The sequence below is a fragment of the Pseudoliparis swirei genome, chromosome 9 (genome assembly GCF_029220125.1).
Source record: "Pseudoliparis swirei isolate HS2019 ecotype Mariana Trench chromosome 9, NWPU_hadal_v1, whole genome shotgun sequence".
Classification (NCBI taxonomy): Eukaryota; Metazoa; Chordata; class Actinopteri; order Perciformes; family Liparidae; genus Pseudoliparis; species Pseudoliparis swirei.
The window spans coordinates 21,606,624-21,667,871 of NC_079396.1; the positions used below are offsets into that span (position 1 = coordinate 21,606,624).

The 61,248-nt window shown below is 41.7% G+C and overlaps 6 protein-coding genes across 9 annotated transcripts in view; 2 read left to right on the forward strand and 4 right to left on the reverse strand.

The window, feature by feature from the left end:
• LOC130199676 (chemokine-like protein TAFA-1) overlaps window positions 1-18 on the forward strand; it is a 22,480-nt gene extending 22,462 nt beyond the window's left edge. The window contains exon 6 of the mRNA XM_056423381.1: window positions 1-18. This exon is cut by the window's left edge and continues 839 nt beyond it. The gene's annotated coding sequence lies outside the window, so the exon portion shown is untranslated.
• Window positions 19-11,237: 11,219 nt separating this feature from the next.
• LOC130199578 (chemokine-like protein TAFA-4) lies at window positions 11,238-18,657 on the reverse strand. The gene is made up of 5 exons (XM_056423215.1): window positions 17,754-18,657; window positions 16,774-16,893; window positions 15,112-15,267; window positions 14,737-14,861; window positions 11,238-13,278 (listed from the first exon to the last, which is right to left on the reverse strand). Exons 1-5 carry the CDS (start codon window positions 17,788-17,790, stop codon window positions 13,267-13,269), a joined length of 450 nt encoding a protein of 149 aa, XP_056279190.1. The 5' UTR covers window positions 17,791-18,657; the 3' UTR covers window positions 11,238-13,266.
• Window positions 18,658-18,821: 164 nt separating this feature from the next.
• Window positions 18,822-25,235, reverse strand: LOC130199322 (NEDD8-activating enzyme E1 catalytic subunit-like). The gene is made up of 18 exons (XM_056422716.1): window positions 25,201-25,235; window positions 25,059-25,097; window positions 23,546-23,669; window positions 23,343-23,423; window positions 23,152-23,234; window positions 22,551-22,631; window positions 22,388-22,431; window positions 22,236-22,300; window positions 22,002-22,157; window positions 21,478-21,580; window positions 21,245-21,355; window positions 21,077-21,130; window positions 19,986-20,022; window positions 19,818-19,899; window positions 19,601-19,701; window positions 19,458-19,521; window positions 19,328-19,382; window positions 18,822-19,221 (listed from the first exon to the last, which is right to left on the reverse strand). Exons 1-18 carry the CDS (start codon window positions 25,218-25,220, stop codon window positions 19,133-19,135), a joined length of 1,389 nt encoding a protein of 462 aa, XP_056278691.1. The 5' UTR covers window positions 25,221-25,235; the 3' UTR covers window positions 18,822-19,132.
• A 509-nt stretch (window positions 25,236-25,744) lies between these two features.
• LOC130199495 (PRA1 family protein 3-like) lies at window positions 25,745-28,845 on the forward strand. Its single transcript, XM_056423038.1, has 3 exons — window positions 25,745-25,993; window positions 26,569-26,786; window positions 27,812-28,845. The coding sequence occupies exons 1-3, from the start codon at window positions 25,812-25,814 to the stop codon at window positions 27,985-27,987; spliced, it is 576 nt and encodes a 191-aa protein (XP_056279013.1). The 5' UTR covers window positions 25,745-25,811; the 3' UTR covers window positions 27,988-28,845.
• Window positions 28,846-30,787: 1,942 nt separating this feature from the next.
• On the reverse strand, window positions 30,788-33,840 carry lmod3 (leiomodin 3 (fetal)). Of its 2 annotated transcripts, XM_056423352.1 has the most exons (3): window positions 33,217-33,837; window positions 31,449-33,053; window positions 30,788-31,207 (listed from the first exon to the last, which is right to left on the reverse strand). In XM_056423352.1, exons 1-3 carry the CDS (start codon window positions 33,502-33,504, stop codon window positions 31,160-31,162), a joined length of 1,941 nt encoding a protein of 646 aa, XP_056279327.1. In that variant the 5' UTR covers window positions 33,505-33,837; the 3' UTR covers window positions 30,788-31,159. The 2 variants fall into 2 exon arrangements, with proteins under 2 accessions (XP_056279327.1, XP_056279328.1); XM_056423353.1 differs by lacking the exon at window positions 30,788-31,207 and having other exon boundaries at window positions 31,222-33,053; window positions 33,217-33,840.
• A 461-nt stretch (window positions 33,841-34,301) lies between these two features.
• frmd4bb (FERM domain containing 4Bb) lies at window positions 34,302-59,017 on the reverse strand. Of its 3 annotated transcripts, XM_056423812.1 has the most exons (24): window positions 58,821-59,017; window positions 50,476-50,541; window positions 49,805-49,899; window positions 49,612-49,704; window positions 48,997-49,081; window positions 48,606-48,662; window positions 48,473-48,495; window positions 47,427-47,510; window positions 47,233-47,298; window positions 46,083-46,140; window positions 45,912-45,998; window positions 44,068-44,144; window positions 43,738-43,876; window positions 43,498-43,639; window positions 43,172-43,305; window positions 42,860-42,976; window positions 41,909-42,137; window positions 41,246-41,299; window positions 40,984-41,131; window positions 40,601-40,768; window positions 39,644-40,416; window positions 37,947-38,085; window positions 37,445-37,564; window positions 34,302-35,184 (listed from the first exon to the last, which is right to left on the reverse strand). In XM_056423812.1, the coding sequence occupies exons 2-23, from the start codon at window positions 50,539-50,541 to the stop codon at window positions 37,447-37,449; spliced, it is 2,952 nt and encodes a 983-aa protein (XP_056279787.1). In that variant the 5' UTR covers window positions 58,821-59,017; the 3' UTR covers window positions 34,302-35,184; window positions 37,445-37,446. The 3 variants fall into 3 exon arrangements, with proteins under 3 accessions (XP_056279787.1, XP_056279789.1, XP_056279788.1); XM_056423814.1 differs by lacking the exon at window positions 40,601-40,768; XM_056423813.1 differs by lacking the exon at window positions 37,445-37,564.
• Window positions 59,018-61,248: the final 2,231 nt, after the last annotated feature.

Below are 61,248 nucleotides of genomic sequence, written 5' to 3' on the forward strand. Positions count from 1 at the left end.
TCAATAAAGTCACTGTTCCTGTAACTTATGTGAGTGCATCCTTGTACAGGGGCTCATGATATCTGAATACATGGGAAAGTAGCCCAACCATTGGCTTTGACATTTTGAAAAATAGGTCTAACTCTCCTACCAGAAGCTACATGAGAAGATTATCGCCACTCTCATGACGGATGAGTGGTAAATAGCATAGCTAGTTAGCTTAGCTTAGCATACCAACTGGAAACCACTAGCCTGGTGCTTTCCAAAAGTAACACAACCTCCAAACAAGCACGCAGAAAGCTCCCTAATTAACACACTATAGCTAATTTATTTAAATCACACTTAAATATAAGTGTAAAAATGACGCGTTGTGGTTTTACAGATGATATTTAGTCAACGTTAGCAAGAACTTAGGCTCACCTAAGCGATGACTCAAAACTGTCATGTTGTTAAGATAAGGATCGCAATTTATTTTTAAACCAGATATAACGTCGCTGTTTATTCAACACTTCTGTTTTTAGACGACTCGCTCACAACGCTGATACATTTCCACTCACAGTTAGCTGTATTCTTTTTATGTTTACGAAGTAATTACGGTTGGAGTTTATCAGAATCCTGTTGCAATTTCCTGCTGCAGTGGATAATAGACCATAGCTTTATGTTTAGATAGATAGATATGTTCTTTATTAATCCCCAAGGGGAAATTTGTCGTTACAGTAGCAGCACCAATAAACTAAACACACAAGAATAAAAAATAAAATATAAAAAACAGGGATGAAAGATAATGATGTATACAAGAAGTATACAAAGTAAAATATAAAATAAAATATATATGTATACAACATATATGCATAGACAATACACAATACAATACTAATGACAAATTAAATTAAATATAAAAATATTAAATATAGACAGTGTGCAAAATGCCAAGTTAATAGACAGATATGAGAGTGGTGTCAATCTTACTCTCGGCAAGAAAGTAAAATATGCATAAAAGGTCAAACTACTCCTTTTATCATAATAATCTCAACCGGAAGATTCTCAGTCATCCCCTTTAAACGTACATCTTTAAACCAGACACCCAGGTTACCAACTGCAGTTACTCTCTGGACACAGATATATAAAGCTATGAACACTGGTGCACATAGAGGAATGGGTAACGGGACTCCTGTATGGACAACACTTTGATGCAGTGCCACAGTGGGATGCTGGCCATGGCTTTCACAGCCTCTGCCCCTTGGACATTATTGCAGGAGGAACTCTGGGTGATTGCTGGTGCTGTGTGCCATCCATCTTGTGGAAAAAAAATTCCAAGAGAATTTTTCTTTCTTTTTCCTGAATCCTTCTTGTTTCATTCGATGTCCACCTTCCACTTAGTGCGTTTATTCAGCTCTCCCTAAAAGCACTGGTTGTGTCCCATTCAAGAGATACAAATATAAACGCTTGATTGTAGTCATTTGCTTTTAAATTTAAAAATAAATGTTCCTCAGCTTCTGACCAATGATCTGCCCCAACGTCAACAATGTTTGGAACAGGAATAGAGAGTCTCGGTTTTAATTGCCTCTCAATAATTTATTTATGCATTAAAAAGTTTTCCTTTATTCTTGTTTTTTTTCTTAAATTATGTGATATTTAGTATCTACCATTGTACCCTTGAGTGACATTTTATCATCTTGTCATTTTAACTAAGATACAACGGGGATTCATTTGGTAGCTTTCAATAATGACAGCTCCCATGTGTCAGGTCTTTGTGACGGGGTGAGGCTCAGGCGCAGAGAGACAGGCCGGATGCAATATAAATAACAAAAAGCACTCTTTAATGAGGCAAAACAGTTGCAAAATAAACAAGGTCCAAAAGGGGCAGGCAGAGGATCGTCGGTCAGGGCAGGCAGGCAGGCAGGCAGGCAGGCAGGCAGGCAGGCAGGCAGGATCAGGAACACGGACAGGACGACGGGGAAAGGACACGGAACCATAGACGACAATCCGTCAGCAGACAAGGGAAAGACTGACACAATATATAGGGGGGGTATAGGGGGGGAAACACAGGTGTACGGCATCAGACAGTAACGAGACAAGAGTGTCTGAGGGCAGGTGCAGGGAATTAAACAATTAAGACAGAGAAGACACAGAGGAGACATAGGAGACACGGAACATAGGAGACACGGAACACAGGAGAAACAGAACAGGGTGTTACACCATGAGTCTTTCAAAACCCTAGTTCCATTTTAGGACAATACCATTACATATTTTACTTATTATGGGGATGCATCTTTAAATGCATTGCCCTGATATCCCAAATGTCATTTTTCTCGCCCGGAAAGAAAAAATAGTGGCAGGGCTAATGTTTAAATCCAACATTTACAGAATATGTTGTGAGGAAACATTTGATTCAAAAGTTGGTTTTGACCCCAGGGGAAATTATATTAGTTTGGACTGACAGAGGAAATATGTGTGGTCACAAAAATATCTCTGAAGAACGTACTGCTGTATACTAGCTAAAGAAAACCCTAAATAACAGTTTGACTTTTCCCATAAGTTGTGAGTATAGGAGTGCTCTTGTATGTGACAGAACCACAGGGTGCTTGATGGAGTCCTGAGAACACAAATCAAAGCCACAACCAAGTATATAAATGTCAGCTTTCTCGGAAGACTTATGAAAGAAACCCACTGTGCAGAAATGCACCAAGTAGAACAGAAGCCAACCTGGTAGTGTAGTGAGACTATGGCTCAATGAAACCCATATATCTTGATATTTACAAGACAACTACAGTCAACTTGCAATTGTCATAATTGCAGTTGTCGTCCGCAGTGATTACCATACAAATGAATTGGTGAATTGAGCTTAAACACTTTAATGAGGAGAGACAACCATGTTCTGCTGTAATGAGAAGGAGGACATTGGACTGCAAATTTAGGTGAAGCTTTATAAGCGATCAATAGTGAATTAGTAAGCATCTCACAGTGTTTCCCTGCTATGTTTCTGCCCTTGCTTGTGTTGTCTGTTAGCTCCGAGACGGGTGCAAAGATCCCTGTCAGGTGTGTCTGCAACAAACACTTCTGTAATGTGTGATTGAATTAATACAACCCACATGTGGCTTACCCTCCCCCACTCCCGGACACTAATGGCCTGTAAAGCGCTGTAAAACGCTCTTCATCCCAACTCAAAAACAAGCGGCGATGCATGCAGGCAGTCGGCTCCAAGTCGTCGGCCTTTCCTCGGGTCTGAGACGCACTCAGCTGTGTTATCACAAGCCCCATATCGGTTCTTGAGCCATAACTGGGCACACAAAATATAATGCAGTTTGCTGCAGGAGAACGTTAAGAACGAAAAAAATCAGCCGCGGTCACAGAGAGGATCGTTACAGCATGCCGTCCATCATCCATTGCACTGAATGTACAACTTGAACGTGACAGCGGTGACTGCCAAACATTACTGCATGAACATAAGAAAATCCCATTTGCAATGCAGATTAGCCTTTGAAATAATGTTCCCTGTCCGACATGGGATTGTTAAATGGGCATAATATGTGCAGGGCGGCAGCGAGCGGCATCTCATTTTCCGCCGGTCTTCAAGTGCGGCTCTCCGGGGCCGCTGCTTCAGGATCTGATGTCTGCAGAACAGTGAGAAATAAGACACACGAGTGATGATGATGTGCCCCGACTTCTTTTTATGATGCACCAGGGACATCCTGGGAATTGAAACTCCCATGCGGGTTGGTTTGTTCAGAAGACACTTTTCATTCAAAACACTCAGACAGTCTAGTCATGCTCCATTCTCTGCACTTGGAAGTCGCTACTCCATTCCCATGAATATCAAGGTGCAACTTAAAGCAACAGGATATAATGATAAGGTGTAAAGTGTGAAATATCTCCTATCGAGAAAGAAAAAAGAAAAAAAGATACCCACACACTGGTTATTATCTGCTTGAAAGAGGCTCAATGCTCAAGATGCCTTTTATACAATTGCGAATACTATATTTGTATTGGATATATATAATACTCTTTTTGAACAGCAAAGGGGCACGTATAGTGTAAACAAAGCATTTAACAAGATAGAAGCCATTAGCTCCTCTTTCGCGGTGGTTTTCTGTGGCATCAAGCGATCGGCAAGATTTCGCAGTCTAATCACATCCTGTAACCGAGAACTGTCTCCGCTGCCCCTGCAGGATTCTCAGATTTTAAAAGTCAAGGTAATGTCGACCAAACTGGATTCTAATTAAAGTTGACATCAGGTGCCTTATGCTCCTTTGCCACCCCCCCCCCCCCCATCCTCTCGGGCTTTCATCTAAATGATTCATGCAGAGAGCACCAGGCCTTTCATGCCGTCAGGTCCCCACAAAGGAATAACAACTTGATCATACGAAGCAAACATAGACGGATTTACAACGACACCGGCAAAAGTGTATCAAGTACTTATATCAAGTAATGTCAGAGCGATCCCGGGGCGCTCGGCTGACATGTTGCGTTTTCCCACGGACGTTTTTTTACGGATATCCGTGCCGACAAATGGGAGTGAGAAAATTCAATCATAGGGCTAAATATGGTTTTATAATAGAATCACACTGCACCGGGAAGACAAAATACAACAAAATGTTAAAAGTTCTCCTGGTGGGATAATTTGCATATAGGGTGTGACCTGCTGTGAACCGGAGGCGATTGTTCGGAAATGAATGTGACAAGTGTGTGTGTCGGGCCATATGCTGTGTTATGGAAGGCTGACATTGTGAAAGAGGATCGGTTTGAGCTAGTCAGTATTGTTCTGGGTAAAAGCATCAGCTAAATGCCTCACGGAAACATTAAATTGACTCCTTGGCTGAAATAGAAGACGACATAGGTAGGCTAAATAATTGGCAAATAGAGAAATGAATACTCGGAGGCTTTTTCCTTCTTCGTCCTGCGAGTGGGAAGCGGATTTATCTCTGTGTGTGAAAGACTGCCTTGAATTAAAAATGAGGTCCCCTGCATTTTGTCAAGCTATTGTGACCAACACAGCATAAAGTACACAATAACTACAGGTATGCAAAAAGAGGTTTGGTATAATGGTTCAGCTCGGATGAAAAGATGAACAGACTTACCATGGAAGTCACCACCAAGCGGAGTTAGTGGGTTGTGTGCACTTATTATTGGTGGATTGGAAGGCTGAAAATCTTTATGCTGCCAATGAATACTAAGAACTTTCATCAGGCGAGTAGTCTATGAATTAAAAAGGTTTGTGCACCTTCAGAAGGGACGGAAAGGGCTTCTTATATCCGCCTATTTACGATGCCCGTCCTTAAAAAGAAAAGAAAGAAAGAGTCCGTCTGACATTTGAATGTATTGTCTCATGGCAGACAATGACATGATGTGAGCGTCATCTTTAGAGGTGAAGGACGTGAAATGAGCAGCGACCGACTCCCACTGACGGCGGTGTCTTGCTGGAGGTTGTTTTCTTCCTCACCACTTTGGCCTCCGCCTGATACGTGACTCTAATGGAGACTGACAGTGAATCACAATCACCCACACGAGACACTTTGAAAAATATAGTTTGGCTACCATAAACTCATCATACGAGGGTCGAAAGTGCAGAGGAAAGTTACACCGACGAAAGGAAAGTTGGTGTTGCCCTTGGCGCTGGCGTTGGCGTTGGCGCAGCGCTCACTACGCTACAGCCAATGAGATCGCATCAGCACAAGACATTTCTCTCTCTCTCTCTCTTGCTCTCACTCTCTCTTTTGGGGGTATGTTGAGTACATTAAAGAGTATGGTCTCAACCTGCTCTATCGACTTGAATTTATCTATTCAATTCAATTCAATTCAGTTTATTTGTATAGCCCAATTTCACAAATTACAAATTTGTCTCGGAGTGCTTTACAATCTGTACACATAGACATCCCTGCCCCAAAACCTCACATCGGATCAGGAAAAACTCCCAAATAACCCTTCAGGGGGAAAAAAAGGGAAGAAACCTTCATGAGAGCAACAGAGGAGGATCCCTCTCCAGGATGGACAGGTGCAATAGATGTAATGTGTACAGAAGGACAGATTTAGAGTTTAAATACATTCAATGAATATGACAGAGTATGAATAGTTCGTAGTAGGCATATTCCACGATGAAGACCTCCACGATCCATCAGGCAGATGGCGGTAGAGGAGGAGTGGGCGGAGTCTCAACAGGACAGTGGCGTAGTTGGTAGCAGGAATTCCACGACCCAGACCTCGATGATCCATCAGGCAGATAGGATCTATGACGTCTCATAGGGTCCGATGACCCCATGAGACGTGAAGTCAAAAGGACTCCGGGGAGAAAGCAGAGTTAGTAATGTGTGATGGAGAGATGAAAATTCATCCCTAAGCAGAGAAAAAAGAAGAGATAGGTGCTCAGTGCATCCTAAAACGTCCCCCAGCAGCTATAAGCCTATGATGCATTGTGCAAAAGTATTGTTTCACATCTGGCTGCTGTGAGGCATTGACATAAATAAAGAAAGACGCAATACCGTCAGCTTAGTGAAGTTCAGAAGGCTTTTGCTCCGGTCGATACAGAAGTGCAAGTATTGTAAATCTGACATTTAAATGTTGCAACAGTGTTTTTGTGTTGTTTTTAAGGGCATTTAGTTCTTTTTACAAATCCATAGTTCAGAATAAAGTGACCTCATAGCCTGTTTATATTGCAGAAATACACAACTGTTATAACCTGTGAATATGATAAGAAATAGAGTAGAGAAATAGAATAATTGATGTGGAAGCAGTAGACCAACTAGATGTGTAAAGATGATATGACACGACTGTTAAATCCCAAAACAATTTTAGGCAGCAAAATATATTGCAATAAATCTACAAAATATATTGCAATAAAAGTCAAGCTACACATTAGTTGAACAACATCAGCAAGAAGAGCCGATATGTCCAAACCAACAATAAGTTCCATTAGACTACAGCCTGTACGCTGCAGCCTGTACATACAACAAATTATTTATATGATAAATATACAATCGTCTTTCTCAGTGCAGCAGCATCACGAGAATACACCAGAAATGAGGCAAAACTCAGAGAATAATTTTTTTGAAAGAAAGACTGATGGAAAATAGGACTAGCAAACATCAAGCCACATGAATTAAATAACAACTTCTTATCATCAACAGCAGGAATACACATCACAAAGGCCGACATGACACGCGGATGTATCGACTGTAAACTCCACAGCATCAAAAGTCAAAGGAGGAACTCACTCACATGTTGCTCTGATCAGTACAGTGAGAACTAGAATGGGCACTCGGCAGAGCGCATACCTTCGCATATCACAAGATTGGGCATTGAATTATGAACATGTTGGCATTAGTTGCATGCCAATTGGATAAAAATTGACCGTGCTATGGTAAAAATATGTTTACCTTTTCATGACCTTGACCTTGACCTTTGACCCGATCAATCTCAAAATCTAAGCAAATGGTCCCCGGATAATAACCGATTATCCCTCCAAATTTCATGCAATTCAAGAAGAGGTTGACCTTTTCATGACCTTGACCTTGATCTTTGACCTGATCGATCCCAAAATCTAATCAAATGGTCCCCGGATAATAACCAATCATCCCACCAAATATCATGCGATTCGGTTTAATAGTTTTTGAGTTATGCGAGTAACACGCATACAAATAAATAAATAAATACACGCCGATCAAAATATAATCTTCCGCATTTTCAATGCGAAGGTAAATGACTGAGTGCGTTAGTGTTCTCACCTGTCTGAGCCGCGCATTATAATGTGAGTCTTGTGACCGCAAAGTCATTCAATGTTCAACTTCTCTGCTCGTTCATCCACTAAACGTTCTCCTTCCCAGTGGGACGAGTCCACTCCGCTCTCCATACACTTTAGTTTTCAACATTTTGGGGCTGAGCGATGCTCTGCTGTCACATCAGGGTTCAACAGACACAAGCAGCAAAAGGCCCTCACACAACTCTATGGAGGGGTTCCGGAACGGAACTCTGACATTCAGGAACGGAACTCTGTTATTCCAGAACCCTGAACTTCCAGAACGTATTTTTGACATTCCAGAATGGAACTCTGGCATTCCGTAAAGAAACTCTGACATTCCGGAATGGAACTCTTCCAGTCCATGCATGATGGTGCATGCCTTAATAGCTCAAGACCTGTTGGTGACCACCAGATTGTGGGTGGGTTTGATTTGGGTCACTTTGCATGTTGGCCGGGAGGGACATTTAATCACGGTTTGATGTGGGCATATGGGACATGTTTTATTTTATTTTTTACTTTTGTAGTAGGCCACAGTAGAACAATGCTAACCATAGCCATAAGCCACAATGCACAATATTTGTGATAAAGTACTAACAAATACTCACAAATAAAATCTCTCTATATATATTTATAGTAACGTGACTAGGCCTAAATGTATTATTTTACTTCTTCCCCTGAATATCAAATACTCTCCGAAATGAAACTCGAGTGGTGTGGAGGCGGAGCCTGAGCTCAGCTTGAAGAGAGGCACCCGTCTGAAGAACTGTATTGTTGCTTCCTTGTCCTAATCTTTAAAGGAATAGTTTTGACATTTTGGGAAACACACATGGCCATTGGCTCTCTGGCTGACAGTTGGATTAGGGGATTAATATCACATTGAAGTAGTCAGTGGGTGGTTAGTTTAGCATTAGCACAGGAAACGGGCATAAACAGCGGTTAAAACGGCCTTCCAGGTCCTCTGGAGCGCGACAACGACACATAACCCAGTAAAACCACACATGATCTGCTGCAGTGTCATAGCAAATCGCCTTTAACTAACGTGTCTATATTTAAATCTCTATTTATTTGTTTTGGTTTTGCAAAGGGACATATGAAAAGACGTTTTACTTACTTAGGCTACTGCCAATCTTTAAATGTTACACAGAGGGACTTCGTTTTGGCTGTTCTGATCCATATTGTGAAACTATCTTTAAAAGCCATCCAGATTCATCTCCTGAGCTTGAACTACATTACAATAAACCGTCATTATCACTTGGGTGAGGAAAGTAATTAAAATGTGGGCTCCATTCCACTTTGTTTCACCCTCTTTCAGAAATAAACTAAATATTCTAACCATGAATATCAAACTAGCACATATGAATCTCATTGTTGCAGTGTGGCCCTCTGCCCATGCCAAACTGTGTCTGTTTCATTAGTGTAACATGCAGCAGTGAGGCATGAATGCATATGAATATACATCACACGTGGATGATAACATTAATATCATTCAATTAATGTGTGTTTGTTAAAGTGTAATTGTTCAGCTCTCTGTTTTAATGAAGAAAAACATTGTAATTTATGTTATCGATACTATGTATGCATAATGACAAAATAAAATAGATGAAACCTCTCAGCCATGACCAAACTACTTTCAGTCTATTGCTCCGAGTCGCCTATATAGTTGCCTGCAGTAAAAAAGAAGGCTAATTTAGTTTGTGCGTGCTCACACACAAACACACACACACACACACACACACAGACCCACACAGTGAAACACAACAAAAGAAAGAGGGGAAAGGAGATTTGTGTTTACATTTTTTATTACAAGTGTCAACTCCACATGAGGGAAAAGTTGTTAAAGGGGGAATAGAACAGCGTTTTCATTATGTTTTTCATGTGCCCCCGGACAGTTTATTTTCTATTAGTGAATATGAACTACTGTCCCCAATAGACACTCACAAGAGAGGGAAGGTTCTCTCCCACATATCACCAGCAAATGGATATCAAGAAAGGTGCCAGGAAAGTGTTATTTGTGAGGGGTTCGAAGCATGAGACTCAAATCCAAAGAATTATTCCGGCCTTCGTAAATAACAACATTTGTTTCATTTTATGGATGGAATGGAGAAAATTGTGAATTTATTTATTCTTCAGTTCAGCCGTTATTGCCGCATCTGTAAAGAATTATTCTTGTGTGCAACATGTTCGAGCTAAGAGTGAAGATCCCATAACTCCTAATTAATTACCTTATTTTGGCTGCTTTCCTTTTGAATTGAGGATATGCTATTTGTTTTAAAGCCATGTATTGTGACAGGTGCTCAGAGGGTTTCTGCTCAATTTCTAAGAGATAAAGCTCTTTTGACTGGATTTAAGGCTATTTTTAGGATAAAGATGATCAAGCAGTGTGGAAAGATTTCTTGAACTTTTCGAACGCGTGTGCATAAATCACAGAGTTAATCTCAGAAACATCTGAAAGTCATCTAATGAATGTCACACCAGCTCCTTTGAAAACACATTTAAAGTTGTGAGTGCTGCATGGTATTTTAGGAATATTGGCACACATTTCAGGATGCGTGCTGTCATCATTGATATAAATCCCAGTGGGGCGCAAAATATTTGTACCTCATTTCAAACTTTCATCCCAGAAAGTTAGTTGTTGTTGAGAATTTGAAAACAATTAATCACTTATTTGAACAAATATGGACATAAAGGTTACAAACAATATACAAGAGCATTATTTATACTGTGTACAGAAGTGCTTTTCAAGTACCCCCTCACCATTGCAAAGCATTTTTGGTTGGAAAAACAAATGTAATACACAGCGCTGTGCCATCAGTGTCTCATTTAATATAGAATACAGTATATTCAATTAAGTTTATTAGGTTCACTTATAATGTATTGAGTATTTATTAAATAACTATCTTTAAAGAATTTTGTCATGGTCGCTAATTTTATATATGTATATATATATATATATGTACAGTATATATTGTTTAATATATCATGGACCCCCTAGAGTGACATCACGTAACCCGAGTGGTACAAGTACCTCCATTTGAGCACCACTGGTTTACAGTATGCATTAATAAAACATTTATATCTCAATATGTTTGTGAAAAACAGAAGTGCGAGTGAGTGTAAGAATGGTAAGAGTACGGAGGTCACACTTCAGCATATTCAGTTCAATTCCCTGTGGATTTATCTTCACTGCAGCTTCTGTATAGTCGGAGAGAACATTTCAAACGCTTTCTTGTCCAGATCTACTCAGATATTAAGAACAGTCTTGGGACCTTTAACTTCAATGAGTTCTCTATTTTTGTACAATATGAATGGTTGAATAAGCAGGAATAGTGGAAAATGACTACGGTTGGACTAGAGAAGCCCAACTCGCACTCGAGTTGAACCTGCAGTATTATATTAAACAGAACTCCTCTGTGTAAACTTCATTTCCGAGCCTGAGAAGTCAAATCAGTCCCCGTGGCGCATCTTTAACAATGTATCAGTTAATTTCAATCCATTTGCATCAAGATGTCACAAATACCTGTTTGTGTTGTACATGTTTATTCCCAGAGTTGGTGCATACACCATTAACAAGATCCAGTTGCCAAGAATGAAACAGATCAAATGTCACAAATTGTGAAAGACGACAAACGATTATCATCACTCGTAACCGCTTAATCTTCCAGGCGATCCTTCTGGATTAAACGTTCTATCGAAATATTGTCATGAAATGATAAAGAAATGCATATCAGCCCAGGGGGATGTCTTCAGATTGCATATTTTGTCTGACCAACGCTCAAAAACTTATTTGTGCATGTTTGCTTGAAAAAAAAAGATATGATCTGGTGCAGATGTTATGAAATAATAAGCTTGTCTTTTAAAGTCATTTCAATGCCACACAGCGGTTTGTGTGATATTGTGTTGAGTTTCTATTATTGCATCCACCCTTTTAAAGTCAGCACTGGCGTTGAATACAGCGAGGTCGTAAACAGTATGTTGAACCACCATCTTCATACGTTACCTTGACTCATCTTGTCAGACCGTGTTTATAATACTGCTGTCAGCTGCATCACAATCTTCTCATTAATAAAAGTAGAAACAATATGACATGTAGTTATGTGGGAAAGCCCATGACCAGAATCCCAATGTGTTATGTCATCGGCTTCACCGGAGACGTCTGACTCCATCCTCTACAAGTGGACTGATATAGAGGATATTAACTAAATATCCAACATATTCAATATTATTATATGGACCTTCAAATGACATGATTGTGATGACATTGCTTTCATCACCTTGAACGTGTGCAACGCAAAGCCACGCGTCAAGTGACTTGGACTGCACGACAGCTCAGCGAGGGATCTCGACACAACCAGAATGTATAATTGCGTCAAGTAAATGTTAATAACTGCTTATAATTCAGCTGATTTCAACTCGCTCAGCGTGAAGCACTCCCACCATGCCCGACGCCTCCGACAGCCACTGTGTCCGTGTCACTCTAAGATGGATCTTCATTGCAAAGGTAAAAATGCAAAGTGTGTGCGACTGAACTCGGGAGATAAAAGAGAGGCAATCGGGTTGGAGGCGGGGCAACTGATACAAATGGAAATAACGGTAAATATTCTGTTCCGTTAGTGGCTACAATGTGCTTCAAGGCTGAGAATCTCCAATATTTCCTCTCGTTACTGTGAGCAGAGTTTCCTCCACAGGGAGGAGCAAACAAAAGCATGATGTAAATACTCGCAGCAGTGGAGAAGCTCCTCTTCTCCTCTTCTCCTCTTCTCCTCCTTTTCTCCCCACGATTAGCATTTCAAACAGTCTTTGTTTTGCATCAGCGCTTCATGCTTGTGTGCATGCCACCGCAGCCTTGCAGGTGGTGTCCTGTCCATCCAGTGGAGTTGAAAAAGAACGGTGTGTGTGTGTGTGTGTGTGTGTGTGTGTGTGTGTGTGTGTGTGTGTGTGTGCGTGTGCGTGTGTGTCTGTGAGAGAGTGCATCTCCGTGGAAAGGAGTAGTCCAAAGGGATCTGACCTCTTTTACAAAGCTCGGAGTCTACGGGACAACATTGTTTACAAATACGACATCATCATAAATGTCTCAGTATTTGTGGTCTTCTGCTTTGATCGGCGGAGACGAGCAACGGACTGGATTCACATTCTGGCTCCTGACGAATCCACAAAATCGCTTTTTAAGCATCTGCCAGCAGGCCCATCCAAAACCTTGATTGAGTGAGTCGCCGCAGTGTGCCGGGCATATCAAGAGCCGGGAAAAAACCAAAGTACAGACTTCTCAGGAGCTGCTTTCTTTGGAATGCGTGGTTTTTATCTGAAGTCGGCTCGCTAATAGATTGTCCACTCCGTGGGATTAACCCCAACTAAGATTGTGTTCAAGCGAAATGGAAATTAAAAATAATGAGTTCCGGTGGTTTAAAAGCACAGCAAAGGAGATATCTAATTAAATCTACATTGTGCTTTGCTCCATCTGATGAGCTCCCACCGTCCTCGGAGTCCAGAGTTAGTTGAGGTGACTGCAGCAGACCGGGACAGGCTTGTGCTGATTAAAAATTGGAGCTCCTGTCGCGCTACCGCGCCACCTATAACGACATATAAAAAGTGCAACATTTCACAACTCTTGGTTTTGTTTTAGACAAAATAAAGTGGATGTATAACACATTTGTAATCAGCGTATAAAGTAATTAGCTTCCCCCATTTACCAGCGACAACATTAACATAATAATTAGAATCCAGAAATATGCATTCTGAAAGTGGGCCATTCTGCATAATGAGCACTTTCCCTCTGGGTACTTAAAGTTTATTTTAATGCTTATATTCTGGCGCTTTTACTTCAAAGGTTGCAGTCTGCTCAGCCCTTCATTTCCATGCGTGTCGGAGAACTACGGTGGCCTTCAGGTAATGTAAAAACGCAACAAAAAAACGCCCTACAGGAGCCGGTGTGTGCATATTATATCCCATTTCTGACAATAGATGTGCCTAAATCCTACACACTGCTCCTTTAAGGAAGTAACTTTTACTTGTAACACTGTTATTTTCCCACTTTAACTTATTGCTACTATGAGGTACTTTTATTTTGTGTTGATTTTGGCGACCCCTGTGGAAAAAGGTGTTCTAAGTACCAAAGGAAAACTCCACATTTATTACCTTCGCATTGAAAATGTGGAAGGTTATGTTTTGATCGCCGTGTATTTATTTGTATGCGTGTTATTCGCATAACTTTAAAAGTATTAAACCGAATCGCATGAAATTTGGTGGGATGATTGGTTATTATCCGGGGACCATTTGAGTAGATTTTGGGATCATGAAAAGGTCAAAATCTTTTTTTTACCAGGTCCAGTTTTATCCAATTGGCATGCAACCAATTGGCATGCAACTAATGCCAAAATGTTCATAATTCAATGCCCAATCTTGTGATATGCGAAGGTATGCGCTCTACCGAGTGCCCGTTCTAGTTGAATTAATGTGTTCATTTGTATAATCTGATGGACCGCATGACTACTCGGTGTCTTTTGATGACTGCCGGCATGCTGCCAACATGCCCCTGTTTCACTGGAAATATGTTTCCCCCAGGAAAATATATTCATAAAACCGTAAGGCAACTTATGAGAAAGTGCATTTCTAAATGCAGTGGGGTTTTCCTCGTGCCGTCAGATTTAATTACACCGGTGTTACTTTTTCGGTATTAGTTTACAGATTATTTCATGTTTGCCCTTGTGGCCCCCTCCTTCCACAGATTATAGAACTGGGTTTTGTGAGCCAACTGTGTTGATAACGGCCAATGGGAGCAGCGATAATGCTTGGATTGTGGAATCATTCAGCATCAAAGGAGAGATTCCTAAAATATTGTTATATGATGAGTATTCACAAGTCTGTCGGGCCCCTCTTTTGGAATGCAATAAAAGTGGAATGCAATCAAAAAAAAGGAGAAGATTCACAGAATGAGTGCCTTTTAAGCATCTATAAATGCCATGCCTTAAATTAAAGCCATGCTGTACAGTTTTGTTGCCACTGTGAATCAAGACGAATGCCGGCCTCACCTTAGTGCTCTTTACTTTGTTTCCAGAGATGCATGACCAACCAGTGAGGTCGGGCAGAACTCGGCACTCTTCCCCCTCCAGACACGGCGCCATTTTACACCACCACTTCTGTCGAACAATGGAGGCTGGAGGGAAACATTCCACAGCCCGAAAGGTCACTTTTTATAGATGGAAGGAACTTCAACAAAAAAAGGACTTGTTTTAAAAATAATAATAAAAAACATGTCACTCTCTGTGGTCCTTGCCAGCCTCGGTATATCAGTGGATTGTTGGTGACACCTACGAACCCGACTCTACTTTTACAAATAATATATTCCAGTCATGTCATAATATGTCTGGTCTCGAGAGGTGGAACAGGCTTCCCACTCATATTACCTTCGACACAAGAGGGCAACGCCCTCGTCGTCCCCGCCACCTGTCCGGGGAAGCAGGAGCACTTGACTGTTTGAGAGCGTTCCTCGATCTTGTTCTTATTGCAGCAGCGATGAGCGGCAACCACTTCACAAGTCCCCGTCCTCTCCTGCGACGACCCTGAGGACGAGAATTTAGAGGAAACGACGACCATTTTTAGACAGCGTGTGGTAGGTAAGGGGCAGCTTAAGGGACTTCAGCTATTACAGTCTGCAGAATTATACTCAAGTTGTTATGATTTCCTGTTTTTTGGTTTGTTTTTTAAACGTACAATTGATTAATACGGTGGTATTTTAATTACACCGGTTCAGATGACCGAATAAGTGATCAAATACAATGTTGTATGTTTCTAGAGCTACAGCACCACCCAGTGGATACAAAGCATCAACACTCATGCCACAGTGAAGGAAAAACACATTCCAATGTCAAAACATATACGCAGCAATCGCCATGTTCAGCTGCCTGATTCAATGTTTCAGATTTGTGAATAAAGAGAATTGACCGGAATAAAAAGCATGGGCAGAAATATCTGTCCCACGCCTGCTTCTGCATGACTTCACCCCGGGAGAAACACAAAACCAAAGAAAGTGATAGTTGCTTGCGCTGAATATGATGACACAGCCGATGGTGCGTGCCGATGCCCTGAACCTGAACTTCCATTAGACGGGGTGCAACACTGTGAAAACCCCATGCATGCATATTGCTAATTTAGAACAGAGGTGTCTGTGTGGCCGCATGGCTGGCTACACCTGCAGGAGTGGAAGGTCAATTCATAAACAAAGTAGGGTTTAAAATTAGACGACAATAATAGCAGAGATCTGAAAAAAAACTTCACAAAGACAAATATTAAGTGTTATTTTGGAGGTTGTGACAATACATTTACTTAAGTACAATTGAGAGTTTTTTTCTCCATTTAATGCCACTTTGTGTGTCTCCTGGACAACATTTCAGTTGAAAATATTGTATCAACAAAACACTATTTATATGAGAAAATACAATAGAATATTATTATGGATTATAATGGTGGTTCCCAACATTTTCAGCTCTACCAAATATACATTTGTGTTACATTATCTCACAGTCTCTCTCTTGGATTAAAGCATAAATCACTCGGTATAGAGCATATTCATTCATCTGTATCAACAATATAATGGAAAATACTGTATAATGTTGTCTAATCAGTCAGAGGACCAGTACTTTTACTTTTGATGATGATACTTCACTACTAGGGAAGACTTTATCGTCTAATGTAGTACTTATTAAATTGTTATATTGGTACGTTCTTTTAATGGGGCTGCACTGCGCACTCTGAGCATTAATATAGAAGCAAATAATATTTGCTATATTAAGATATAGTGGAGCAAAGAAGAAGTCCCTTTCTCTCTAACTGATGTGTGCCGTTATCTGAGCTTGTCCTTGCTCTGTGAGCTATTTTAGCCCCACCAGTGTTGCCGCCTGTGGATTATCTCCTGTACCACCAGGCTCTGACGACATCCCCCATATTAATTTCTGTTTCTAATGAGAGTTTCAGGTTCTTGTTGCTTGAGCTGAACTCTCCAGCAGACTGTTGACCAGGAGCCGTAATGAGTCCCTGGTGGGAGTGGGACTGGTCTGGTTGGGTCTTACCTGTCTGTCCTCGGGAGCTTTGGTTGCCAGTGGACACAAGTTGGCTGCACAAGCCGACTATGCTCAGGAGCAGGAGGCCCCAGTGTAGAGGTCCAGCCAATATGTTCAGCTTCATATTGCCTGCACAGACAAAGAGGTTCACGCACTGCAAAAAACACAACGTCTTATCACGTATATTTGTTTAATCACTAGTCAAAATATCTCATAATACTTAATATTAGACGCCATCACTTGACAACGTTTCAATGCGATATAGGGACTTTTTTAAAGATAATTGATGTTGAATTAAAAAAAGATACTACTACGAGCGTTACAGGCTTATGATACTCGGCACTTCCAAATATTGGTTGAAAATGTATTTATTATTTAAATCAAGATCTCTTTGTGTGTTTTTCTATTTTTTAAGTTGCCTTTTTTTTCCCAGTAAAAAAAAAACTAAATCAGAATTAGGCCAATAGTTTCCCACAAGTGTGTGATCAAAAAGTCAATATTAAAAGTGTCTGATATATCCTGACTCCTGACAAGGTGAATACATCTATTGCTCAGTTGTGACTCACAGAGAAAATCAGAGAAATGACAATAAGATGTTGATCAGAGGCTCGACCTGAGGGCCAGATGGGTCCTTGCACTTAATTCTGACTCAGATTATCCCTCCAGCTGTAAACATGTCTTCATTCAAAGTGTAATTCTCCCTAAAAAAAAAGTTGTTTTCTCCATGAATCAAAGAAAAGCTGGGACGTGCAATAAGGAAGGGCGATAATGTAGATAAGAAAGAAGAAACAAAATTAAGTCCTACATAATTTCCCCAGACACCAATTTCAAGAGAAACATATCCATATTGAATTTAAAAGTATGTACCATTTTTGTTTTTAAAGCAGCAAATCCCTGCATTTAAGAATCGTTAACATTTAATTACAGAATACAAAGAGGTTATCAAAATAAAACACGTTGATTACATATTTAAAATAGTGCCCTCTTACCTCTGCTCATGTTATTGATATGCATGATGAGCCGCATGCATACTTTCTCTATACGGCGATCCTTTCATCGAGGATGCAAAAGTTTGCAGCAGATATGACCCTCCAGTTTCAAAAAAACTTTTTTCTGCCTCGATTCAGTCAGAGCGGAGTGGGAGGGGCGAGGGGGGCGGCGCGAGCCCGCGAGGTAACAGTCCACACGTCCGCGCGCGCCCAGGAGCTGCTCGTCCACGCGCCGGCTCCTCTACCTTTCCTCTACCTTCCGAGGCGATGCGAGGGAGATGGCGGGTCTGTGGACACCATCTCAACGTCAAAAGCCTGCCAGCTTCCCTCCCCCGTCAGGGGAAAATTAAAACTTAATCAAGACAGAGCCCATCTGTCCCCCGGACAATGCGCGGCCACTTTCATTAGCGCCCTAAGAAGCTTAAAGTGAGAATCGACATGCGGTCACGGCCGCGGCCAGAAGAAACACGAGGCTCCAGATGAGTCATGTGCCTTTTCTTTAAACTCATATTTTAAAAACAGACTTTTAGATTCCTGCTGTCATGATTTCCCACTTGTTTGTTCGTTAAGAGGCAAAACGGAATAGTAATTTAAATGTACAAGCGACTAGCACACTCAATTGGGTCTTAGAAAGGTCCAGTAATTATTTGTATTAAATATTTTTTAATTGGGTCTTACTAGAAAGGTACAGTAATTATTTGTATTACATTTTTTTAAATTGGGTCTTCCTAGAAAGGTAAAGTAATTATTTTTATTAAATCTTTTTAAATTGGGTCCTACTAGAGGTACAGTAATTATTTTTATAATATTTTTTTTAATTGGGTCTTACTAGAAAGGTACAGTAATTATTTTTATTAAATATTTTTGAATTGCTGAGTGAGTCATATGAAAGAAAAAGTTTGGCAATATGGGAAATTTGCTAGTCTGACTATTCCAACAAATACAATATGTGTTATTCTAATCTTAATAATAGTATGTGATATGGGTGTTTTTTTTAAAAAGTTCTTAAAAGATAAACCCAGTTGCTTCTAATTTGAGACGAAAGATCAAAGACATTTGATAAAGAGATTTTTTTCTGGAACCATAATACAACTTTATTAGAGCAAAGTGCACATCATATTCTTATTTGATTGACATTGGATATAGCTACAATAGAAGTCCAAACAGAGACAAATACAACAAGAACCGTTCCTAATAATAATAAAAAATACATTTGGTTCAAGGATTTCATATTCCTATTTCAACCAGTCCAATAAAGCGAAACCTCACTCATCTTATTTACATCATCGTATCTAAAGGGCTAATGCAACATCCCCGTAATATCCGTTTGCATTCAGATGCACTCAGACTAAAGCCAACAGCACTTTCGCAATGAACGCTCAGGTGGTGAAATTGAGCTTGAAGAGAACCGTCTGCGGCGTGGTGACGTCGGCCACGGCCAGTTCCTGTCCATCCGACAAGCCCAGCTCTGCGTCGGGGGGGGGGGGGGGAAAAGAACCAACATTAACTATGATGTTGAAAGTCAGCACCTCCGGGTCACTGCACAGAATGATTGGACCTCGGCTGCTTATTACCTTTCAAAGTCTTGCAGAGGTTTGGCCTTGTTCGTTCCTCGATGGACTTAACAGACTGGAATAAAAGAGAAATCGTAGTTGAATCAAAGCTTATTATGAAATGTGGGTGAACAGACGCCACGTTTATCACCTGCAGATACAGCGTCTTGTTCTTCCCTTCCAGAGTCGTGGTGATGGCCGGGGATTTCATCTGACTGGAGAAAGAAAAGCAACATTTACGCACAATTTTAACACGTGAGACATGTTATGGATTGATGTTTTCTGAATACTCACAGAGAGGCGTTCTCCGTGAGGTACTCTAAAACATCCTGTAATTTGGCAGAAGAAGGGAATTGGAGATCCTGAGGCACCTGGCTGCATGCTGAACAATTTTCCTGCCAATCAAAGAAGATGCAAAGCAAAGTGGTTCTTCTCCGTTTGGAGGAATGCACGTTGCACTGCTGACAGGACGGCTACTGTTGGCTAAAACCAAATGTGGGCGTTGGCAAACCTTTCGTTCGGCTTCAAAAGTGTAGGTATACAGTCCGTCCACGTCATTAAAGACCAGGTAATTGTTCAAAGGAATATACGAACTGCAAAGTGAAAATAGGATGTTAAGTCATGTTCATTTCACAAATCAATTTAGATGAGAAATTAGGACTTGGCATTTGCTTCGAACCTTGTTGCAATTTTAAAAACTTCAGCGGCACAGGCAGCTACGGAGAACAAAGACAGATATAAGTCAAGTTTCATCCATCCGTCCACTTCCTACTGTTATCTGTGGCGTGGGCGCGGCAGGCAGCAGGCTCAGTCGGGTGTTCCAGACGCGCCGCTCCCCAGCAACGCTTTCCAGCTCTTCCTGAGGAACCAACAGGCGTTCCCAGGACAGATAATAGATTACATAATTCCTGCAGTGAACCCGGGGACTCGGCTGGCTCTTTACGACGCGAAGGAGGAGCGACTCTGCCTCCAGTTCCCTCCGGATGTCAGAGCTTTCTTCCGGTCACTACCCATAGCTCAGGACCAAAGGTGAGGGTAGATAGACTTTCCAGTTTAGCTAAAACGGTGAAATGCTCAATGTCACCCTCCCGTTCTCAGGAGCAGTCACTGACCACCAATTCCTGTCTTCAGGGTGCAATCCACCATTTTCCGGCAGAGAAGCACGGCGTCAGATTTGGAGGTATTCATTCCCCGGGGAAAGCTCCCAACACGGGGGCTCAGGAGCAACCCCACACCGGCACGGAGCACCTCACCCGGAGTCCAGAACCTCTCCTGGAGTTTAGTCACAGAACCTGTGCTCGGCCTATAGAGGTGAGCCCAACTTTGTCTAGTTGGTACCACTCCACCCCCCCGCACACGCTAGAGAGGTGTCATGCGACGTCCCTAGAGCCAGTCAGCGATGCCAGGGGTCGGCACGCCTCGATCCCCCCCCTTTGCCTGCCGCCCGGTAAAATCTAGTTCTGTGAATTGTACAATTGTTTAAGTATCACACGTAGAAAACCAGACAGTAACTGTCTTTTTAAATCAAGCACATTCAGAAGTTGTCTAGCTGAAGCCAAATCTGCTTGTGACAGCCGGGAGCGTGTCGGCACGACTCTGCCTCATGACATCAAATAGTGAGTAAATAAATATATTTATATATATATATATATGTATATATACATATACATACATATATATTTTTAAAAAAATATTTAAATTAAAAAAAAGACTTTTCCCTTGTCAATATCTCTGAACAGCAACAGCCTCAAAAACATCTGCGTGTCATACCAGCAATAACAGCATTGGTGGATGCCACAGCAGGAATGATCCTCTTCACAACTCCTGTGGAGCAGAAAGTTACCGGATTCATAAATAGAATGAAAACATTTTCAGAACTTTTTTTTAAAGACTGACACACCACGTTAGTGTAGAATATATCATGGTCTTATAATTCACCTTGAGTGAGTCGGTATGTCACTCCTGTGATGTTAAACTGTGCCGCTCTTTCTTGGGCTCTTTCAAACACCCAGTGGATGTGCTCTGGATCGTCTCCATCCAAGCTGGTCTCTACTTGAGAAAAACACACTTGTAGTTATCCTTTATTATAATAATGTACACAGGCAGAAGGTTGCGTAATGTGATCAGAAGTGTCAAAGTAAGATCAAACAAAAGTGAATAATTTAGCTTACCTCCAAATGGTTTGTCTTTGGGCCACTGTAAGATTCTGGCATATTCAATGCAATGTTCCGGTAGCCTCGGCATTGACGCAATTGTGCACAATGGGAAATTAATCTGTGGATCGTAAAATTAGGGTCAAGTGTGCAGACCTCTATGATGTCAAAAATACACAAATTTAAAAAGCTTTCCCCAAATGTTCTGTTGCCATTTAATTTGTTGCTCAGACTGGTAGCTATCACTGCTTATTGTTTATGACCCAATCTTTTTTTAATGACATTTTTTTTCTCCACCAAGCAATCAGCTCTGGGTGCAGATGGAAATGTAAAACAGCCGCTTGTGAGCGCCACCGATGCTTTCTCACAACCACAAGGGAAGCCGAGCAGCAGATGTGAACGCTTTTGTAAGAAGTTAATAGGTTGATTAAATATTCTCTCATATCAGTCATCCATTAATAACAGGAGACCTGATGTGTGCTGTATCTACAGGAATCTTTCAAATGAAAACTAGGAGGGAAGTAGCTGTTGAAGAGAGACACCTGTGGCGGGTACAGCTCCAGTGTGCAGTCGATGCACGCCGTCATGCCGGGGAGGACGACTCGGGCGTTTCCTTTGAAGCCCTCTGTTCCTCCGTCAATGAGCGGGATGATGGAGCTGGGGTCCAGGACTCCGTCTTCATAGCTCAGGAGGGATATCTAGAGAAAGCAACGTCAATCACAACTCACGACACATTGCACGTATACGCTCCTCGTATGCAGAAATCTCTCTCCTACCAGCATCCCGTTCATCCAGCGGCGGGCAATGACGGAGTCCAGTCCACAGACGATGATGTGGAACTCTGCAGAGAGATGAGTATTTGAAACCTCTGAGGCGTTTACTTGGTAAGCTCCACCGATGCATAGGTCTTGTCAGAAAAAACACTTACGCCTGTAGAAAGAATCATCAAAGTCTTGGATCTTTTTGAAGTGACTGCATGATATGAATTAAGGAATACAAATCATGGTCGTGGTATTTTTGACACTGTAAACTAGAGCAGAGTTTTGTTGTTGTTTTTTTTCAGCTGTAAAAACTGTTGCTGCAAAGGATACGGGACCACTTTACATCCAGGGACACGACTGTTGATGAAGTCGGCAGCCACTTCTGCCTTTGGTCGTCCAACATCTTTGGGCCTGTATGAACGCATATAGATAGATAGATAGATAGATATCTACTTTATTAATCCCCAAGGGGAAATTTGTCGTCACAGTAGCAGCACCAATAAACTAAACACACAAGAATAACAAATAAAATATATAAAACAGGGATGAAAGATATAGGAGTATACAAAGTAAAATATAAAATAAAATATGTATGTATATGTATAACATATATGCATACACAATACACAGTACTAATGACAAATTAAATTAAATATAAAAATATTAAATATAGACAGTGTGCAAAAAGCAGTTATTGATTGACGTATGAGATGCTGAATGCAATCTGATCACACTGTAACGTCACATTATGTTCTTTGATAAGAATTACGGAAATAATTAACAGGAATATTTGAAGAATGTTGTATTTTTTAATTTCTCAAAACAATTGTACAAATATATTTTTCACCACAAATAGCATTTTTTTTTTTTTTTTATGTTTAAATGCTGTGAAAACTACTACGAGGAGAATCAACAGAGGACTGGAACCTACCTGAAAAGGAACTGCCTGTTGAGGTTGGACAAATCAATGGTGTCCATGTCGACCACATGAATGAGGCGAAACCCAGACAGGGCCTGAAGCACAACAAGCACGTGTAAGAACTTATGTAAATAGAGTTTGTGTTTGCTCAGCTCATACTTCAGAAATAAGTCATTTCCACACACATAAAGACTATTTCCTACCAGATTTTTGAGCAGTTCACATCCAAGCCCTCCAGCTCCAATGACCAGAACCGTGCATGTCTCCAACAGGAACTGTAGAGACTGAGATGAAAGAAAAGCATTAGTACATACTGTGATTCGGAAAATCTCCATCACTGGACAGTGTTTCAGTTTCACATTGGACAAGAACGCTCTCCGTTTCCATTCAAGTATTTTGAAGTTACCTCAGTGCTTGGCTCAAAGTCCGGGTGGGTGAACGGGCCAGGTCTCTCCAAAAACTTGGTCACATGATTCCACCGGCCGTCCCAGTCGCAACCACCGTCCCTGTGTCCACCATCGACAGCCATTCTGGAACCAAAACGCACCATGGTTACACTGAACGAGTACCATGACTTAAATGTGTACCTTTTCCCCCTCTATTAATGCCATGTCGATTTTTTTATGTCCTGAAAGTTGTGTGAAGAAGGTGATGCAACAAATAAGTTTGCTGTGATAATAACAGTGATGGAGATTAATAAATATGTGAACACAGATGAAGGAAATTTAACGAAAAGAAGAAGAAAAAAGAGGTTTAATTTGCTGTGCAGAAATACCAGCAAATAAACTGCTATAGAGCATTGATTTATGATAACCCAGCAACCTGCAAACACACTGGTCATAAGTGAACATCACCTGGATTTGAAAAATCTTGTTTTGGTGAAAATTGTGCGTGTTTACTAATCTCTTGAGATTACACAGCCTAGTTGTCAAAGTCTCCGACTAGTGATTCCCAACCTGTTAGTCACATGGGGTTGAGAGATGGACAACACGATTAGCTATGTGGGAAATAATACAATAACCACACATAATAATGACATTAATAACTCTATAACATTTCTATTTAATTTTAACATCTGGAATATGTGCTTCTTGTAGCCTCTAAAAGAGTTTCAAAATAAACAGTGTGAGGGGGAAATCCCTCTTCATTAAAATATCTTACAGATCATACAAAAGAGATTACTTTTTGTTGATGGATTATAGCCAACAAAAAGAAAAGATGGGAAGCTTTTTACGAAGTGATGTGACTAACTGAATGCAGTGCAACAACATCATCCCCAGGAAACCAGACTTCCCATTAAATCTGCACACACGTGTGCCATGTCACTATTCCATACGGATCAAATACTAAATACGTTAGTTTTTTCACCTTAAATATAACCAATCAAGAGTTTGTAGTCTAGTGTTTCATAACATCAAATTGCTCATGTGGAATGCCACTGTCTATTAAACTGTATGTGTTCAGCTTTAATTAGTTACTCTTTTCTTGTTTCCTTGTTTTTGGATTTTGGGACATAAGTGTGCAACTGTGCATGTCATTCATGAGTGAAGTACGTATTAGAATGTATTACTGACTTATTTTAATGTACTCGGTTGTCACTCTTCAACACACAAACATACTCTAACCCGGTTTATGATTAGTAGGACACGTTCATGTGGAATTGGTAACGTGTGCAGCTGCAATGTGCTGGTTATTCCGGACTTGGAGGATGCAGGACTGGTGCAGTGCAGTGCGGGGTCTTTGCATTATGTTTGATACTGCGAATGGATGCTGCGTGTACTCTAGTGAATGGTACAAAGCTAACTGGATTATTATGTTAATGTTTATTTGGCTAGTCTCCTGGTCCAGCAGTCGCTGCTCAGAGTGCAACGCAAACCTGCTGCCAGTCAGAGACCTTAACATTAGCATTCGTCACTAACTTCTCGTTCACGTCCTCTATTCGCAGTCTTTTCTTCTCCCTGGGAAGAAGAAAGTAAAACATGGTTCAATCATGCCGAGTTGACGGTAAAATGCACCGGTTTGACGACGGTTAAATCATATTTTTCATCCATTGAGACTTACGGCTCCTCGGCATCCGCCATACTTTCACGGTCCCATTTCCCCGATTGTGTCTGCTGTGTTCGCGAGTGTCAAAGCTGCGCCCAGCAGCGCTAAGTACCCGCATATGGGAAATAGGGGTTTATCAATATTTTCCATGATAGATAGATTGATTGGTTGGTCGGTTGATTGATTTAAGGATGTAAACACATCTCAAGACAATTAAATATTATTTTGACAAATAATGATGTTTCCATGTCTATTATGTGTTTCTTTAATATATATAACTTAACGTAATCGAGGTTTATTTTCCAGTCTACATTGTTGTTTTTAAAAAACGTACATTGTCTATTCCTTTCCTTTAAACTTGATGTTGTTATAATGTTAACCGCACTCTTTGTATCCATCGGGACCGGTGCTGCTGCGCATTCTAGGACGCAACTCTCCAACTCTCCAAGACAGTTCTTCGAGAATCAAACTCTCGTGAGATCTAGACCGAGAGCACGGCTTGTCTTTTGGCTCCTCCTCTTTCCTCCTCGGGGCTCAGACTGCGATCAGCTGGCCCTGTCAAAAATATTACGCAGCGCGTGTGACCGTGTTTGTGTTCCTGCGCCGCTTCGCCACACGCCGACGACATGGCAGCCAAGATGGAGCTAGCGCCCCTCAGACCGTGGGATGATTTCATCCCCGCAGCGGACCGGTTTTCCAAACCCGAGTTCGGGGATTTAACAAAGTGGAACAACAGAGTGATCAGTAACTTGTTGTTCTACCAGACGAATTACTTCGCTGTGGCCGTGGTGGTTTTCCTCATCGTCGGGTGAGTTCCCAGCTAGCATCTGTGGCCCGGTGTTTAATTAGCCCGCAGACGGTGAGTCCACACCCGACGTGACCACACGGGCTATTTCGGTGACGTGTGCTATTGATGCACCAACAACTGTGCGCCTCTCACATTTATAGCCGTTTAACGTTTACTTTCTCGGCCTCCAGAAGTGAAGCTAGTGACACGTTTTCTTTCTAAATACCTTCGTATGTCAATAGTGACGCTGTAGCTAACTAGTTTAACGTGTCTGCAAACGCTTCCTATAGTAAACGTCATTTACATGGCCTCTTTTTGTTTTTAAAGTGGTATATTCACCAGGGTGTTTAAATGTTTCTGGAAAAAAACACATCTGGTGCTACAATAATAATCACATATGACTGCTGGTCGAGATTTCTGTTGGGGATATGTTTTCCTTTTTACTAGAGTTTTACAAGGCCTTATATGGTTTAGACCAGCTGACCAGGACGGTGATTATTGTTGTTATTGCCACCAGGTTGTGCTATTTAAAACGTTGCTTTCACTGGAGAACTAATGTGCAATATGCCATTTTCCCTTCTCCCCCCACTGTGCAGGTTCCTGAACCCATTTGGCATGTTTCTGGGAGGAGCCGTGGTGACTCTGGTCTTCATGGGTTCAGTGTGGGCAGGAGAGAACCAGGCCATGGTCAAGAACTTCAAAAGGAAGAGCCCCTCTCTGTTCATCATCGCGGTGATGCTCACCAGTTACTTTCTGCTGTCGCTGTGTGGCGGTGTCATGGTCTTCATCTTTGGAATCACCTTCCCATTGCTGTGTAAGTCACAGGGTGTACTTCCCTTCCCATATGCCGGATACAACACTACGTGTATTGTCCCCCAAATGTATTTGATTGTCTGAATTCTAAGTGGGAAATTAATGCACTTTAGTGACTTTAAAAAACAGCAATAATGAACATTTAAACATTCAATTTTGACATAGTTCTGTCCAAAACAAAACCTCCTCTCTGGGTGTTTGAACTGAGAAACTAAAGGCACGTACATCACATTATCGAACTTGGAAAAGTGTAGATGTGAGTCGTACTTGATTATATTCTGTAGGTTCTCACACTCTCTTAGTTGTAATTTAAGGGCATGGCTCTTGTAAAAAAAATATTTAGTTATGAGGAAACTCAATTTATTCGCTCTAGGAAGTATGTACACTTTATTTATTCATGTATATATAAGTAAGTAGGGCTTAGCCTAATTAAATACAATGCTAGCTTGTGATCTGTACTCTATATATTGCATTGGCTAATGTATGATACACTGTTGGGGTGGGTAGGGAGTCGCACAGGAATGCATAACTGAGGTTTCTCTGTGGGTGAACACACTTTTCCAAGCGCTCTCTCATGCTGACTCACTCCGGGGATTGAACAGCATGTACAGAATCGAATGCATTCACTCAGGACACGGAGTGCAAAATAAAATCAGCATTACAGGGCGTGGTAAACTGCAGTTCAGAAGTTCAGTTTAAGATTTGCTGCGGCTCTTTAAATACATTTTGAGTCGACAAACTGTTGATGGGTTGGCTTGTTGGAGAAATGTACCAGCTCTAGGAGACCTGCCCACTGCCGCCTGTGTTGACGCGTTGCTACGGGTTGTTTATTTAGACAGAACTACATTTACTGGCTGATGTCATGCATTCGGTATCTGCCGGCCATGGGAATAAAAGACCTTACAGATCCGTACGCCCGCTTTCAAGTCTTGAGTTGCAACGGCATCATCCAATACGTTTCAGAGACGAGAATCTATGTCATAATTGTCAAATGATATGGATATTTTTCCGTTGTGTTTCCTGCAGTGATTCTGATCCATGCCTCTCTGAAACTGCGCAACATAAAGAACAAAATGGAGAACAATATTCAGGGCGTTGGGCTGAAGAAGACCCCCATGGGCGTCATCATGGATCTCCTGGATCAGCAGGAGGAGAAGATGAACAAGGTTCGGGATTTCCTTGAAAGCAAACTGAAGAAATGAGGCCGGAGCCAAACATGTGCCAAGGGAAGTCGGTGTCATATGAATTAAAATGTCCAAAGCACACGCGTGTTGAGTGTTTGTCCCCTCTATACATGTCAAGTCACTGTTCGCATTCCCATTATTTGTATCCGTTTGGTTTACTTTAATCTCTCGTGACTTTACTCACAGATATTTAAATACAATGTGCAATATCATAGAGTGGATTGGATGTTAAAAGGCAATAAATGTTATCAAAGGTCATTCCTGTGTAAATGTTTTCACCAAAAACAAATTATTGCCATTTTTCCACGTGAAGACTTGTTTTTTTTGTTTTTTTGCAGAATGTCAAAACACAATATCTAATTCATTTAGTTTTTCCAAAGAAAAAATCAGACCCTATGAGAATGTTTAATTTACCCAATACACAATGAACTGTTAACGGCTTGTTAAACAGCAATAATGTCTATCTTGACGTGCCAGGAGCTCTATGAATACTGATCTGAGATCAGTTTGCTTCTTGTGTAGAAATGGTTGTATGGCTTGACTATTAATTATAGAGTTTAAATATTCCTGACCATACAGGCTGGCCTGACTGTAATCCTTCTGATCACAGCTATGCAATATTAAAAATGAATGGCAAGTGCAGCTTTATTTTTTTGTAATGAGTTATGTCACAGTATATATGTACATGCTATTTACAGTGTTTTTATTTTCTGAATATATAGCATGCAGAAATGTATCAAATGGGCTACATGATACCAAGTAGGTTTCATAACTTTGGTAATGAGTAACAATTATTAATTAGATTCCCATGCTAGTATTTTCCCATTCACTGTTGGGATCAAACCCCATTTCCTTAATAAAAAATTAAATCTGTAATGTGTTTAATTTCTTACTCCTGATGGTGAGAGCAGTTTGTATATGCTACTTTTACAAATGACATTTCAAATTTTTTTTTTAAGAAAACTGTATTATATATTCTCTGTTTTTATGTAGTTGTGTCCTGTATTTTATTCAGTCAATCATTGCAATACAATACATTATTATTAGTGCTGTGAAAAATAACGCGTTAACTCAGTTAATCCAATTACAGGTTTAACTAGTTTTTTTTTTTAACGCATTTAACGCATGCGCAGAATGAGCTTCCAATCCGTCTGTTGTTGGTCGTTGGGACGAAAAAAAAGTCACTTGCAAAATGAGCTTCCAATCCACCACTTCAATCTGAACTATGTCCGCTCTCATGCAGACGGTCTGTTCATCGGTAATGATCCTTCCGCAGGTTCACCTCCGGAAACCTTGTTACGACTTTTACTTCCTGTAGATCAGGGTCTCAACACGTCGATCGCGACCTGCCAGTCGATCGCGGCGTAGTGTCGGTAGATCGCATGACATTAAAGATTGGCCGCCCCTGACATGTTCTCTAGAGCACGTCTTTGTTCTTTTATTAAACTAAACGTCTGTTGTTGATCGTATCTCCACAGCAGCATGTCATCTCTGTCTCTACGCGTTGCGTTAACACTTATCGATCTCCGTCTGGCGCGCCACAGAGCTCCGTGCGCGCGCATCGGGACCGAGCAAAAAAAGTCACTTGTCAATCTGTCCACCTTTAGATTGTATCATGGTGGAGTTAATGGTTGACAAACAAGAGAAAAATGCTCTGTTTAACCCTCCTGTTACCTTTACATTTACTAACATATTTTACCCTCGGGTCAATTTGACCCCAGCAATTAAAACCTCAGAAAATTATTAGAATTAATATTGTTTCCCAAGTTTAAGTGTGAGGTACTTTATGTTTGTTTGTTGACTACCTAAATAGCCCTTTAAATAAATAGAAAAGTTGATATTTCTGATATGTTTGACACAGTGAAAAACAGCCTGGGGTCAAATTGACCCCAAAGAACACCGACATTAAACATTGAATGGGGTCAAATTGACCCGAAAGGTAACAGGAGGGTTAAACATTCTGTTTAGGATGAAGATGTATTAATGTTCCATATGGAAGAAAACTGCTAAATAACTGCTGAGTTGCAGCACCATTGTATAGAAGAATGTATAAATGTATATATCCGTCTTTTGTCATAAATCTCTATGTTCTCACAAAATATACCGAGAATATCGGTAATATGTGATTAATCATGATTAATCCACAAAAACCTGTGATTAACCCGATTACAATTTTTAATCGTTTCACAGCCCTAATTATTATATATAAGAAACAAAACAAAGACTGAAAAGGTATAGGACCTATAGTTTTTCAGTCTTCTTCCTATTAGGTAGAAGCAAAAATGCTTATATATTCCTATCCTAAATTATCAAATAAATCAGATTAATATAAAATAATGTGACCGTTTAATTCTTGAAAAGTGACGATTGAATCATAACTGGGAGTAAAACATAGCTGATTAAACAAATAAAGATATTCTGATTTATGTTGCAGTCATTTCACAATTCAGCCTCGGTGTCAATATATAGACATTAATTTATCACACAAAGTTTGTCATGTGTTATTTGGGTTAAATCTTTCTTTGAAACAAATTAAGGCCACTCCTGAAATAAACGAAAAGCAATTAACAGTGCTCAATAGTAAACTAATAAATACTCCCTCCAGGAGAGTGCACAGGGTTTGATTCAGCATGATACAGCATCATTGTTCAGGATGCAGACTCATCTCCCTTTAAGTCATTTGTCTTTTTTTCATATCTGCACATTTGAAGAGAAATGGCAAAAATCAATGATTCCATGGGGATCCTTTAAGTTTGGCACAAATAGCTTTTCAATTGAATGAAAATAGAAAAAAAAGAAAGACAGACAAATAAGTGAAAAGAGTGTAATAGTCTTTTATAGCAAAATGAAAACATGTGAAACAGAATACTCCTAAAGAAATCATCGAGGATTTAATCAAACAAACTTAAACTAAAAATATATTTTTGAGAACACCGTGTGAAGAAATATATGAATTGTAATACAAAATGATGAAAAAGGTCAAACATTTTAATGTCAATTGATTTTAGGGTTTACTTAATTTGTATACCTTTGTTGTTACGACTTCCCAAAGACAACAGCATTTAGTTTGAGAAGAACACAAGATGTGAACAACAACCAGGCAATATTTCTTTTTTACGTGAGATTATAAGTCTTATTTTGCAAGGTTGACGAGAGAATAGGGGTACAATAAACAGCTGACTCTGCAGCCTCAGAGGAGACTCGTTTCACTTGATTCCAGGACTTTAGGGAGCGGCACCTGCAAGAAGCAAAGGACAGAATGAAAAGATGACTCTGGTTTCGAGTGCAGTGGTGTAAAAACACCGTAAGACCATTAATACGTGCACGTGCATGCAATGCTCTTGTGTTTTGAGAGCTTTAAACACCACCAGTAGTAACCCCTTTTTTCCATAAACAAACCTAACTTGTCAAAGGTTAGTACTCCTCAGCGCAGGATCCCAACTTCATTGTTCTCACTGTATAAATTATGGGATACTCACAGATTTCAGATGGGCCACGCCGCTGTTTTTGATCTCTCCGAGGAGCTGATCGCGGGGCGTGACGTCCACCTTAGCTGCCGACCGCCTGCGAGGGACGGGCTTTAAAGTCTTAATCACGTCACTCAGGTTCGCCTTTTCCTCTGTCAGCGCTCCATTGCCTGCAACCCTCCCTTTGGGAGTCTTCCTCAGTTGGAAACTCGCCCTCTCTGGTCCTTTATTATCCCTCGGGTCCAGGTCCAGAAAAGGGTCGCGCTTCTTGGGGGTCCTCTTCAGCTGCACGTCCTTCAATGCGCTCGCCGGTTCGGCGTCGGGCAGCGTGGGGGCGCTCTTGTGTTTGGGCTGCTTCTGAGGCTCCGGCTCCGGCTTCGGCTTCGCTGTCTGCCGTTGCGTCTGCGGTGCGGGCCTCGGTTCCGACGAGGGCGGGACGAGCCCGCACTCCTGCAGGAGCTCCAGAGGCGGTACGTAGCCGAGCATCTGGAATAAACCAGGAGGCAGGTTGAGGCTGCTCTCGTACGCCTGCATCAGCGCCCTCTGCTCCTTCGCCTGCTGCTGCTTCTGGTCCTCCTTCCTCAGCTGCCTCTGGCGGTCCAGATTCCTGGTGAGAAGGTTGGTCACCACCATCCTGGGCCCCGGTTGCTCAAAATGGTAGCCCAACTTCAGGAGGGTGTTGTTGGCCTTGAGCAGGCGCGAGATCTCCATCTCCGAGTGGTGGCCCAACATGTGCCGCTGGTTGTGGAAACGCAACTCCGTGAGGGTCTCGTTGAATTGGAGGCAGCGGACGATGGCCACGATGCCCTTCCCGGTCACGAAGTTGGACTCGATGTTCAACGTCGTGATGCCGCGGTTCTCTCGCAACATGTTGGCCAGGTTGTACGCGATGTTTTCGTCGACGCCGGTGTTGGCTATGCTGAAGTTTTTCACATGTTTGTTCTTCTTCAAGGCGTCGACGTATTCCAACAGCATCGCTTTGGGAATGTTCTCGATGTTGTTGAGGTTGACCTCGGCGATCGAAGGGTTGTTGTTGCGGACTTTGTCGAGCGTCGACTCCAAGTTTGTCTCATTTCCCGAGGGTCTTGATGTCATTTTGATGTTATTAAATGCCAACTTTGGAATATTTAATTTATTGATTTTTCTCTCTTCTTTCTGCGGGAGCTTATCGATGGTGTCATTTGTCTCTGGCTCTTCTGAGGCCTCTTTGGGAAGCGAAGAGTCGGCAGTTTTAATTTCCTCTTTCTCTTCAGCTTGTGATGTGCTGTGTTTTGGGACTAGGCTCTCACTCTTCTGCTTTGAGTCTGAAAAAGGCTGATTGTCTTCTGGTACTTTGTCTGTGTTGGTGTCTCGAGGATCTACACGTTTGTTAGTATTTTCATGTTTGTCTGTGTTAACAGGGGACTTCAACCCTTCCTCGTCTTTCACATCCACCCCTTTGTCCTTTTCATCTATCTCATCAACCTCTTCAATAACTTCCTCAATAATCTCTATCATTTCCTCTCCATCTGTACCATCAGCAGCTTCTTCCTCAAGGACTTCTTCTTTCATTTCATATTCCACATCTTCTTCTGCCACGTCTTTGTGTTTCTTCTCAGTTTCCTCCCTCAAAGCTTTCTAAAATACACCAAAAAAACAAGAAACTGGAATTGTGCTTTTTTCCGAACATTAAGTTTTGTCGAAATGCTGCCTGTAACATTCCACAAGTTTAAGCTCTCTAAAGAAATAGTAGTAATCCAAATTGATCTGTGCCAAAACAGTTGAGAGTTTGACCTCTTACCTTACTGGGCAGCAGAGTAACAGGCATTCTTTCTTCCTCAAGCATACGGTTGGACTCCTTCTCCCAGTAGAGGTGACCAACCAGGGATCTGTGGTCGAACGTCCCAGTCGGAGTCTTCTCCGTCTGGTTCTTTTGTCTCTGACCCACCGGTACCCTCTCATCTGGGGCAATAATAACGTCCATCTCACTCTGGAGCTCCATAAGCTCCTCCGGTGAAAGCGTAGCAAGGAGTTCATCCTCGTCGAAATCCTCGTCGTTGAGATCCTCAAGGTCGCTACTGTTTGACATGTTTGTGCCTAACTTCTTTCTCGTGTCGATATCAAAAGGTAGGGAAACTTCTGTGAAGTCTATAACTTCGGAGCCCACGGAGCAAACTGAGAAGCCCCTGACTTTGACTTCAGCTGGGAACCGTTTGGTCCTGCCGCATGGGGAGTCTAAAATTAAACCCCGTGAACAGCTTGGAAGATATTTAAGTTACAGCACTGGCCGGGAGACATGCAAACATTCTTCTTTCAGCTCCTAAACCCAGCTGGCCCGGTCATCAGGGTCTTTTGGGATGACAGTTGCTTCGGGCAAAGGAGAGGGCAGGATTGACAGCAGCAGGTGGACGGCCGGGCCGGTGGGGTGACGGTGTGTAAAGTCTCCAGTGTTACACAACAAACACTCGAGATTGAGTCAGAAGAGGTAATTGGGAAGAAATTTGTCATCAGGGAAATGGATACTAATAGTTGTCGTTTTTTTTTATAGATAATTACTTTAGGAACAGTTCGATACAAAACTGGCAGGAATTCTTTGTCACCCTGGAAATTGAGGTTTTACAAGAATTAAAAACCTCAGTTTGATATTTTGAAAAAATATGCTTACCTTCAGACCGAGCCAGGTCAGATGCCTCCCCTTTTCATCGTATTTGTATCTAACTGTGTCTCTGTTTTATTAATGGACAGTGTTGTTGATCTCATCATCCTATTCCAGGATAAAAGCATATACAAGCTACCAAAAAGTTGAACTACTCCTTTAACACAAACTCAATACCAGAACTCAAACTGGTTGTTTACCGACCACACAGAAAGTGACAACAGCCCCTCTATGTGTCATACATGTATTTATTCACATCCTTGTTCCCAGTGGAAAATATTTTATGACAACACCTAACAACATATAACTACACACTGACTGTACAAATATGTGAGAAAACAAACTACGAGACATGAATATTATGGTTTTCACGGCAGTGGTCTTCTGTTAGTATAAAAAGAAGTTCTTATAATAATAAAAAAAAGAGGAAGATATTCGCACCATGCATTTTAAAACACATTACGCCACCAAAGACAAATGGTTCTATAAACAATATTGACATCGTACATTCTGATTGAAAGTTGAACGAAAGAAAGAAATTGAAATTCACTGAATGGTCTGCTCTAATTAATGAAAGTCGATTTCTTGTAATGTCTCATTGTGAACATGTTCAAGCTTAGTTTTCAATTTGGACTATTGTTGATCATATTTTACTGAGATGAAAGTGGTGAAAATCATTTGTATTCTATAACCTACTGTTTTGTATAAGGCAGAAGATAGTTCCTCGGTAAAAACACGTTGCCTCTTTTTCTTCTTCTTCATCTTTACAACACAATCGGGTTTGAATCCAGTGTGGTTGAGCAACATCTTAAAGTTCCTTGACACATTCTCATCGGCCTGTATATTTCATCCAATCCAAGGCACATGGGAAAGTCGTTCAAGAGTGTCATCACTGTGTTCAGAGGTGACTTTAACATGAGGACAGCGTACACATAGACTCCGCCAAAAACTAACAGACAGAACATCTCCCAAGAAAAGGTTACGGCGGCAACACAAGTTTGTGTGCAGACATACGTTTCAACTTCATCCCCTTCGTGTTGCTGCTTCATTTGTGCCGACGTTTCGTTCGGTCCTCTTCAGTGGATGCTCATGTAACTTCTATCCAGGTGAAATCTGTCCAGGCAGTGACAAAAGAACAAGTCAAATATATATTGCAGTTGAATTGTTTGAGAAAAAGAAGAAAAAAAGTATTGAACTTTGTGGAAAAACACTGGGGAATGGAGATGGAAATGCAATACACTGAAAGGGCATGCGACAGGACTGGCTTCAGAGAGTAAATGGAAACTTCAAATGTGTTGATAGGCCTACACTCAAAAAAACGATTCAAGCCCTTCTTAGAGGTGACACATTTAAATATTGTTTGATGCATTTAAATAAATCAATTACAAAACGAGGATATTTATATTGAATGGGTGTAACACAAAATGTATGAATACTTTCATTTATTAGATTTATTTAGGTTACACTCACAAAAACGATTCAAGCCCTTCTTCGAGGTGACACATTTAAATATTGTTTGATAAATTAAAATAAATCAATTACAAAAATAGATATTTATATTTAATGGGTGTAACACAAAATGTATGAATTCTTTCATTTATTAGATTTATTTAGGTTAGATGGTGCGCATATCAACTCAAAATAAATGTGTTTCATTGAGGACTACCCTTTGCGCATGCGCCAGCTGAAAATAAGTTGTTTACATGAGGTGAACACACTTTCAGGGCTGTATGGTGGTGTAGTGGCTAGCACTGTCGCCTCACAGCCATAGGCCAGTGGGTTCAATTCCCAGTCAGGGCTTTCCTTCTGTGTGGAGTTGGCATATTTTGTTAGTTAGTTTATATTTTGAGTTGGACAAACATAAATTAATTTAATTTAATGAATATCGTTATTTTATTTGAGATGTATTTGATACAAATGAGTTGGACTAACTTAATTACATTTTATTGCACTGATGTGCTAAATTTGAGTTGGAGTTGCATATAATTATTGGATGGAAAACCTGCCAACAATTTAATTGAGTTCATCCAATGAGTCATTTCTTTGAGTGTATGCTAGCAGCTAGGACTTGTGTATAAGCTTAAATATCAGTATATAGAGGTATATATCGTCCCTGGAGGACGACGCCTTCCACCTTAGGTGAACCCTGATGATTCCTCTCTGAGGTTGACACTTTCAGTTTTTATAGAACTATTGGAAGGATTTGTCATAAAATTGGGACATTCATGTTGGGATCCTTCAGGTGGAGTCGACATAGCAATCGCGTCAACACTTTTATTTGTAAATGACAATCCCCTCAGCCTCACCTGTATTTTGTGTTTACTCACCTTAGCATGCTAACATTGCACGTGTTAATTACCTTCGCATTGAAAATGCCGGAAGGTTATGTTTTGATCGCCGTGTATTTATTTATTTATTTATTTGTATGCGTGTTATTCGCAAAACTCAAAAAGTATTGAACCGAATCGCATGAAATTTGGTGGGATGATTGTTTATTATCCGGGGACCAGTTGATGAGATTTTGGGATCGATCGGGTCAAAGGTCAAAGGTCGTGAACAGGTCAAAATCTTTCACAGAACTCAAAAAGTATTGAACCGAATCGCATGAAATTTGGTGGGATGATTGTTTATTATCCCGGGACCAGTTGATTAGATTTTGGAATCGGTCGGGTCAAAGGTCAAAGGTCATGAACAGGTCAAAATCTTTCGCAGAACTCAAAAAGTATTGAACCGAATCGCATGAAATTTGGTGGGATGATTGTTTATTATCCGGGGACCAGTTGATTAGATTTTGGGATCGATCGGGTCAAAGGTCAAGGTCAAAGGTCATGAACAGGTCAAAATGTTCTTGAATCGCATGAAATTTGGTGGGATGATTGGTTATTATCCGGGGACCATTTGATTAGATTTTGGGATCAATCGGGTCAAAGGTCAAGGTCATGGAAAGGTCAAACTCTTTTTTTACCATAGCACGATACATTTTTGTCCAATTGGCATGCAACTAATGCCAAAATGTTCATAATTCAATGCCCAATCTTGTGATATGCGAAGGTATGCGCTCTACTGAGTGCCCATTCTAGTTACCAGCATATTAACGTTGTCAGTGTGAGCTCGTTAGCTTGTAAATGTTAGCATTTAGCACAAAGCGCAGCCGCATGGAGCCGACTGTCGACTGAGTCCCGTCGCTTTCTTTTCAGCACACGATTAGACGGTTGCTATCAGTGAATCTTCAACACAAAGCAGATCGCAAAATGAAAAGGATGGACGTTTGATTCAATAAGCTGCGCAGGAGTGACACATGAATGGAGACGGGACGTCAAAATGCAGATGAGTGGCAACACGACACGAAGCAGCCCGCTGTGTTCGGCCTCACCCTCAAGTGCTAGGACGGTTGCCTGATGGTTCGTCTGTACTAGCGGCCTCAGAGCCAACCACCTCAACTGACTCAGAGTTTTTAGGCATTGTGTCAGAAACTTTGTTTTCTGGAGGAGATCTGCACACATGAGCATCGATCGTGAGTCAAGAAAGGCAGGAGGAAAGAGAGACGGTCCACGTGGTTAGTTATTTTTTCACGAGCGCAATAGTTTCAGGTCACACAAGATTAAAGCGCTTTTTTGCAAAGAAATAGGCTACAATGTTATGATCCAGAGGCAGAGCAGCTCACGAAACAAAGGCTGCAACATGCGTGACAGGAAACCGGAGTGGCTCTGACACAGACAGAGGACATTAGCAGGCGAATTATTGCACCCATTGAATAGCAATCAGCATTTTAATCTAAAAACCGACTGATAATTAAACCTAAGTGGTCCGTGATTGACTCACTTCCTCTTGCATCCACAGCTCAGTGTGGAGATTCAGTGAACTGCAGCACTCACCTGCTGTGTGAGGGACTGCGGTTGTACGGAGAGGCCGGCGCTCCAGGGTGTGTGTACTGAGGTGTGTCGGGTGTGTCGTCGTCCGTCAGGCCGACCGCCAGCTGGTTTCGCCAGTTCCCCGTGCTTTCCACCGAGGACACTGCAAACAACACAAAGGCAAAACCCTCTCAGCTGTCGTTGGTGTGGAGCTCAGTCGTCATGTTGGCAATACGTTATTACGATGCGTTTCCTGCCACTTTACATAGAAATTCACAATCGTAGGATTATATAGACCTACAAACTTGCAAAGATAATTTTTTGTAATAGCATTTTAACAAATGATGAGAACAAGTTTGTGCATTTCATATTTCACTATTACATCCAATAAAACTACGTCCAACCCCTCTAAATTTCTTCTAATCCAAACAATAATAACTAGAACGGGCACTCGGTAGAGCGCATACTTTCGCATATCACAAGATTGGGCATTGAATTATGAACATGTTGGCATTAGGTGCATGCCAATTGGATAGAAATGGACCGTACAATGGTAAAAATAAGTTGTTGACCTTTTCATGACCTTGACCTTGACCTTTGACCCGATCGATCCCAAAATCGGATCAAATGGTCCCCGGATAATAACCAACCATCCCACCAAATTTCATGCGATTCGGTCTAATACTTTTTGAGTTATGCGAGTAACACGCATACAAATAAATAAATAAATACACGGCGATCAAAACATAACCTTCCGCATTTTCAATGCGAAGGTAATAACCATAAATAATACATGCCCTTGCTGAACCAACATTTCTGATCATCAGGTAGATTTGTCTATCTTGAAATGAAGAAGTACATCAAGGAAATGTTGCTCTGTGACTGTAACGGTTGACTTTGAGTATGTGGATGTAATAGTAATTGTAACAGGTCTCGTTATTTTCCACCCCCCAGCACCAAGGATTAAAGACACGTAGTGGGACGTTTGGCAAGATACTTTATTTGTAGCTCTGCTCTGCCGGCCTCCTCCCTCCATCTCCCCTGCACCTTATATAGCTGAGAGACAATTACCCAGATCCCCCATATCTGAGGCCAGTTCGGCCTATTCCCGCACCTGTTCCCTAAGCCACTCCCCCCCACACCTCCACAGCTGATCCTAACTACACCCAGCCACTACAGTAACATATTAGAGGCGTAAACTGGAGCAAATGTTCTCCTTCTATTATTTTTAAGCTTTGGGCACAGCTGAGGAAATCTCTCCACTGAAACCTGCCCAAATCAAATAGTTGTGTGTGGGTTAGCAGCTCTTTAACCCTCCTGTTACCTTAGGGTCAATTTGACCCCATTCAATGTTTAATGTCGGTGTTCTTTGGGGTCAATTTGACCCCAGGCTGTTTTTCACTGTGTCAAACACATAAGAAATATCAACTTTTTTATATATTTGAAGGGCTATTTAGGTAGTCAACAAACAAACAGAAAGTACCTCACACTTAAACTTGGGAAACAATATTAATTCAAATAATTTTCTGGAGGTTTTAATTGCTGGGGTCAAATTGACCCCGAGGGTAAAATATGTTAGTAAACGTGAAGGTAACAGGGGGGTTAAGGCATGGTGGAAGACTGTTATCGTGTCATGTTATTACATTACATTTCCTTTGCCCATTTTCCTTCCTACGTCAAAACATTTGACTCTTTCAAACTGTTCGAGGACATCGTCTCACCTGATGAAAAGGAGGTGGTTCTGCTGGAGTGGCTGAATGCCGCTGGCATGGTCTGGTAGCCCAGACTGAGCTGGGAGCCGCTGTCAAAGTCATATCCAGCCAGCATGCCCCTCCCTCCCTGGACCTTGCTTCGGTGGTACCAGCCTTTCAGATGCTCCGCCACCAGGGCCTTCTGCATGTTCTTGGCCAACAGCTCATTTCTGGGCCCCTCTCTGTTCCGCGGCGGCCTCACAGTCGCGTAGGGATTCTGGGAAAGACTATCTGCCCGCCCACTGCTGTAATTCCTGAATCTGTCGTGTCCGTGATACCCATTCACTTGGTAGGAAGGGTTGACGTTGTAGTGGCCCTCCACTTCGTTCTCATACACGTAGGCACCGTTAGCGTAAGGCTCCATGTCCGGGCAGGGGTACCCGTCGACGTAGTAGGCACTGGGTGCACAGTGCGCCGAGTTCTCACATGAATAACCACAACCAGAATGGTGCTGGACCAAGTTGGGCATGCTCCCAGTGTTTCCATACACTTCCACCTTCCTGTGGAGACGATGCATGGTTGAGGTCCGGGAGTCCAGTGTACTGTAGTGGGAGTGGGCCGCCCCGCAGTAGTCTAGACTGGACTGGCTGGTGTACGAAGAGCAGTCCTCTAACACCTCGGTGCTGTTGCTGCGGTGGGCTGGCGACAGGACAAAGACGGGCTTCTCCGAGTCTTTTCTCAGCCGGGGCTGGGACTCCAGACTCCCGCTGCGATGCCTGAAGCAATGGGGAGACGCCTCCGACCTGGAGAAGGGACACGGCTTTTAAAACGGTCTCCTAAAACTCAGTTATGGGATGATATTTCTGGATTTCTTAGTTCAAATAGAAAAAAGATGACAGCTTTGGTTAAAAGTGATTGGTTTTGAGGGATGTAGGGAGGTGAAGAGTTGAAAAGAAGGAAGGATGTTGGCAATGCAGCAGGTCTCACCTGAGCTGGCTGCTGCTGTAGGCATTGCGGGTCATAACCGGGGTGGCAGGCATGCTGCGTGGATCTCTAGGGGGTCTCGGGAGGGTTTTATAGGGACTACTGTGGGTAGAGGAGACCTCTCTCGGGTGTTGGCAGTAGTGGGAAGCATCCGGACCGTCAAAGGCTAATCTAAAAGGGTGTGGGGAAGATTTTTGTTTTGTTTTTTAAAGGAAAAGGACAAAAACGGGATGAGATGTGTGGAAAGGAATGAGCACGCATGACACAGCAAACATTCAGATCTCTGCCGAATCGTTACGCAATTGTTTTTCATTCCGACAAAACCAAAGGTTGTGAGAACAAGTTACACCTCACACGAGACCGAGAAAGCAAATCTGTTTCCACACCTGCTGTGGTTCTTGTCCTGGTGATTTTCCCTCGCAGATCCCCGTCGCTCCGCCTCATATTCGACTCCCAGCGATCGCATCGGACTGAGCTGAGGGGAATCCTGGACCGAGCGTGACCGTGGCCTCGGGCCGACGCCGTCCGAGTCATCTGAATACAAAGGCGACGCGCGGTAACACACCCGAAACTCGCTCTTTAAAAAATGTGTCATGATGATAAAAAAAACTGAAATGATTGCAGCCGGATGCGTGTCGTCTCGCTCACCGTCATCCAGCGGGAGACTAGACAGAGAGCTGCAGTCTGAACGGACGAGTTCATCTGGAGAAAAGGGGGAAAAAAATGCTGTGTTTACTGTTCAAATATATACTACCGTTCAAAAGTTTGGAGTCACTTAGAAATGTCTTTATTTTTCAAAGAAAAGCACTGTTTTTTCAATAAAGATAACATTAATCAAAAATACACTCTATACATTGTTAATGTGGTAAATGTCTATTCTAGGTGGAAACGTCTGGTTTCTAATGAAATATCTCCATAGGTGTATAGAGGTCTATTTCCATCAACTATCACTCCAGTGTTCTAATGGTACATTGTGTTTGATAATCGCCTTAGAAGACTAATATCTGATTGGAAAACCCTTGTGCAATTATGTTAGCACAGTTGAAAACAGTTATGCTGGTGATATAAGCTATACAACTGGCCTTCCTTTGAGCTTGAAGTTTGAAGAACAAAATTAATACTTCAAATATTAATCATTATTTCTAACTTTGTCAATGTCTTGACTATATGTTCTATGAAATGTTCAATTCATTTGATAAATAAAAGTGAGTTTTCATGGAAGACACGAAATTGTCTGGGTGACCCCAAACTTTTGAACGGTAGTGTATATCGAAATGATAATCCGGCAGCGCCGATTAACACGCATCCTACCGGCAATGATCACCGAGGCCCGCTGTGTGGGCTTCTTCCCCTTCTTGATTCTGTACTGGTTCATCTCGTCCTCTATCTGCTGGAGTTTTTGCATGGCATCCAAACAGTTTCTCCTCCTCTTCTTCTTCACGGTTTTGCACAGTTCTGGCTCATTTGCCAGCTTCTTCGCCGCCTCCACGATCTTCTGCTGCAGGGCAAATCTGCTCTCGAGGTTCCTCAGGAAAGGATCCTGCAGAACACAAGCAGCACATCCCCAGTCATAACAATGAGTAGAACTCCTCTGGACGAAGTCGTTACCATCTGATTCAACGAATCACATAAATCTGAGACGGTATTGTACTTTTAAGCAAATGTTACTCAATCAAGAGTAACTGGTGCATTTGTTGGGGACTATTTTCAGCTGCAGATTGGTGCATGGGCGAGTATTTGTGTCACCCGTACGGTGGATGGCCTAAATAAACTGCAGGCCGACATGGGACTGAATCCTAATTCTCTCTCTCTCTCTCTTCTGTGCCGGAGTCTCCTCATAGCTTGACAGCTGTAAGCACCACAACAACCATGTCTGTCGAGTATGTTCATTATATATTGATTCATGTAATTATCATTTTTTGGGGGAGTGGCTTTGGAGGGAGGCCTGAAGAGATGGGTCTTCCTAGAAGTGTTTTTTCTTGGAAAAGAGTTGTCAGCATGAGGCTGGGGCTTTTTCAACCTTTAGAAACAGTATATTATCAAGGATGATGTTTTAATAGCTTTCTGAAAACAATGGAGCTCGGCGGCACAAAGGAGTATCAGGTTCTGGCAACACAGAATATATTTTTAGTAGGATAAGTTTTGTGGCATTTGAAGACAAAACATTTAAAATCGCCAAACGTATGCGTTAATACCCTGAACAAAAAGTGTAAATATATGAACTTTAAGGTACATGATACAGACAAATAGTTAAATATAGACCTCGTTGTAGGGGAAAAGGTCATCCAGCTTGAAAGCAGTGCCAACTCGCCGTCTGATGTGCGGCGGCCTTTCTCCAGTAGAGAGGGGATACTCTTTTGGCAGCTTGCCAGTGATCTCCTGAAAACACAAAACAACACGTACCCACAATAATTACTGAGCACTCTGAACCAAGCTGAACAGCAGTAACCATCGGTCTTAATAATAGAAGTTGCAGCTGGCTGAATGTGGCTGTTAAGAGAGAAGGAAAACACACGTGGCTTCCAAAATATTGTACCAGCGCAGAAGAAATGTGATGAAAACATATTTTCTCACCGCCTCTCTCATGCAAATCTTTTTCAGTTCTTTTGTTTTCTTGGCCAAAATATCTTGTATCTCCTGCTCTTTTTTTCTCAGTTCAGAGAGTTTCTCTTTCTTCTGTTCTTCGCTCATTTCAGAGTCCGCAGAACCTGTTAAAACAATGCCGTTACGATAGTGGCCGACATTCAAAACGACATTCTGGGAGCGGCCTTTTTACGTTTTTATTCTCAAACAGCTCAGTGTTTATCCTTCATTAAATCTGGGAGCATGAATATGATCTGAAATGAAAAATATGAACTTAACACACACTTGCTTCATGAACTGAAAGAACTATAACCAACCTGTAGACACCAGACTCCCATTGCTGGCCGTTATGAAGTTATTCTTCAGGCCTGTGTCTCCCAATCGGTGTATCTTCGCTCCTCCGTGCTCCGTGAGATCCATGGCAATTTCATCCACGCTTCTTGCTGCTCCTAATTTAGTCTGAACACAGTTCACAGAAAACGTACATCAAAAGATCAGAGGACGGTCTTAAAGGCAAGTATTAAAAAGTGATTCGTAGTTCGGGGGCCGACACTTACTTTGGTTTGCTTTCTGTCCAGGTAGAACTGGTGCTGGCTAATCGCCATGACCCAAATGGTTTTGATTAAAGAATGGCTGGCATACCACGTGTGGATGAGGAGGCCAGTCTGCCCAAAGGTGCGTTTGGTTACTGCTCTCCTGTGGCAAGAAACACCCGCAAAAAAAAATCATGTAGATGGGACGGAGTTTTTTTTATTTCATCACAATTAAAATAGAAACAACGCCGGCATGAACAATCTCTTTGGATAACTGCTGAAGACGGAGAATCAACCGAGGGCCGAGTAACCGTGAGCGCGAGCAAAAAGAAAGAAGAATCTCCTGCTGCTCACCTGTGTGGATCGTTAACCTCGACAGCAAATTTCTTCTCCCGGAAGTACAAGTTTTCCAGCTGCTTCCACTGGTAAAGCTAGTGGGGGGTGGAAATAAGCAATATCTGATTAGAGATATGGATATTATGCTCTGTAAGCCAAGACCTGAAATGCAGGAGAGATGAGCCGCGAATAAAGTCTTCAATCATGTCTCCGTGTGTGCCTTCAGACCTGGTGGACGTTTTATTCCCCAAACCCCATCTGTAGTAATGCTGCCATGATCGTCAAGACTGACATACAAATTTTTTTTCTCTCCTTGTTTTCATCTTATGTTAAAAAAACAAAAAACATCATCCTTGTGTGGTGTTTTCTACAAGGTTATACATTTGTATATTTTCTTTTTGTAAAATAATATTTTCAGCATAACAAAATGTAAATGCTATTTCACTACAAATATTTTGAAACAACTTTTTTTTGTGAATTAAAAAAAAATCTTTAAAAAAAAGGACTGACATACACTTTTAGAAAAAAAAGATATGTCGAGCAGGTGTTTTTCGGTTAACCTGTCATTAGAAAAAAAGCCAGACAGCAACGGGCACTGTCATTACCGTCTGGGCCAAATCTGCAAAAACGCAGGTGTTGGAAAGCTGAGAAAGCCACAAGGGGACTTTAGACAAAGACTCATCGCAACACTTCCCATGATGCATTGCGTCCATCGCCGTATCCCCCCCAGGTGCTCGCTGACAACAGCCAGATATGAACAAGCTATTTGGGTCAGTGACTCAGTGTGTGTGTGTGTGTGTGTGTGTGTGTGTGTGTGTGTGTGTGTGTGTGTGTGTGTGTGTGTGTGTGTGTGTGTGTGTGTGTGTGTGTGTGTGTGTGTGTGTGCGCTCACACAGTGAACTGTACGACGTGGGGTTGCTCTGGAGAGTATTTTGTTTCGCGAGGCTGCTCCACTGATAACATAAGGACAGAGAGACAAGCATCCGCATAGTTTTAATACGGGAGAAAGTATAGATCATTTTGGGATATTGATTGTCGTTCAATATTTTCGATGAACATGCAAAGTGTTATTCAAAGAACAAAAAGCCCATTCTACTTTTTACTACTCATTACTTAAAAAAGAAGTGCTGTGTGCAGTCTTACCGGTACAACGGATGCTCACAGGTCCCTTTTTCTGATTAGGTATTCATAAATCCTCCTTAACTTTGCAGTCAACACAAACACACATACTTTGTTCCTTCTCCTGTCCGCTCCTGACTTTGTCTCCTCAGGTATTCTCAGAACATCCGTTATAACGCCTCAAATCCAGCCCCCTTTTTATCTTCGACATCACCAGCTCCCTCCCTCTTCTCCCCTCAACACACCGCTGGCTGCACATGGCCGGCTGCTGCTCGCGCAATTTTTTGAACACACAGCCGGCGATTACCAGGCCGATACATGAATGTGAAATTGTTTTGAACTTTCCTCTTGCACTGAAAGCCGAGGCATCACTCAGATGGGTGTTTTTCTCATCAAATGACACGGAAAAAAACGACACCAACGAAACGAGACGAGCAGGTTCGTTTTTGTACGTGCGATTCTCACACGTACAAAAAGTCACGAGCCTCGGTGCGCCATGAGCTCTCAAGATTCGGAAGATTTAAGAATTTGACAAGTCTGGCCTCGTCTGCCGCAGCAGCTGAAAGCCCAGCCTGTGTCGGAGCGGAAGAGATGACGCGTGAATGCGAAGCTGGTGAATCATCGCGCTACGTGCAGCAGCAGCGATCCTTCACCCCTGTGCCATCATGTCCACGCCGGGATTAGAGAAGCAGAGGAACGGCAGCGGCAGCCATTTTAGAGGCCGAGCAGCAGGAAATGTTTACCTTTCGAGGTTTTAATTTATCCTGCAGGTCGTACTGGCCGATGCCCTTATAGCTGATTCCAAGCCACCACGGGATCCCTTGTTTATCCTGTGAGGCAAGAGCACAGCTGGATGGTGGACTCGGTTTCAGGCAACAGCTGCCGGTTCACATTCATCTCAGCAGAAGACCTACCTTGACTTCGTAGTAATGCACGCCATACGTGGGCAAAGATTCCACTAATGTCAAATACCTAGAACAAACAAAATGTGTATTAAAACCAGCTGCTTTATTACCTTCGCATTGAAAATGCGGAAGGTAATGTTTTGATCGCCGTGTATTTATTTATTTATTTATTTGTATGCGTGTTATTCGCAGAACTCAAAAAGTATTTAACCGAATCGCATGAAATTTGGTGGGATGATTGGTTATTATCCGGGGACCAGTTGATTAGATTTTGGGATCGATCGGGTCAAAGGTCAAGGTCAAAGGTCATGAACAGGTCAAAATCTTCTTGAATCGCATGACATTTGGTGGGATGATTGGTTATTATCCGGGGACCATTTGATTAGATTTTGGGATCAATCGGGTCAAAGGTCAAGGTCATGGAAAGGTCAAAATCTTTTTTTGACCATAGCATGATACATTTTTGTCCAATTGGCATGCAACTAATGCCAAAATGTTCATTATTCAATGCCCAATCTTGTGAAATGCGAAGGTATGCGCTCTACCGAGTGCCCATTCTAGTTACCTTTGCATTGAAAATGCGGAAGGTAATGTTTTGATCGCTGTGTATTTATTTATTTATTTATTTGTATGCGTGTTATTCGCATAAGTAAAAAAGTATTAAACCGAATCGCATGACATTTTGTGGGATGATTGGTTATTATCCGGGGACCATTTGGTTAGATTTTGGGATCGATCGGGTCAAAGGTCAAGGTCATGAAAAGGTCAACATCTTCTTTTTACCATAGCGCGGTCAATTTATATCCAATTGGCATGCAAATAATGCCAAAATGTTCATAATTCAATGCCCAATCTTGTGATATGCGAAGGTATGCGCTCTACCGAGTGCCCGTTCTAGTTTCTTGTGTTTTTGCATGTGGTTTATGTGGGAAATGTAAAAAGGTAGACATTTGACCCCTCGCCCAGCGAATCAGTGTGATTCACCGGACTGCAACTGAGGAGGAGCTATTGATTTCTATCTGATGATGAGAAAAGGAGTACCGGAGAGAGACGGAGAGAAGGGAGGGCTAATAGAGGTGAGAGGAAGATTAATGTACTTCAATTTAGTCGCATTCATTCGTCTAATTACAAGTGTTGAGCCATTTTCTTCAATACTCACTGCACGATGGCCTGTCCTCGGGAGACCCCTTTCCGTTGTTTATAATGTTCAATCACTCGATCCTCACTGTAACGTCCAACAAAGAAGACGCTTTAAACTGACGCACAGCCAGAAGCTGACCGTTCTGTGTGGGTGTATTTTAGCGTTGTGTTGCTTATTTTTTTTATTTCTGAGGCATTGTCCTGCAGGCGTACCAGTATGCAAGTGATGGGTGTTCCTTGAGGACTTTGGTGGGAAGGGTCGGGAGTTTCTTCAAGTCAGCTCTGGTGTTTTCATCACTGAAACAGAAATAACTAACAGTTATAATAATAGTTTGGGAAGTTGAGTGGACAATCTAGTCAATCTTCTTAACTGCACTTTTTGGATATTTCTTCTTTTTTTTGGTTAAGTATCACTGGTAAGTAAATACCATCTGTAAGTACAATTTTGTATTACTTTCATACCTAAAATGTTCTGTTACTTTATGCTTTTATTGGACAACATTTCAAAAGGAAAGTGTGCTGACAGCAGGAGTAACTTTGAACTATTTAAAGTGCAAAAAATAAATGCCCAGAAGCAAATAAAGTAATAAATATTAGCTGCATCTCTGAAAGGCTCATTCTGCATACGAGTTGTACGGTTTAATACAAGTTTACACTTTGCTATTACAACTTTTATATCAATAAATGATCTGAATATCACTCTAACCACAATGATATGTTGTGCATACGGTTTTCTCCTTATTACTGGAATAAAAAGATGGTTAGAATCCTTAATGATATGTGGCCTACCAGCACTCAAATGAAATCGCAGACCGTAAACTCCTAAATTGTCTCGAATCCCCTTAAAATCCCAGAAAACGACCTCAGCGTCCTCACTGGTAGTCACGGCCCCCGCCAGCGATCATCATAAATAATTTACTCATGTGAACAAAGATGTCAGTGTTCCCGAAACCACCTTACTTCATCAGCTGGTCGGAGCCAGGTGGCGACCTGTACAAAGGCCGGCAGTATTCCCTGTGGTCACCGCATGTATCACATCATAAGGCAGATAACAGTTGTCTCTCAGGTGTGCCCGCTCTGCAACACGTGGCTTCTATCAGCACTATGAGACTCATTAGTTGCTCGTTGCGAGCTGCACAGCAGTCCGTGGTAAACCTCACAAAACGCTGCGATTGATTTTTTTGTTCTGACCTATTGAATGCCTTCGCTAAAATGCTTATGTTAAATACTTCTTTACCCGGCTGATAATATGCACTTACCTTGTGTAGTCTCCCTTCGCCTCCTGTTTATAAAAAAATTAATACATTGTATCAGATGACGTGCTTTTTTTAGGGATTTTAGATCATTAATAATAATTAATGTTTTGTATATGAGTCTATTGAAGGCACTAACCTGCAGAGCATTTGCAGCTAATTTGAAGACGTTGTCACTTTCCACTTCTATAAACCCCTAAAAGACATAAAAGACCAATATGAGAAATAAATGAGCACGACCCAGAAAATGTGGTCCAGCTTTCTGGATAGAATCTCCTCTGTGTCGCCCTCAAATAACCTCTGCTTGTTCTCAGGATGAACCCTAATGCTTATATTTCTTGTTCTTCTTTTTTCTCAGGCTATCTACTTTACATTCCAACCTGCGCGGTGGGAAAAGTGTGCCCCGCGGCCATTGTCTGCTGAGCTGCAAGGGGTCCAGAGACAGTGACTCACCAGGGAGCTGCTCAGAGAAAAACAACTCGCCACATCATTGTTCACCGCTCCGAGAACAAGAAGAGTAAAACACTTACATTGTAGACGGCAGACTTGGCATTCAGGAAGAATAACTCGACCGTTATGATGTCCTTAAGCTGTGTAATGTTTTCTACATATGACCTATGAGGGATAAATGCGCACACACACACACACACACACACACCAGTTAAACAGAAAGTTCTTGTCACTGTGTCATTCCTGCTCCTTATAGGAAATACTCAATCTGCACTTTTCTCTGCCTAGTGATTGCTTTTTTTATTTATATAATATATATATATATATGTATATAATATATATATATGTTATATATATAATATATATATATAATATATTATATATATATTATATGTATATATATATTTTATATATTATATATATTATATATATATATTTTTAAATATATATACATATATAGATATACACATATATATACACATATATATATATATACATACACATATATATACACATATATATATATATACATACACATATATATATATATATATATATATATATACATAGTCAGGATAGGAACCACCTGGGATATTTTGTTCACAGCTAACAGCTGTGATCCATGTCAACAAAGTAGTGCTCCCTTCTGGATATCATGAAGATTTGCATGAGGAAAAACAATGTGTTGTTATTACCTGACCAGGAAGTTGAGGGCAACAGGCCCGGACTTCTTCAAAAAGTCATGTTCAAGAACTCTGCGGTCCATCTGCAACCACTTACGCTGACCACTGCAAAAACAAAACAGACTGGAAGCGTCAGAAAGCTGCCCTTTGCACACACTCGTGTCCGGACATCTGTACACGTTGTATACAACAACAATTGACATACTGGTCATCGAAAAAAGCCAGTCCAAAGAATTCCTTCTCTTTGAGGTTGAAGTGGGAGGAAACCAAGTCGAGGAGTTCGTAGGACAGCAGCTTCGGCTGTGGGAGAAGGTTTCGACGTAACATTAGATTAGATACATTATGTAAACAGCCATTGTTAAATAACTGATAAGTGTGTCACTGATCCTTGAGGAAACTGTTTGCCTTCCCTCCTTAGAGAGGCAACAGTAGCAGAAGTGAGTGAGGGTATAGTGTTGTGTTCAAGGACGCAGGAAAGGACGTCCTATTCACCTTTTTTTCCAGATGTTTTACCACTGAAAGCGTGCCACGTACAGTGTGTCATTACATTACAGAACCAGATGTGTGACATGAGGGTAATGTCTGACTCATAAGCTGCCAAACGCTCCACTGTGTTTGGCTCTGTTTTTAGTTTGGTGCTCAGCAGGAAGTGTAACTTTGACTTTTGGAGCAGTAAACCAGAGCGACACAGTTGCAGCCCCATAAAAACTAAACACTGGACTGAAGGACGCTCATTTGAGAGTCAGAGCATTTTTTGTGTGCGTTTATTATTACCCCCCCCCCCCCCCCCAAAAAACGTCCACGTTACACACAGCCATTAGATCGATCGTTATTATAAAACGTTGATCTTAGTCGCTTTTAGTTAGTCGGTCGTACCTGAACCAGCAGCTCCAGCTTCCTGTCATCCAGCAGCTGCACTTGGCACAGCCGGCCCTCAGTCATCTGCAGGGAAATAAAAAGAGGAAGTGCAAAGCTTGTGACACAGACGGCCAGCTATTCATCACAACGAGGCATAATGACATCAGGACTGGTGTATTGGTCATGTTTTTACAGCATACATAAGGCCTGATTATAAGGACTGAGTAAAGGCCTTGGTGGTAAACACAGAAAAGAAAAACACGTTGACGTTGTTCATGACAATAAAACCATTGTCTCGAGGATTTGTTGCCATAGCAACCGGAGGAAGGATTTGCACCATTTTTAACCTTTCACATTGAACTTTTACTGTTGGAGTCTCTCCGTCTTTCCAACCTTCAAGGTAATAAATATCTCGAGGTGGAATGTTAATTTGCTCTTCTATGACGACTTTATACGACTACCACATTTCAGAGGGAAGTTTAACTCCACTACATTTGTTTGGCGGCTAGTCGGTTTGCATAAAAATATTAAGACTTATGATCCATTTACAATATAATGAATTTGTATATTATATTTGATTTAAATTTAGGATAGGAATTTAGAAGCATTTTTTGCTTCTACCTATACCTTTTCAGTCTTTCTCTTTTGTATATTATATAGAATAATATTGTATTGTTTTTGATTTGATTGACTGAATAAAATACACAAACAAACAATTTCTACGGATGAAACGGCCAAAAAATATATCGAGTAATTCAAATTAGTTTCACAATCACCAGCAAAAAAAAACACATTTACATTTCATACTTTACATTGTTTTTGTAATACTGGTACTGGTTATGGAGTTTTTACACTTTTGTTTTCCTACTTTTACGAAGTAAAAAAATCTAAATATTTCTGACCATATCTAATATTTTTATAATCACAAACGTTGAACCCATTGCATAAAACATTAATGGATCAAGTTCCAACCACTGTGCCACTGCTGATAGCAGTAAACTTCTGGCTAAATTCTGCAGCCATTAAATCGACTTCTGTGGGACTCGTACCCACAAGGTAAGAAACAAAAGTCTTGTTCGTTGGGACAAAAAAATCATCTCGGACCACAATGCCCTTTAAACAACGACTATCATCACAGAATCAGCTTCTAAGTGACACAAAGAGCAGCGTGCGCCCGATAAATCAAACTGCTGTTGAAAGAAATAACAGAATGAGGTTGACCACTTTCACAAAAGAAAGCCTTCTCAGAAAAAAGACTTCGCCGCCTTCTCCCCTGACACAATGAGGCCGATCGCAACTTCTCACACTTGCAGCTGCCGTACCTGGTAGACCTCTCCGGGGAGAGTGCAGGTGTGGATGCATCCCTGACCAGACCTCATCCCCGAAACAAGACTCTCCTCTAGGAATCCAAATCCAGGAAAATTGCCAGCTCTGACCGGGCGGCGGACGATCGGGATCAACCGAGAGCGACGCGTTCCCTCCAGGTGTATTGACTGAGCAGCCCGGCCTTTGACGCAGCATGTGTGCGGCGACGGCTTATACGTCAGTCCGTGAGAAGCCAACAGCTGACGGAGGGCTGGCTCAGAATCCTGGCCACACTTTAGGGTTTACTGCTTCTTAATACCCGGACAATAAAGGGCCGGACAGGAAACACGATTAGGCGACATAGGTCTGCTGAATTTACCGAGACGTTTTAGATGCTTATTCCACTTGTGTGGTGTTCTGTGGCTGAATAGACTCGAATCTGGATATCATGTTTCTCTAGCTTCCTTTTTATGTACATTTAGACTGAGTGATTTGATACGAGAGGTACTAAAGTCTACTTCTCATGTACTACTACTGCACGAATAAACGACTGAACAAACCGCCCCGCTTCTCTGAATTTTTTTTGCTGGCCAGTTTTTTTTTGCACCCCCATCTATATCTCCAACCAATATTTTGACGGCAATGCCAGCCATTAACAGAACAGAAAACAAAAAAAACATTAAAGCTGCAAGCAGCGTCGAACGGGTCCTCGCTCATCTGCGCCGGTCGGGGGACCGAGGACGCAGGCACGCCGGTCGGACTTGACTCGGGCCGTGACTTGTAATGAGCACGAGAAGTTTGGGGCAGATTCGACAACGTCCAGTTGAGCCAGTAAGGTGGCGCTTTGAGTCTGTGAACATATTCATGCATCATGTGTCCCTACGTGAAGTGTAGACCACGTCATGTAAATTCAATGTAAAAAAAAAAAGTGATGAAAATAGCTGTCTTGTCCTGGAATCAATCACGTATCTCCGGGTGTCCAGTCAAACACTCATCATGCTGAGCTATAGATCTAGCTGGATTACAGGCAGCCGTAGGCGGTCACATTATTTTGGGCACGACGAGGGAGTGAATGTGCACCGTTGATCAGGGGGGCGTAGCCCGTAGTTCAGCACAGACGTGACATTTTCTCAGGGATTTTGTTCTTTATTTAATGTGTGTTCATTGTTGCGATCGTTGTTCTGTTTATTTGAAAGAAATTCAGTCTTGCAGGGCAAAATAGCGTTTGAAAGTTGAAATTCCGTTTTCGTGCAAAATCGTTAGACATTGTTTTGGGGGGGGGGGGGCGCCACAAGTGAAGCTCGCCTAGGGCGCCAAATGTGCTAGGGCCGCCCCTGCACACACACACACACGGTCACTTCTTTGAATTACACCGTCTGTAATGTTTTAACGGGCACTCTGTCAATTACAGCCTCCGAGTAGTTTGTCTTTCTTTTTCGCACCGCACAGTCGTAAAATCCCTTTTAGGATCTAGATTAAAAGTCACATTCAATTCAATGCCATTAATTTGGAGTGTGGCTGCTTGTGCGATCACATTACCACATTGATTTGAGCTTTGATTTGGTTACGACGCCATCACGCTGGAGTCACACAATTTGTCTTCGGAGCGTGACGCGACTCTAGCTGGCATGGACAGTAGAGATATTGGCCACTAGATGGTGCAGGGATTATTATTATTCTACGTGGAGAAGTTGATCATGTGGAGAAAATGGCCTCTGAAACAAGCATGCGCCGGGCTGAGGGAGGAATTTTCAAAAGCAGTTATTAGCTCAGCAGACGAGATTCAAGTGCAGCCGGGTTGACTTGTGCTTATGCAATATGGATGAAGTGAGTGGGAAGACGAGCCGTGAGTTTTAGGAATCGACGCTATTAATCATCCGGGGAGCGATAATCATTAGAAGAACTGCTATTTATATCTGACTGAGCAGCCCAGAGACCCTGACTTAACCCAGCAGTCACAACACGCACATGTCAGCAGCACAGGGTGGCATTTAAAACCGCTGGATACACAATAATCACCAATGCACATGAGCCACTGGGGCCGCAACTTGTTATTATTTTTCGCATTCAAAATACAGTAAAGAATGTTCATGACTTCTTCAAACAGATGGTTTTGTCAGTCCAACTGTCACATGAGAAAAAGAAAAGCAGACACTCCTCACACTGAACGATATTCTGTATTTTTGCATTAAAAGTGACCTAAATATTTGTGGATTAATTTTCTGTTGATGAAGTAGTTAAGGAAATCGACTAAATGTTGCAACTCTAAATCTTCGTTCGTCATCTCGTGATGTATTTCTACTCATCCCATGCAGCACAGCAGTGAGCGCTGCTAAGTCAACCAAACCCGACCCATTCAACCTGAATAAAAGGCCAGCCGTGGACCCTGTGGGGTTAAGACAAGCGCTGAACCCTCATGTAGAAAGAAAGAAAAAAAGAGATGAAAGAACTGTCAGTCTTTGTGTTTGTCTCTCCAGAGACGCTGCAGGGTGCGGGGTGCATGGGCTTCCAGTCTGGAGCCGGCGGTTGGCATATAGACAGCTTGTTATGGCGGGCTACAGTGGAGACTTGGAGAAAGTGCAGATGTGACCTCCTTCTCAAGGAAAGAAAAATAATAACCATGTTCATTACTATAAGACATCACCTAGTATATGAGGCCCTCTGACATTAAGCAAACAAAACAAATTAAAACAGCCCAATTATATATTTTTTAAGATAGCATATCAGGGTTAAAAAGTTGTTCAATTAACTAACAGGATAATGTATCTGTCTCCTGAGTAACCTGGCTGTCAGTGTTTAATACGTCACACTGGTTAAATGTCATGTCCAGACTGCAGCCCGTCTTATCTCAGTTTCCTGTTTTCATGCATTATTGATGAAGGCACGTCAGCGTCTCCTCTTTATGCTCACGAGCTCTTTGGAAGACACCCGCTGCCGTCAGGCAACGCCAGAAATGCTTATAGTTTCGAAACTACGTCAATCTCGATTATTTATTTTTTTTTTCGGAGAACACCTGTACAACACTAGAGTAACTCACCCCTGGTCCTACGTAACCTTCACCGGCTCCCGGTCAAATTCAGGATAGACTTTAAAATATTTCTCACCACCTACAAAGCCCCTCCCAACCTGGCCCCTCTCAACCTTTCAGAACCTCCTCCCCCTCCACGCCCCAACCCGTTGTCTCAGGTCCGCCGGTGGGTGCAAGAAGAGCATCAGGACCAAACGCCTGACCCGGGGTGACAGGGCCTTCTCAGCTGCTGCAACCCCCCCCCCCCCTCCTCCACATCCAGGTCAGTCAGGCTCCCACCCTATCATCATTCAAGCAAGCCCTCAAAATCCATCTCTTCAAACTCGCCTTCACTGCTAACCTCTGGACCCTATACCTTCCACTACATGACTCACTCTTCATAGCTTCCCCAGTTTAATTTTGGATTTATTAATTTTTTTAATGACCGAAATGTTCTGTTTGTTCGTCTAGTTTGCTCCGTGTCTCAAGATTCAAGATTCAAGATTCAAGATGACACTAATATTTACAGTAAGTGTGTGTGTGTGTGTGTGTGTGTGTGTGTGGGCTGTTGTCCTGGCACCAGAGTGACTTCTCTTTAGTTTTGTTCTGTTTGTCTTTACCTTATGTAAAGTGTCTTTGAGTGTCTAGAAAAGCGCTAAATAAATTCAAAGTATTATTATTATTAACTGTTGTGACCGGATTGTACCATTAAGATCGAGATAAGAAGCCGAAGAGGAAATCAAAATAAAACGTGTGCGTTCATGTGAAATCCAACACACTGGTGGTAAAAGTAAATTATATCTTACAGTTCCTCTAAAATGTAGTAGCTGTAGCTGATGCAACTGACCAGCCTGGTAAATACCACAGAGTTTCCCTCCTTGGATGCAAACAATACTTGTTTTATTGGAAAATAAGTGATATCGTCATTCTGGTTTTTTTGGCCATGCATTATGGGAAGAAAATCGTTGCTCTCCTCAAGAAATATAACAGAACGCTGAATTAGTAGGCGTATTGGCAGTGGAAAAAAATATTATAAATACAACACAGGAAAGCCAAAAGAACTGCTGAGAACAGCGAGTACAGAATAAGAGGCCCTGGCTACGGCGGGCTGAAGGATACAGATTATCTGAAGCCTCATCTGATATCTCATCATGATTCATGTGGTCAGTGGTCAAAAGATATCTGTGTAGCATCCTCTCTCAAGGAGGACCAGCCTGGCTGTTTTGTGATATCCGGGGGGAAATGCATGGACACAATGAGGCTCAGGATATTATAATAATTCTTATTACTCAGGAAGGAATATTATTTTTATTTTTACATCGCAACACCTCAGTGGTAAAAAGGGCGAGCCGCATCGCTGAGGGGTGATTCATGCGTATGATGTCATCATGCAGTACAAGTTCAAAAGGACGTCTTTAAAAGCAGTCGGACATTGCCATGTATTTTCTCATGGCTGTTCTGCAAGAAGCAACATCAGACGATGATATTTCATGAGCAACCAGAGTGAGAGCGGTGGTCAAACGGGCTTCTCTCAGTCTCTGTGGGGTTGTAATGCTAGCAGTAAAAAAGCTGAATAAGTACAAATATCCAAGTTAGCCTTAGAAGGGCTGGACATTATGGACAAAATCTTCGATCCTGAGATGTCATTAAATATATCGATAACAATATACATCACGATGAAGCAAATGTGTCTGGTAATTAACCTAATAACTGAATAGTATAGACGAAATAAGTCTATTTTTGTATATTCTTGTGTGAATTACATACACTGACTCATTTTATTAAGAACTTTAGTGCAAAATAATAGAGAAAAATAAATAAATATCTTCAGATACACACCGACTATGTTTCCATGCATTGATCGAAACAGACAAAGCAATTGAGTTTAATGAATTATGATTTAATCCCAATACGATTCCATTTAAAGATTGATAAGTTATTTTGAGTAATCAACCAGCACTAAGCCTTCGTGATGTTCTCATTTTATAAACATATATGTCATGTGTCATCATACATGATGTGTCTGTTGGTATATGTTATCTTGAGGTATAGAATTCCATGATTATAAATGAATTCCTGGACCCAAGACACTTGTTTGGCTCAGTCCATATCAGCAGATTGATGCAGAGGTGCAAAAAGAGAATCCCCTTGTATTGATCAGGGTGAACTCAGGTTACATCAATTTTCGAGACCCCCAAAGTGTCAAACACCAGCATCTTCAGTGCAGAATGAAAATATCCTTTAAAAGCTCACAGCAGACAAACAGGAACGTCTGAAAGCAATCACGAGAGCTTTGCCACTCGTTGCCCTCGATCTCTGGGTTTTTACAGCTATTCCCACCGGCCCTCCTGATACTGCAGAGTTTCATTACAGAAACCTGCAGTGACTTCCTGCAGTGGTGAGGGACCAATGAAGAATATGATGGAACATGAACAAATGTCATGAAACGAAGAACCAGTGTGTCCACAGCCCAGTGGGAATCATTATTATAGGAATATTGACGGGGATTAAATCAAGTTCTATACTGTAACTTAACTGAAGCCATGCAGTATGTCTAGGGGGCAGTGTTATATGTTGAAGCCGGATTATTCAGTCTCGATTTTCTGGAAAGATTGAGTTCTAACCCCAAGTCCCATTCCAAGCCGTTCCACTTGAGTGATGCTGCTCGCCTGTCACCTTCTCATACACGGCAGATCTATCAGATTCACTCTCTCTGTTCAAAGTGTAGATGAAGATTCCTCGCCTGTCCCAAAAATAGATCCCCACCCCCTGTCTTTGGCACATTTCTCAGAAAGTCTTGGGAGGCTTTTGATTTTCTTAAATGAACAGTTGCCAACTGAGTGCTGAGATATTTCATGGCCGCTTCAAACACCTGCCTCTGTGTAGCCTCTCAAACTAGTGAGGATGTTCATGAGAAAATATATTCCATCGTGCGCCAAGTTTTTGATTCTGTTAAATATGTAATGGAGGTGTTGACCTAAGAAGCATAACTTGAGTGACCCTTTATAAGAGTCAGGGATCGGCCCCCAGAGTGTTGACGGGTGTGATACATGGCACAGGACATCCTCTCCAACAAATAGGAAGCGTAACAAAGTTTCACACTGCATGTGTCGTACCACCATCTCAACAACTACTCCTGTTTTCCTGTTTACAATGTCAAATACCCACACACACACACACACACACACACACACACTTGTGTCCCTTCCTTCAACTCTGAGATAACTCAGCCGGTCGGTGTCAATCTTCGCAGGAGTGCTCACCATTGTTTTGGTTGTTTTATACCAAAGTAAAAATAGATATCCGAAACAATAAAGTGAAAAGAAAAATCACGAGGTAGCAAGGAGGCGACTTTGGCCTATACCTGCACAACTATAACGTCCTTGTAAGACATGCATGACTACAAAAATGCTTGGCCTTGATCCCCATGAGTTGTCACCATAGCAACACATCACACACACTTGAAAATGATATGCACAACACCAAAACATTAAAATGAGGCAATGCATCGGACACCTTCTTTCTTTATTCACAAAAGTCCCACACCCTAAATAAATGTATCATCCAGCCTGCAGCTCCATAGTAGATCCAATCAGACCAGTCAAATAGCTTACTTTTTTTCTAATAATTAACTTATTTATCTCTATCCTACCATCTCATATCCACTACAATCACGCAATATTGTCTCCACACCATCCTATAACGAGACGAGCCCACCTCAGGGCCAGTTCCCACTGTGCAGAGAGAACAATGAGTGTGCTACTGTGGGCTATACTGTACTGTATGCATGGGTGGATTCCACCTGAGCCCCGTGACTAACACTGATGTGTCAAATAAAACCTCTCTCCTCCTTGTTTTATACTGAGGAAACACGCCAAGTCGCTGCGGAGAGCCAAGCCCATGCTGGTGTAATTTCCATTGATGCTCTCTAGTCTCTCTCCCCGGATCCCACGCGCCCATGACTCGGGTCTACTTTGTCTCCTCACCGCCCCGCGAGGCGGCTTTTGAATCGGCTCCATCACGTCATAGATAGATAGATATATCGCCTTACCTTCGCGCTGCTTATATTATATCCCGCTCCGGTATTGATAAAGGTATGGCTTCCCCTGCATATTGATCACCCCTGTGTTCGGCTGCTTTTGCCGGGGAGGGGAGTCGCCGTGCAGCCGCTGTCCGTGTTCATCCTCCGGTGGAGTATACTGTAGCGCACACGCACACATTCATACACAAACACACACAGACACACACTTGCCTCGTATTGAGCCACACTCACCACGCCTTCACCCGCCGGCTATTATGTGAACGAGCCCCGCATCCCCTCCCTCCCTCCCTCTGCCTCTCCTCCTCCTCCAGCAGCTGCCGGCCGGTCTGAATCACTCTGAATCCTCATAATAATGAAGCGTGATGTCTCCAATGCGGTGTGTGCCCCATCTATCTATCTCTTGGTTTTTAATTTGTCATATGACAATCCATAAAAGCTAAATATGGGTCCCCTGTTTACTCCGATCTTATCACACTAAGTGGATTCTGTTATCTGCAAAGATTATGACAACGTGTATATGGAGTATACGTCTACATTTGATTTACTGAGCCCTTATTGTATCATATAGCATTGGGCTATTGTGTATTTGGATACTCATTAGTTATTGTCATGACAGCAATACTCGTAGCAAATTATTAATGTCACCATGAAGCCAATAAAATGATATCAAAACCAAACATTTGATGGTTCAACGACAGTAAACCAAAACAACACATTAGGTTTTTAGATTACAGACTGCAAATTATTGGGTACATGTACTTTAAGTATAGGAAAGAAGAGAAAAGGGTAAAGACTGTGGAAATAGAGACCTGCAAATACTGCAAGTTACTGAATAACGGTAACCAGGCAGGAACAATGGGGTGTAACTACATTACTATGGGAAATTGCATGTAAATTGTTGCTTTTATAGGTTTATGTTTCATATATGTTCAAGTACCTGACGGGAATTATTAGTTATTGTTTTGGTTGAGGTAGCTTCATGTGAGCTCTCCTCGCCTGACGTGTTAAATAACTGTGGATACCTCCAGAAAGAAATAGATTCATTGTATCCCTCTGCTAGTTTTCCTTTTTTTTTATGCCAATACGTTTAATCTTTTAGTAAATATGACTAAAGGGTATTCCTGACAATCCAGCGAACAGGTTGTTTTCTGTATATTCTAGTCTGCATGATGCACTGGATTAGCACAAGGGATTTCTTTCCCCCTTCTTCCTTTGACCCGCGGCTCTAAAACAGGATACAAGTGATAAAAGAAACGTGAGCTGCTCAGGAAGATGAATTTAGCATGTTAGACAACGACAAAGCACCGGAAACGGTAACCATAATCATTTATCATAATATGTATGAACATCAACACCAGCTGCAAGAAATTACTATTATACTGACATTCAGTGACCGATTTACTCTTTTCATGTCTCTGAAGTTTATTTTCAGTATATCAAATGGACGGAAACCACCGCCACATTAATACAAACTTCACAACTTTAACCTAAGCATTGCAGGAGAAAGTTTAGATGTTGTGCAAAAGTATGAACTGATTAAATCTGTTTTTTAAAACATCTCCGTCTGCACCATGTGGCAGAGCATATGTAAATATCAGTTTTGCTGGCAAGAATCATCATGCTAAGTTTATTTACACCGCCAGTTAACATCTTTGACTCAATTCACGACCCACAATACTGTCCAATCAGAATATTGGTGTGCGTTTCACATGCCATATTCATTTCAGCTCAGAAGTGACGGTGTCACTGAAATATTCATTACTGTCTTTACTGTTTACTCCGCTTGTCATTTTCCAAAGAAGTGACTACAGCGGCCTTACATGAGTCCTCAAAATGTAATTATATGGTGTTACACAAATACATATTGAGATAGTTTATCATGGACACACTGACAAAGAGCATTTTTCAATTCAAATAGATTGAGGAACTGTATTTCTACTACAGTATGTCCTCACAGTCTACAGTAAATGCTGTCAGCCTCTCAGCAGAGAGGCTTCCCCACCCCCCAGCCCCCTTTGCTTGTGGATTTCTGACATCAGACATGAATAAGTATCTCATTATGATCCCCCAAAACCATCTGTCCAGTGAGTCGCCTCCTTACAGGAAAATCTTCTCAGAAACAAAAGAGTGGGATTCCCTTGTTTCCCTCATTAGTAATATAATTAGATTATCAATGGCAACATTTAATACATTCACAGAACACAACTAAGACAGGGTTTTTTGTTTTGTTATGACTGGCACGGAAAAACTCTCACCAGATCCGGCACGGTAAACATTTACTGCACATTTTACAATGTAAGCTTAAAGTCAGCGAGCATGCATGTGCGTTTAACACTATGGGTTGCTTTTCATTTGTATGGCATGCTTTCAATCCACAGGATATTGTGTGTCTGTATGCAACTCATCATCAGTCTTCATCATTTTGTGTTAAAAAAAA

Bases quoted from the DNA above. Each gene is read 5' to 3' on its own strand.
- LOC130199578 (XM_056423215.1), bottom strand. From the start codon at position 17,790: ATGCGGCTCATCATGCATATCAATAACATGAGCAGAG. The intron at 16,894-17,753 runs GTAAGAGGGCAC...TTGTCTGTGCAG, and splicing joins TATCAATAACATGAGCAGAG to GCAATATGAAGCTGAACATA. The intron at 14,862-15,111 runs GTAATATGAGTG...GTTTCCCTCCAG, and splicing joins GTTGCCCTCTTGTGTCGAAG to CCTCCATTGTTCGACAGAAG.
- LOC130199322 (XM_056422716.1), bottom strand. From the start codon at position 25,220: ATGGCGGATGCCGAGGAGCC. The intron at 23,235-23,342 runs GTAGGAAATAGT...GTTGTGCTTCAG, and splicing joins GTGAACTGCTCAAAAATCTG to GCCCTGTCTGGGTTTCGCCT. The intron at 22,158-22,235 runs GTAGGAGAGAGA...TGCTTTCTCTAG, and splicing joins GCTGGATGAACGGGATGCTG to ATATCCCTCCTGAGCTATGA.
- LOC130199495 (XM_056423038.1), top strand. From the start codon at position 25,812: ATGGCAGCCAAGATGGAGCTAGCGCCCCTCAGACCGTGGGATGATTTC. The intron at 25,994-26,568 runs GTGAGTTCCCAG...CCCACTGTGCAG, and splicing joins GTGGTTTTCCTCATCGTCGG to GTTCCTGAACCCATTTGGCA. The intron at 26,787-27,811 runs GTAAGTCACAGG...TGTTTCCTGCAG, and splicing joins AATCACCTTCCCATTGCTGT to TGATTCTGATCCATGCCTCT.
- lmod3 (XM_056423352.1), bottom strand. From the start codon at position 33,504: ATGTCAAACAGTAGCGACCTTGAGGATCTCAACGACGAGGATTTCGAC. The intron at 33,054-33,216 runs GTAAGAGGTCAA...GGTGTATTTTAG, and splicing joins TTACTCTGCTGCCCAGTAAG to AAAGCTTTGAGGGAGGAAAC. The intron at 31,208-31,448 runs GTGAGTATCCCA...TGCTTCTTGCAG, and splicing joins GCGTGGCCCATCTGAAATCT to GTGCCGCTCCCTAAAGTCCT.
- frmd4bb (XM_056423812.1), bottom strand. From the start codon at position 50,541: ATGACTGAGGGCCGGCTGTGCCAAGTGCAGCTGCTGGATGACAGGAAG. The intron at 49,705-49,804 runs GTATGTCAATTG...TTGTTTTTGCAG, and splicing joins CTGGCTTTTTTCGATGACCA to TGGTCAGCGTAAGTGGTTGC. The intron at 44,145-45,911 runs GTAAACATTTCC...ACCCCCCACTAG, and splicing joins ATAAATTAAAACCTCGAAAG to CTTTACCAGTGGAAGCAGCT.